This window comes from Trichosurus vulpecula, chromosome 1 (genome assembly GCF_011100635.1).
Source record: "Trichosurus vulpecula isolate mTriVul1 chromosome 1, mTriVul1.pri, whole genome shotgun sequence".
Lineage (NCBI taxonomy): Eukaryota > Metazoa > Chordata > Mammalia > Diprotodontia > Phalangeridae > Trichosurus > Trichosurus vulpecula.
This window is the reverse complement of record NC_050573.1, coordinates 535,390-601,523: the sequence shown is the minus strand read 5'-3', so window position 1 is coordinate 601,523 and position 66,134 is coordinate 535,390. Positions and strand designations below refer to the sequence as shown.

The 66,134-nt window shown below is 43.3% G+C and overlaps 4 protein-coding genes across 4 annotated transcripts; 1 reads left to right on the top strand and 3 right to left on the bottom strand.

Annotated features, from left to right (window-relative positions):
- Window positions 1-20,146: 20,146 nt before the first annotated feature.
- Window positions 20,147-26,305, top strand: LOC118834986 (zinc finger protein 260-like). The gene is made up of 4 exons (XM_036742412.1): window positions 20,147-20,231; window positions 24,017-24,894; window positions 24,973-25,634; window positions 25,802-26,305. Exons 1-4 carry the CDS (start codon window positions 20,159-20,161, stop codon window positions 26,205-26,207), a joined length of 2,019 nt encoding a protein of 672 aa, XP_036598307.1. The 5' UTR covers window positions 20,147-20,158; the 3' UTR covers window positions 26,208-26,305.
- A 2,742-nt stretch (window positions 26,306-29,047) lies between these two features.
- LOC118834987 (60S ribosomal protein L18a-like) lies at window positions 29,048-29,655 on the bottom strand. The gene has a single exon (XM_036742413.1). The coding sequence runs from the start codon at window positions 29,638-29,640 to the stop codon at window positions 29,110-29,112; it is 531 nt and encodes a 176-aa protein (XP_036598308.1). The 5' UTR covers window positions 29,641-29,655; the 3' UTR covers window positions 29,048-29,109.
- Window positions 29,656-54,621: 24,966 nt separating this feature from the next.
- LOC118829965 (zinc finger protein 3-like) lies at window positions 54,622-55,138 on the bottom strand (the record flags this gene model as incomplete). The annotated part of the gene is made up of 1 exon (XM_036736821.1): window positions 54,622-55,138. A coding segment is annotated over exon 1 (507 nt), but the record flags the coding sequence as incomplete, so codon positions are not given.
- A 57-nt stretch (window positions 55,139-55,195) lies between these two features.
- On the bottom strand, window positions 55,196-57,547 carry LOC118829943 (zinc finger protein 260-like). Its single transcript, XM_036736772.1, has 2 exons — window positions 55,922-57,547; window positions 55,196-55,843 (listed from the first exon to the last, which is right to left on the bottom strand). Exons 1-2 carry the CDS (start codon window positions 57,545-57,547, stop codon window positions 55,196-55,198), a joined length of 2,274 nt encoding a protein of 757 aa, XP_036592667.1.
- Window positions 57,548-66,134: the final 8,587 nt, after the last annotated feature.

Here is a 66,134-nt window from a genome sequence, read left to right as displayed (position 1 = left end):
AGCTGAGTGATTTGACACAAATCCCAGCAGTTAGGACTAGAATCCAAACCCTGAGATTGGTCTGCTCTGTCCACAGTACTTGACAAATTATCTCCACTTTCAATCTTCCTCTTACTCTTTCACCGTCAGCGATTTCAATCCTTTCTTCATAGATGCGATGCCATTTGGAGCACATGTGCTAAATATTCAAATTATTTCTTCATCTATTCTACCAGTCATCATAACCTAAGTTACCTGGGGATCACTTTGAATCTTATTTTTTCTGATAGATTATCTCAGTTCACATACAGAATACCAACTCTTTTCTGTATTTAGCTGAGGCATGAGAGGTTTTGTTCTGACTCATCAATTTCTTGAGGTAGACATTACTTATTTCTTTTTAAAAATTATCTTTAAATGGCTCTGCTCACTAAAACAAACTTAAAGGCCTTCCATAAAACACAATTTTTAGAAACATGCATGGCATTGCCCATTTCTGAAATATGTGTCTGTTACAGGAATTGGAGTGTATCAACTTACGGTACAGAATTGGATGGCATGTTTCACTACTGGTCTTCTTGCACCCCTTCCTCTTTAAATGTTCACAAACGCCTTGAAAGATGGAGGCCATTGTCCAAGGGATTTGAGCTAAAAATTTGTCAGTGGCACCTTAAGTGGTAAATAATTGTCCAGTTTGGTTACAAAGATATTTATCTACTTGGACAAGAAGTATGTGCATGTTTCCACCTTAACAGGTATAGTTTTGCAGTGATCCCAAACTATCATGATCAGGAATACATGGCTTTTGGGGCTCATGCAGTGAGTACCTCAAACTCTGACTACTTCTGGCCAAGTACAAAATATACTTTCAGTTCTCAACTTGACATCAAATTGTTTCCAAATTTCTAGGAACGTTACACATTCATATGCAAATGGTCACTGGCATGCAAAGACCCTCGGTGGCTGTATATCACTGCACTGGAGTAGTTCTCTCCTTCTTCTTCTACCTAGTAACCACATCTCATCAAACCTGAAATCACCAGATCAAGATCTCACTTGGGTTTCTATTCTTGCAGCAGTGAGAGCAGGCTATTGGAAAACCATCATCACCAGGCATGCACAGTAGAGTCCACCACGAAACCATCACGGACCACCACAAAAGTGCTACAAAAACAGACCTTAAAATGCCACTAAGCCAAAGGTTATTTTCTAATTTGAACTTCTGCTCTATTCATGTCACTCTTCTTCTATCTGGAAGTTTCTCAAAGGACTTGGTTGGCAACATAGGTCATTCATTTCAGTGAATGTGTAGCCACTTTACCAGTGGTAGAAATAACAGAGTCATGTCTGAGGAAATCCTATCCTTCCAAAGTTTGTTTTGTATAGAAACACTAATTTAATAAGCAATACTTGCAACTGACCTTCGACCATATTTGTCATTTAATGCAGTACTCGCCAAGAGCCCATAGGAAAACAAAATTTTAACATACTAATTACCAATTCCTTGTGAGTGGTGAGAGTTAAAAAAATGAATTTCCAAGGCCTGGAAGGAGCTTGTCAAAGTCACCTTCCATTTCGCACCTCATCCATGAGTGAGCATTTTCAACATATATTGTTTAAAAAATGAGAATATAAATGGTAGTACAGTAGACAGAATGCTGGGCCTTGAATCAGGAAGACCTGAGTTCCAATGCCACCTCAGCAACTTGCCAGTTGGGTGACCCTAGGGAAGTCAGAAGACCTCTGTGTCTGTGTTTTATCTGCAAAATGGGTATAATTTTAGCATCTATTCCCACGACTCTTATGAGCACAAAAAGAGACAAGATTTATACAGTGCAGGACACATAGTAGCTGCTGTATAAATGCTAGCTACTACCTTCATTTGATTTTGACTGTTTCCTCCCCAATTCTGCTCTCTTTCCTTTTTCTTTTGTTTTTTGAAGGGGGAAGGCAGGGCAATTGGGGTTACGTGACATCCTAAGGTCTCCCAACTACTAAATGTGTCAAGTGTCTGAGGCTGGATTTGAACTCAGGTCCTCCTGACTCCAGGGCTGGTGCTCTACTCACTATGCCACCTCGCTGCCCCTCTGTTCTCCTTCTTAAACCTGTATTCTTGTCCCTCGTTTTATTCTCCTGTGTCCTTGGGAAACTAAATGTATTTCCAACCAAAACACTCACTTTCCCCTGCATCAGCATTAGTTTGTAAACTACATTCTGAGCTCCGTGACAGCTGACACTGTCTTTTGCCTTCCTTTGTAACCTCATGTCTTAGCATAGTGCCTAAAAGAGAAAGCTTTTAATCTGTGTTCATTGATTCCCTGCCTGGGGCCAGGGCTGATAGCAGTCCCCAGTCTCTACCTCTACTCCCTGCATTCTGGTCTCTCCCCTAGTTGCTGAATACACATTCAGGCCTCAGCCCAGTTTCTTCCCTTTTTTGTACTCCATCACCTCCAAGTAGTTCCCTTAGTCAGGTTCTAACCCTGATGCAACCTGTCCAGAACCAATATTGAAGATTACAGAGGCTTCTTTCTAGGCTCCTGAAGGGTCTCCTGCTATAGGACACCTCGGGGTGTCTAAGTCCCAGCTCCCTCAACTGATGTGGTGCTCACCTACATGAAGCTGGCCAATGATTCTCCAAGAATGGGGACAGAGATTAGTCATAGAGATTAGGAAAGGGACTTGGCCTGATGATTTATGCAAAGTTTAGCCTTGGAAGAGTCCTGAATAAGGCAGCAGCCATCTCTCCTCCTCAGGTGCTGCTAATGTACAAAGAGAAAATCATGAAACCAGGCTGCCAGATCCACCTCCAATTTAGGCTATGTAATCTCAGCTGGGCCCTCACTGGGGAAGGGCAATCCTTTGCCATCTCCCTGACTGACTCCCTGTACTGCTCCCCACAGCAGCAATTCCATATCTCTTTATTCATCCCCAACCCTCCATTATGCCTTGCTACCACTCCCCCCCACCAACCACTCAAGGGCTTTCTTATCCTCCTCATCTCACATAAATCAGATGTTTTCTTCTCCTTTTGGACTCCCCATATCACATGGAAATATTATTCTTCTCCTTGCTAAAGAAAATCCCCTTCCATGTGCCAATGATCCTACTCTGCACCCTCATCTCCCTCCATATATTCCTCCTCTAAGATCTCCTTTTTTTTCACCAATTTTCACTGTCTCCCACACTGATGACTCTTTCCCTATAAGCACAAATAAAATCATTTCTCTCTAATCCTTAAAACTCTCTTACGTGACCCATGTACCCCCATGAGATGGTGTCCAATATCTTTTGTCCATTTTATGGCTAAAGAGAGACTTCCATTTCCATTCTGTGTCTCCAACTCCTTTCCCTGGCTTTCTTTGGAACTCTCTTTTCTTTTTTTATACCTTGGACACCACCCAAGATATGGTCACTTTTAGACACAAATATGTATATCTATGTAAAATTATTCTAGGCATATTTCTATTTATCAGTTCTTTCTCTGTCTATGCATACCGTCTTTCTTCATTTGTCGTTTATACCTAATTTGGGTATTTATAATAGCAAAAAAGAGAAACGAAACTTTCTGCAACCTACCTGCCTCTGAAATGTATTGTTCAAGTGAAACCCATCTGTGAAAGTTACCTGTAATCTAAAATTGCTAAAATCCAGTGGCTATTTCTTAATCCTAATCCTTCTTGACTTCTCTGCAGGCTTCCACACTCTCAGTCTCTCCCTTCTTTCTGATCTTCCCCTCCCTAGCCTTTAGCAACATTACTCTCTCCTGGTTCTCCTTCTACTGTATCCAAAAGGAAACTCAGTCATTTTCCTCCAACCCTCCCATCTTCTTCAATTCCTAATGCTATCCAAGGCATCCTCCCAACAGTCCAGGCTCAGAAATGAAATGTCATGCCCTCCACATCAACTCCCACACACTGTGTTGCTAAGCAAAATGGGCTCCTTAGCCCTTAGTGCCCTTGAAGAGTTTGGCTTTTGTTTGCTTTGAGTAATTCAGTGTATTTCATTAGCCTTACTAGGTGCTAAGCCCCAGGCCCAAACCCCTATTAGGTGTGGAACCTATGTAGGTGTGCATTGGTGACTGGGGTGGGGCGCAAGGTGGGGCTGGCTAAAGGGAGGTGCTAACTCCAGAGCCATGCCCTATTAGGTGTTAACCTAATCTATGTGGATGTGAACCTCCCAGGGTCCTAAGGGGAGGGGCCAACTCAAGAACCAATCACCAGAGCCTAAGCTCTGGTCATTCAGATGACGTTTGATGATGTCTAAAGCCCTATAAGAAGGGAGGACAGAGCCATTTCTGCAGGGCTCCCGAGATGGTGTTGATGAGGGAACTCTGGGCAGCTGTAGCTAAAGAGCCCTCCAGCTTGTAAACCTGGATGCTGAGACTTTGTTGGACTCTGGTAACGATGTATTGGGATTTGAATCAGACAAGGTCTGTGTGTTGATGTTTGTAATTTGTTTGTATTTTGCTCTGAAGTTCAGCGTACTGGCTTTTTCCTCTGAACTAAGTGAATGATATTTGTATGCTGAATTAAAGTAAGCTTGTCAACCCCTTCACCTTCCTTTCCTTAGTTAAGCAGATCAAAAGAACCCAAGCTGTTAGCAGATTTCTGGGTGCTGCCTGTGGGTGGATCTTACACCCCCACAGAAGCTGCTAGCTGGATTTTTGAAACACACACTCACACTCCTGACACCTGTGTTCAATCTCTTGTAGAGTCCTCTTGATTCCACCTTTGTGATATCACTCCATAGACCGCTTTCTATCTCCATATTGTCATGTCCTTGGATCAGACCCCTGTCGCCCCATCCCTCAGAAAGAGTCATAGCCTGCTTGTTGGTCCAGCTGCCTCAATTCTTCCCTCAGTCCAGTCTAATCCTCCATCCAGTTATCAAGTTCATCTTCCTTCAGCTCTTACCTTACCAGGTCATGATGTATTCAACAGCCTCCAGTGGCTCTGCAGCAAAATATGAAATATAAAACCTTATCTAGGGCTGTGAAAGCACTTCATTGCCTAATCCTCACTTACATTTTCAGTCTTCTTTCTCCCACCCTCCCTTACTCCATGTATGTTATAACCCATTTGTTTGGGTCTCCTTCCTGTTCTGGGAACACGTCATTCCCCCTTCACACTCTGTGGGGTTTTCTTGCCATCCCTGTTGCATAGAATGTTCTTGCTGGCTTCCCTGAATCCCCATCTAGAGCTCAACTCCCCCCATAAGCCTTTCCCTTAAATTCAGGGTCCTCCCTCTCTTCACTAGCTACCATTTCTCCTGTCCATAGCAGGCTTCTACACAGTTGTTGGCATGCTCTCTGGCCCACCAGACTGCAAGCTCCATGGGAGCAGGGGACATTTCTTGCATTGATTTATGTACTAAGTCCTTTGTACAGGGTCTGGAACACAGAAGGCACTTAAGAAGTTGGTTGATGTGGAGAAGGCCTAGGAAAGAGCTCATAGAAGAAAACCTAATCCCCTTTACTACTCTCAGGAGAATTCCATGCCCCCAAATTCCAAACAATGACTTTTTTTTGGATCATATATTTATCCCTGGAAGGAAGGTAAAAGGCCATGGAGTCCAAACCCCTCTTATTACTGTTGGAGAAACTGAGACTCAGTGGTTCAGTGACTGACCCATGAAGCTGCTGCTGAGAAATATCTGAAAAAGAATTCCAAGTCAGGCCTTCCTGCCCCCAGATCTACCACTTGCTTCACCACAAGAACAAATAGTAGCCTCTTGTAATCCCAGCTCTCATATATCTGCCTTCACTCACTCACCTGGACAGCAGCTCCTCAGGCCTTCTTACTCCAGCATCCATGGGCCTTCCGTTTGCTCAAAGGAAGAGATCATGTCTTCTCCGGGAACTGGCAGCCCTGGGCATGGGGAGTCAGATAGAGATGAGCATGGAGACAAACTTGTCCTTTAGTTCTCTTTAGGGAAAGGCTTTCAGACCCAGAGCTGCTCCACTGTGAGATTTACACACATGAGCCTGTTCGCACCCATTAGTGATTACAATGCAGGTAACCCAAAGCAGGGTGTGCCCCATTATCCTTTTGTACAACCTGCTGTGAGAAAGAGCCAAACCTCTGCCCCCCATCCTGTCGAGTCCCATTCTCATGGAAACTCCTAATGCAGGCTACAAAGGCTTGTTATGCAAGACCAGCCTCAAGCGCCAGAAGGAGGATCCTTGACCACCCACCTTCTGCACTGTACCCCTCCCCTGTTCCTCACTCCCTGAAACCTGTAGAAACCTTGTGTGCTGCTCATTTGGGGCATCTTTGCCTCTTCAGGTGAGAGTCTCCTGTTGGCAAACTCAAGAAACCCTAGTTGGTCCAAATTCTATTTCTAGGCCAGTCTCTTATTCCTGGCAATGCCAGGGTCATGTAAACAAGGACCCCATGGTGGTTCCCAGGCCTTCTGGAGGATAGTCTGAGACCATTTCTTTTGTAAGCTTTGGGGAGAAGTGGGGGAGAAGATCAGGCAAACAGCTTGGAGTCAGAAAATCTGGTCTTGGTGCACCTTCCATTCTCTAGAAATTAGAGGCAGCTGATGGTGCTGTGGAGACAGCCCTGGGCCTAGAGTGAGGCATGCCAGGGTCTGAATCCAGCCTCAGAGTTACTTAGCTGTGTGCCACAGGATAAGTCACAAAAACTCGATTTGCCTCAGTTTCCACAACTGTCAAATGGGGAGAATAGTATCACCCAATTTTGAGGATAAAGTGACATAATACTGTAAAGAAAGCCCCAGGCCGGGGGCAGAGCCAAGATGGCAGCTGGAAAGCAGGGACCAGCTTGAGCTCCCGGCCGAGTCCCTCCAAAAACCTATAAAAAAATGGCTCTGAACCAATTCTAGAACAGCAGAACCCACAGAACAGCAGAGGGAAGCAGGGCTCCAGCCCAGGACAACCTGGATGGTCTCTGGGTGAGGTCTATCCCACACAGAGCTGGGAGCTGGGAGCTGGGAACGGAGTGGAGCAGAGCCCAGCCTGAGCGGCGTGGACCAACCAAACTTGGAGTTGGGCGGAGGGGGCCCTAGTGCCCTGAATCAGTGAGCTGCGGCAGTCACCAGAATCCTCAACCCACAAACACCAAAGACTGCGGAGAAGGTTAGTGGGAAAAGCTGCGGGAGTGGAAGGAGTTCGCAGTTCGGCTTCCAGCCCCGGGGGCAGCGGAGGTGGGGCAGCTACAGCTGCTGCTGCTTCTGGCTCCAGGCCCACCTGGTGGAAGGAATTAAGTGGAGGATCAGAGCAGGAGTGCACAGCCTGCTGAAGATCTAAGCCCAGTCTGGGTTGGGGGTTCTTGGGGAAGGAGCAGTGCTGGTGTGGCAGAGCCGGCACCTCCCCCCCAAACGTGGAACATAGAACTCGTTAGTCTACAAGCAGTCATACCCCACTGAAAAACTCAAGGGTCAAGTTAGTTGGTTGGGAACATGGCCAGGCAGCGAAAACGCGCCCAGATTCAGTCTCAGACTTTGGATTCTTTCTTTGGTGAGAAAGAAGACCAAAACATACAGCCTAAAGAAGACAACAAAGTCATAGAGCCTACAACAAAAGCCTCCAAGAAAAACATGAGCTGGCCCGAGGCCATAGAAGAGCTCAAAAAGGATTTGGAAAAGCAAATTAGAGAAGTAGAGGAAAAATTGGGAAGGGAAATGAGAAGGATGCGAGAAAACCATGAAAAACAAGTCAATGACTTGCTAAAGGAGACCCAAAAAAATACTGAAAAATACACTGAAGAAAACAACACCTTAAAAAATAGATTAACTCAAATGGCAAAAGAGCTCCAAAAAGCCAATGAGGAGAAGAATGCCTTGAAAGGCAGAATTAGCCAAATGAAAAAGGAGGTCCAAAAGACCACTGAAGAAAATACTACTTTAAAAATTAGACTGGAGCAAGTGCAAGCTAGTGACTTTATGAGAAATCAGGATATTATAAAACAGAATCAAAGGAATGAAAAAATGGAAGACAATGTGAAATATCTCATTGGAAAAACCACTGACCTGGAAAATAGATCCAGGAGAGATAATTTAAAAATTATTGGACTACCTGAAAGCCATGATCAAAAAAAGAGCCTAGATATCATCTTTCAAGAAATTATCAAGGAGACCTGCCCTGATATTCTAGAGCCACAGGGCAAAATAGAAATTGAAAGAATCCATCGATCGCCTCCTCAAATAGATCCCAAAAAGAAATCTCCTAGGAATATTGTCACCAAATTCCAGAGCTCCCAGATCAAGGAGAAAATACTGCAAGCAGCCAGAAAGAAACAATTTGAGTATTGTGGAAACCCAATCAGAATAACCCAAGATCTGGCAGCTTCTACATTAAGAGATCGAAGGGCTTGGAATGAGATATTCTGGACGTCAATGGAGCTAGGATTAAAACCTAGAATCACCTACCCAGCAAAACTGAGTATCATGCTCCAAGGCAAAATATGGATTTTCAATAAAATAGAGGACTTTCAAGCTTTCTCAGTGAAAAGACCAGAGCTGAATAGAAAATTTGACTTTCAAACACAAGAATCAAGAGAAGCATGAAAAGGTAATCAAGAAACGGAAATTGCAAGGGACTTACTAAAGTTGAACTGTTTTGTTTACATTCCTACATGGAAAGATGATGTGTATGATTCATGAGATCTCAGTATTAGGGTAGTTGAAGGGAATATGCATATATATATATGTTTATATATATATATAAGTGAATGTGTATGTATGTATATATCTATGTGTATATATATATACGTGTATATATATATACATATATATACACGTGTATATATATATATACATATATATATATACATATGTAAAAGAGAGAGAGCAGACACAGGGTGAGTTGAAGATGAAGGGAAGATATCTAAAAGAAATAAAATGAAATTAAGGGATGAGAGAGCAACATACTGAGAGAGGGAGATAGGGAGAGATAGAATGGGGTGGATTATCTCGCATAAAGGTGGCAAGAGGAAGCAGTTCTGTGGGAGGAGGGGAGATGGCAGGTGAGGGGGGAATGAGTGAACCTTGCTCTCATCAGATTTGGCCTGAGGAGGGAATACCATACATACTCAGTTGGGTATCTTACCCCACAGGAAAGAAGAGGAAGGAAGATAAAAAAGGGGGGGATGATGGAGGGGAGGGCAGATGGGGGTGGAGGTAATCAAAACAAACACTTTGGAAAGGGGACAGGGTCAAGGGAGAAAATTCAATAAAGCGGGATGGGTTGGGAAGGAGCAAAATGTAGTTAGCCTTTCACAACATGAGTATTGTGGAAGGGTTATACATAATAATACACATGTGGCCTGTGTTGAATTGCTCAACTTCTTAGGGAGGGTGGGTGGGAAGGGAAGAGGGGAGAGAATTTGGAACTCAAAGTTTTAAAAACAGATGTTCAAAAACAAAAAAAAAAATAAAGTTTTTGCATGCAACTAAAAAAAAAAAAAAGAAGAAAGCCCCAGGCCCAGCACCTGGCAAATACTAAGTGAGAATAAATGCTTCTTCCCTTCCCTTCCTTTCCCACCATCTGTGCTGGAATTTCAGGGCAATAGGAAGGAAGATTAAGGACAAACTTGCTATACCAGGGACGAGCAGAAATTGGGAGCTACAAAATGATGCTGTTAAAAAGAAGAATATTCCAGATCCCAGACCCATCCCAGAGAGGACAGGCTTGTAAGGAAAAGCCTCCTGAGCAGCTTTCAGAGGCTTGGCAGACAGATTTCATGGCCAAGTGGGGGTTAGGCCAAATGACCCCTGACATTAGTTCCAGGTCTGAGATTCTTCCACCCTAATTTGAAGCTGCCTAGAAGAGGTGAGAGACAGCTTCAGGAGCAACAAGGAAACCCTCAGCTTCCTGTCACACAATGCAGAGTTTCTATAGGAAACTCCAGGCAGCAGGACAGGAGATCAATGCTTTTCTCTCTCTAATCAGTGCTCCTAACCCTGCACACCAGGGGATGAAGATATTCCTTTGACTGCAGATTCAGCATTACTAGAGGACGTGTCCTTACCCAGGGAGAGCAGGTTCTGGGCATTCTCCAGCATGACCCCCTTGTACAATTCCTTCTGAGGATGGTCCAAGAGGCCCCACTCCTCCTGGGTGAAGTCCACAGCCACGTCCTTGAATGTCACCAACCCCTAAATCATTAAAAGTCAAGAAATGTAGAGCTGAAGGACACTTCACATTTAAATAATCCAACCCTCATTAAATTTACAGAACAAAACTGAAGTCCAGGGAAGCGATTTGGTGAAAAGTCAGACCCCTTATGCGAATCAGAGTCAACTTCTAAAACCACAGTCATTAAGAGCCCAACTGAGTTTTCAGAAAAGCATTTTCCATGATTAGTGGGAATAAAACCGAGGAGTATTTTCTTCTGAAATGCATCTTCCTGTGGAATCAGGGGGAGAGTTTGTGTTTGATCAGTGAAGAAGGTGGATGTGTGGGGGAACATGAGAGAGGGTGATGGGTAATATCTTCCTCATCAGAACTGATATAACTGATTTATTATTTTTTTAAAACACTATTTTTTTAATCTCTTATATGCATATCCATGGTAAACTATAGAATTTATTTCATTTCACGTTGAATGGAGATGTAGGAAGATTTACTTAAATCCAAATGACACAGAGACCAAAGCAGAGAACTTGTGGATTAGAGGAAGGGAAACCCCAGGCCAAATTAATATATTATATGTATATACATATGACTATCAACACACATGCACATGAATGTATGACAACATTTTATATGACAAATAAACCTCATATATACAAAATAATTTGCATTTTCTCTCTTCCACAAGAATGTGAGCTCCTTAGCATGAGGAACTGGATTTCCCCCCCCTTTTTTATTTATTTAAAATTCAGGGAACAGAAGAAGCATTTCTGTAAGAGTACAATAAAAAAGATGATTGCTCACGAAACTGCAAATCTCCCATGTATGACGTGGTATTCCTTGAAATGCACAAAAATTAGCATGGAAAATTCTTTTCTTTCTCTCTGCCCTTACCCCAACCCTACGGATGGCTACAATGAGTATGCACACACACACATATATAATTTATATGTCTTGGTGTATATGCACACACAGAAACATATATACATGGAACATTATGCCATACATACCACCGTTCGTCAGTTCTTTCTCTGGATGCAGACAGCATCACTCTTTACACCCTCTTTATTTTTCATTTGTGTCCTTAGAATAGTCAAAACGATTCATGTGCTCAAACCCTTCTGAACACAATATTGCTGTCACTGTATACAATGTTCTCTTGGTTCTGCTCACTTTGCTCTTAGACACTTTGTGCAAGTCTTTCCAGGCCGTTCTAAGACCACCGAGCTCATCCTTTCTTACAGTACAGTAGCATTCCATCACAACCACACACCACAACCCATTCAGCCTTTCCACTAATGATGGAGATCCCTGCACTTTCCAGTTCTTTGTCACCACCAAGCAAGTTCCTGCCAACATCTCAATCACATTCAAAGTCACAATTGCTATCTGTGAATTCCTTTCCATCTCATTTTTACTCATGATTTTCTTTTCTGCCCTCTCTTTTTACCCTATTGCTTTTACTTTATCTTCTCCCCCCATTTTCCTACCCCCCAATTCACCCAAACCTCCAAGAGTCACCCATTTCCTTCCCCCCAATTTCAGCCCACAAGGTTTCCAAAACTCCCCAACCTCTCCCTGACCCTCCTAAATCCCAGTCCACACACCCCTCAGAAAAGTCCCTCCCCCATTCTGTTCCCCAATTTTCTCACCTCTCTACATGTTCAGAAGACTTGTACATTCTTTCCCATGTACATGATGCTTCTTTTTCAACCCAGATGAGAACCTTAGTTCCAACATTAGCAGCCCTCCACCCCTACTTGCTTCCTCTCTATAAGGTCTTTTTTTCACTCTCTCTTTCTCCAATATCATTTTTCCCTTTTGACTATCCCTACACAAGTTTTTTTTTTTATCATCACCCCATCATACACAACTCAGCCACCACCTGTCTTTCAAACTACCTCAGGAATGATGACAGTTATAAGAATACTGATAACTTTTTCATATATGATACTAAAACAGTTTGACTTCATGGGGGCCTAATGATCAGGCTTTAATGATTTCCAGATATTTCTTCTGGATATTTTATATCGAATTTTCCAATGAATTTTGCTCTTCTTGTTCCAAACCTGACAGTCTCTCAATTCATCAAACAGTCATTTTTTTCCCATTCAGGATCATACCCACTTTGCTGGCTAAGTTATTCTTGGGTGCAACCACAGCTCCTTTGTTCTTTGAAATCTAATGTCCCCAAGCCTTCAGTCTTTGAGAGTGGAACCTGTCAGTTCGTGGGAAATCCTAACTAGATTTCCACTTTATTGAAATGCTTTATTTTTCTTGTTGTTTACAAGATTTTCTCCTTACCCTGGGAGTTTTGAAACTTGGCTATGACATTCATGTAAGTTTTCCTCTTGGCATCTCTTTCAGGTGGTGAACAGTAGAAGTTTTTCTATTCTGCTTTCCCTCTTGTTCTAGAACTTAAAGGGCACTTTTCCTTAATAATTTCTGGTTAATAAGTGTTATGTCCTAAAGAAAATTCTGTGAAAAGTCTGTGTGAAGCTGAGAGTTGCAGGGCATTGTGGGGGAAAGCATTTAATGTGATCACTTGAGAGAGAACAAAGTTAAAGAAGAGATCTAGTTTGTTTCCTGAATGGCTGAAATAAATAAAGTCTGATCTGGAAGAGGATTCTAAAGACCTATTCACTGGAACAGACAGTGTTGTTACACTGAGGGCTGCAGGGTGCTCCACAGATGATGTGTCATAGCCAAGACAGCTCATGCCTTTCCTTACTGAGTGCTTTCATTTGTCTATGTACATTCCTTAATTATAAAATTAATTACCTAGAAATAAAAGTAACTATAATGGAGAAGGGCAAGCTAGGTGGCAGAGTGGACAGAGCCCTGGGCTTCGCATCAGGAAGATCCATCTTCATAAGTTCAAATCTGGCCCCAGAAATTACCAGCTGTGTGACCCTGGACAAGTCACTGAACCCTGCTTGCCTCACTTTCCTCATTTGCAAAAGGAACTGGAGAAGGAAAAGGCAAACCACTCCAGTATCTTTGTCAAGAAAAATCCCAAACAGTTTATAAAGTCCTGAACACGAGTGAACAAGAATGATGGAGTGGGGGGAGGGGAGGTTCCTTCATTGGTTAAAAATAAAAGCAATATTCAATTAACCTGGGATTTGCTTGAGCTATTTCATCAGAAAATTCACCCAGAGAGAATTATAGAAACTTGGTAGAACAAGAGTCAAGAGGAGGAGTAAGAGGCCTACTGATGGGCCATATAAAGGAGAGGTTGGCCAGGTTTGAGAATATGAGAGAAACCATTCACTGAGGACCCCTACTCAAACAGTATTAGTCAGTTCATTAGGATTTTATAAGGGGTAATGATTATTGTAATGCTTTTAGTATATTCATCTAGTCAGTCCCCAAATACCAGGTGTAAGAATAAGCAATGTATTAATGCATACTTTGTACAAGTCACGGAGGAATATGGATTCCAATGGAAGGGCCCCAGAATAGGCCTCCAACTTAAATGCGGGAATAGGGAAACAGGAGTGTGTGGTTGTGTGACAGTTTCTGTGTGCGTATGTGCATAGGTGTGTGTGTGTGTGTGTGTGTGTAAATGTCTGGGGTAAAAATCACAAGCTCTCTTTATGATACATTGAATTTCAGACGTCTATTGGTCACGCAGTTTGAGATATCTCTTAGGAAATTAGACATACAAGACTGCAGGTCAGCAGAGAGACTGAGGCAGGAAGGGTCCCTTTGAGAACCATCAGCACAGAGATAGTGATGACAGGGATGGCAGCTGATGAAATCACCAAGGAAAGTACTATAGAGGGAAAAGGGAAGGGGACCAAGGACACCTATGGTCACAGGGTTTGATCTCAGGAAGATCCAGAAAAGAGAGACAAGTAGTCAGATAGGTCAGAGGAAAACCAGGAGTGAGTGGGGTCCTAAAAGGCCAGGGAGAAGAGAGTATCATGGAGGAAAGAGTGATCACCAGGGTCAGAGGCTGGAGAGAGGTCAAGGAGAATGAGGATGGAGGTCACCTCTGTGGTCTCAAAAAGAGAAGAGCACAGAAGAGTAGGTGAGGGGGAGGGGCCTTTGAAGGTGAGAGGGGGCACTGTTGTTACTGCCTGAATCAATTGCATGCCTGTTTTTGTAAAGAAATGCTCCACGAGGACCACACTTAGGGCTCCACAGACCATCCTCTATATCTACGGCAATGGACTCATTGGCTGATGTCTGTGCACAGACTGCACTCACCTGGGGAGGGGGGCTGCTGTTCCCAGGGGCCATTCCCTCTGGCTCCAGGCTCCCTGCTGGGGCCAGGCCTTGGTCCTCTGCAGACTGAGCTGGGCAGGGAGAAGGATCCCAGAGGGGCAGAGGTCTTGCTCTTCTCTTCCCAGGCAGCAGGCTGGCCTACAGGGATTTACAGGGTGAGGCCCCACAGGAGTCACAAAGGCCCTGGCCCTGCCCTCAGGCGAGAGACTCCACCCTACAGAGGGAGGCAGGAAGCAGGGAGGGTCAGGCTGGAAATGAAGAATGTCAGAACAGTAAGACTACTTCCTCCCCTTCTTATCCCTTCTCTTCCCTCCCCTCCCCCCATTCTCCCACAGAGACCCAAGAGGCAGAGGGGGCTTGGGACCCCATTCCGAGCCTCAAGGACTCCTGAGTCAGATCTCTCCCTCCAAGTGGTCCTCTGCCCTTCCTACATCCCCTCTCCCTGACTCACATACACATTGTATAGACTACAGACTGAGTCCTGGATCTACCAGGGAACCTAAAGAAGGTTGAGGAGGGAGAGGGCTCTTGAATGGAGCCACCAGGGAATGATCTGGGGAAGCCTGAGGCTGGGAGACAAAATCCAGTCTCGAATGAAGCCCCCTGGCAGGGGGCCTGAGGCAGGGGAGCAGGAGGCCTGAGGAAGGGGAGCAGGGGTGTGGTCTGGGAGGCAAGACAATCTCACAAAGTTTATGGAAGAAGATCAGGGACACTGGAGCAACTGAAGGGCTGCAGGGGGACTCTGAGCCTGGGGAAGCAGGATGATTGTGTCCTGAGGTCTAACTAGGGGCTGGGGAGGATTGTTGGGACCTTCTGGGAGAGCTTTGGCTTGGAATCCCTAAAGGGAAAGTGGGGACAGGGAGCCACATGCCTGGGATCTGACAGGGAATCAGCCCCAGAACCCCAGGTGCAGATAAGGGGGACAAGGAGAGAGCTTTGCTAACTGTGTCCAAGCGTGGGTAGGCAGGTAGAAAGGTAGGATTCTGGGATCTCCAAAGGAGCTGGATCTGAAGACAAAACAAGGCAATTTCTTACCAGGAGGTTAGAGATTAGGGGACAGGGAGGCAGGCCACGTGGGGCCTGATAGGAAGGCTGAAATCAGGAGTTCAGGAACCCTAGGGGCAAAGTCTGAAAAAGTGTTATCCAGTGATAAATCTGGGGAAGGTGAGCCAGGAATTTAGGGAGTGATGGGGGCGTGTGGAAAAGATCTAGGGACAGGGAGCTCATTCGGCAGCCAGGCTGGGGAGGAAGGTGTGCTCCTGGCAGACCTGGCGGACACTCACCATGTGGTCAGAGGAGGAGAAGGAGACCGAATCGCCCGGGCAGCCAGGAAATCGGGGGCGGGGTGGCGCGCTCTGGCTCAGACTTACCTGGGACCTGCAAGCACACAGCCGGCGTCCAGCCGGCGGAGCGATCTCAGATCTCAGGGAAGAAAGAAAAGAAATCTGAAGTCCAGGGAAGGCAGAGAGATCTGGGATCCCGGGGAGGAAGAAAAGAGATTTGAAGTCCAGGGAAAGCAGAGCAGTTTGGGCTCAAAGACTTCCTGCTTCTTGTCCTGCCCACTCTTCGAAGGTCTTCCTTTTCCCAATAGCACCGCCCTGTCCAGCCTCTGAGGCCCCCAGGAGGGCGGGGCTCTTTCCTCCAATTACTCCCGGGGCTAGACCCGGACTGCCTCCCTTGCCCTCCAAAAAGTGGAAAGCCTTCTCCAGTGCTAGGATTGCCTCCTCAGCCCTAAACTCCTCCCAGGCCTCCAATCTCCACCCAGACCTCCTCCCAAACTCCACTTGGGCCACCACCCACCAGGCTGCCCATCTCTGAGAGCTCCTCCTGTCCAGTGTCTCCACCTCCTCCCCTCCTCCCTTCCTCCTTCTCTCCTCCTCCTTAGTAGAAAGACTGGCAGGATTAAACTAGCACCAGAGTACCTGAAAGTGATACTCCAACCCACAGAAGGGGTGTCACGCTTGGAAATGAAGATGGTCTGAACAGGAAGACTACTTCCCTCCTTCTCTTCTGTCTGCCTCCCTTCCCCATCCTTCTAATGGAGACCCAAGTGGCACAGGGGGCTTTGGGATCACTAGCTTCCACTTGCTCCAGTCTAATTTTTAAAGTAGTATTTTCTTCAGTGGTCTTTTGGACCTCCTTTTCCATTTGGCTAATTCTGCCTTTCAAGGCATTCTTCTCCTCATTGGCTTTTTGGAGCTCTTTTGCCATTTGAGTTAGTCTGTTTTTTAAGGTGTTCTTTTCTTCAGTGTATTTTTCAGTATTTTTTTGGGTCTCCTTTAGCAAGTCATTGACTTGTTTTTCATGGTTTTCTCACATCCTTCTCATTTCTCTTCCCAATTTTTCCTCTACTTCCCTAACTTGCTTTTCCAAATCCTTTTTGAGCTCTTCCATGGCCTGGGACCAGTTCATGTTTTTCTTGGAGGTTTCTGTTGCAGGCTCTTTGACTTTCTTAACTTCTTCTGTCTGTATGTTTTGGTCTTCTTTGAGAGAGGAAGCAAGTAGGGGTGGAGGGCTGCTAAGGTTGGAACCATACTCTCATCTGGGTTGAAAAGGAAGCTTCATGTACATGTCACAGGGTGTGGAAGTCTTCTGAACATGTAGAGAGGTGAGAAAATTGGGGAACAGGATGGGGGAGGGACATTTCAGAGGGGTGTGTGGACTGGGATTTAGGAGGGTCAGGGAGAGGTGGGGGACTTTTGGAAACCTTGTGGGCTGAAATTGGGGGGAAGGAAATGGGTGACTCTTGGAGGTTTGGGTGAATTGGGGGGTAGGAAGGGGGGGAGAAGATAATGTAAAGGCAATAGGGTAAAAAGAGAGGGCAGAAAAGAAAATCATGAGTAAAAATGGGATGGAAAGAAATTCACAGACAGCAATTGTGACTTTGAATGTGATTGAGATGTTGACAGAAACTTGCTTGGTGGTGACAAAGACCTGGAAAGTGCAGGGATCCCCATCATTAGTGGAAAAGCTGAATGGGTTGTGGTGTGTGGTTGTGATGGAATGCTACTGTGCTGTAAGAAAGGATGAGTTCAGTGGTGTTAGAACGGCCTGGAAAGACTTGCACAAAGTGTCTAAGAGCCGTGAGCAGAACCAAGGGAACATTGTATACAGTGACAGCAATATTGTGTTCAGAAGAGTTTGAGCACGAGTCATTTTGACTATTCTAAGGACACAAATGAAAAATAAAGAGGGTGTAAAGAGTGATACTATCTGTATCCAGAGAAAGGACTGAGAAACAGTGGTATGTATGGCATAATGTTCCATGTATATATGTTTGTGTGTGTGCATATACACAGAGACATGTAAATTATATATGTGTGTGTGTGTGCATACACATTGTAGCCATCCGTAGGGTTGGGGTAAGGGCAGAGAGAAAGAAAAGAATTTTCCATGATAATTTCTGTACATTTCAAGGAATACCACGTCATACATGGGAGATTTGCAGTTTCGTGAGCAATCATCTTTTTTATTGTACTCTTACAGAAATGCTTCTTTGTTCCCTGAATTAAAAAAAAATTTTTTAAAAGAAAAGGGAAAAATCCAGTTTCTAACGCTAAGGCGCTCACATTCTTGTGGAAGAGAGAAAATGCAAATTATTTTGTTCATATGAGGTTTATTTGTTATATAAAATGTTGTCATACATTCATGTGCATGTGTGTTGATAGTCATATGTATATACATATAATATTTTAATTTGGTCTGGGGTTTCCCTTTCTCTGATCCACAAGTTCTCTGCTTTGGTCTCTGTGTCATTTGGATTTAAGTAAATCTTTCTACATCTCCATTCAACGTGAAATGAAATAAATTCTATAGTTTACCATGGATATGCATATAAGAGATTAAAAAAGTAATGTTTTAAAAAATCATAAATCAGTTATGTCAGTTCTGATGAGGAAGATATTACCCATCACTTCTCTCATGTTCCCCCACACATCCACCTTATTCATTGATCAAACACAAACTCTCTCCCTGATTCCACAGGAAGATGCATTTCAGAAGAAAATACTCCTCGGTTTTATTCCAACTTATCATGGAAAATGCATTTCTCAAAGCTCAGTTGGGCTCTTGATGACTGTGGTTTTAGAAGTTGACTCTGATTCTCATAAAGGGTCTGACTTTTCACCAAATCGCTTCCCTGGACTTCAGTTTTGTTCTGTAAATTTAATGAGGGTTGGATTATTTAAATGTGAAGTGTCATTCAGCTCTACATTCTATGACTTTTAATGATTTAGGGGTTGGTGACATTCAAGGACATGGCTGTAGACTTCACCCAGGAGGAGTGGGGCCTCTTGGACCATCCTCAGAAGGAGTTTTACAAGGGAGTCATGCTGAAGAATGCCCGGAACCTGCTCTCACTGGGTTAGGACACGTCCTCTAGTAATGCTGAGTCTGCAGTCAAAGGAATATCTTCATCCCCAGGTGTGCAGGGTTAGGAGCACTGATTAGAGAGAGAAAAGCATTGCTCTCCTGTCCTGCTGCCTGGAGTTTCCTATAGAAAGTCTGTGCATTGTGTGACAGGAACCTGAGGGTTTCCTTGTTGCTCCTGAAGCTGTCTCTTACCTCCTCTAGCCTGCTTCAAATTACTGTGGAAGAATCTCAGACCTAGAACTAATGTCAGGGGTCATTTGGCCTAACCCCCTCCTGGCCATGAATTGTGTCTGCCAAGTCTCTGAAAGCTGCTCAGGAGGCTTTTCCTTACAAGCCTGTCCTCTCTGGGATGGGTCTGGGATCTGGAATATTCTTCTTTTTAACAGCATCATTTCTTAGCTCCCAATTTCTACTTGTCCCTCGTGTAGTGAGTTTGTCCTTAATCTTCCTTCCTATTGCCCTGAAATTCCAGCACAGATGGTGGGAAAGGAAGGGAAGGGAAGAAGCATTTATTCTCACTTAGTATTTGTCAAGTGCTGGGCCTGGGGCTTTCTTTACACTATTATGTCACTTTATCCTCACAATTGGGTGATACTATTCTCTCCATTAGACAGTTGTGGAAACTGAGGCACATGGAGTTTATGTGACTTGTCCTGTGGCACACAGCTAAGTAAGTGTCTGAGGCTGGATTCAGACCCTGGCATGCCTCACTCTAGGCCCAGGGCTGTCTCCACAGCACCATCAGCTGCCTCTAATTTCTAGAGAATGGAAAGTGTGCAATGAGTCCATCCTTCTATGAAGAAGGTGCACCAAGAATAGATTTTATGACTCCAACCTGGTTCCCTGATCTTCTCCCTCACTTCTCCCCAAAGCTCACAAAAGAAATGGTATCAGACTACCCTCCAGGAGGCCTGGGAACCACCCTGGGGTCCTTGTTTACATGACCCTGGCATTGCCAGGAATAAGAGACTGGCCTAGAAATAGAATTTGGACCAACTAGGGTTTCTTGAGTTTGCCAACAGGAGACTCTCACCTGAAGAGGCAAAGATGTCCCAAATGAGCAGTACACAAGGCTTCTACAGGTTTCAGGGAGTGAGGAACAGGGGAGGGGTACAGTGCAGAAGGTGGGTAGTCAAGGATTCTCCTTCTGGCGCTTGAGGCTTGTCTTGCATAATAAGCCTTTGTAGCCTGCGTTGGATTTAGGAGTTTCTATGAGAATGGGACTCGACAGGATGGGGGGCAGAGGTTTGGCTCTTTATCACAGCAGGTTGTACCAAAGGATAATGGGGCACACCCTGCTTTGGGTTACCTGCATTGTAGTCACTAATGGGTGAGAACAGGCTCATGTGTGTAAATCTCACAGTGGAGCAGCTGTGGGTCTGAACACATTTCCCTAAAGAGAACTAAAGGACAAGTTTGTCTCCATGCTCATCTCTATCTGACTCCCCATGCCCAGGGCTGCCAGTTCCCAGAGAAGACATGATCTCTTCCTTTGAGCAAACGGAAGGCCCATGGATGCTGGAGCAAGAAAGCCTGAGGAGCTGCTGTCCAGGTGAGTGAGTGAAGGCAGATATATGAGAGGTGGGATTATAAGAGGCCACTCTTTGTTCTTGTGGTGAGGCAAGTGCTAGATCTCGGGGTAGGAAGGCCTGACTTGGAATTCTTTTTTAGATATTTCTCAGCAGCAGCTTCATGGGTCAGTCACTGAACCACTGAGTCTCAGTTTCTCCAACAGTAATAAGAGGGGTTTGGATTCCATGACCTTTCACCTTCCTTCCAGGGATAAATATATGATCCAAAAAAAAAGTCATTGTTTGGAATTTGGGGGCATGGAATCCTCCTGAGAATAGTAAAGGGGATTAGGCTCTCCCATGTGAGTTCTTTCCTATCCCTTCTTCAAGTCAACCAAATTCTAAGTGCCTGCTCAGTTCCAGACCCTGTACGAAGGACTGAGCACATAAATCAATGCAAGAAATGTCCCCTGCTCCCATGGAGCTTACAGTCTGGTGGGGCAGAGAGCATGCCGACAACTGTGTAGAAACCCACTATGGACAGGAGCAATTGGAGCTAGTCAAGGGAGGAGGACCCTGAGTTTAAGGGAAAGGCTTATGGGGGGAATTGGGCTCTAGCTGGGGTCAGCGAAGCCAGCAAGAACATTCTAGGCAATAGGGATGGCAAGAAAACCCCACAACGTCTGAAGGGGGAATCACCTGTCCCAAGAACAGGAAGGAGGCCCAAACAAATGGGTTATAACATATATCGAGGAAGGGAGGGTGGGAGAAAGAAGACTGGAAATGTAGGTGAGGATTAGGAAATGAAGTGCTTTCACAGCCCTAGGCAGGGTTTTATATTTCATATTTTGCTGGGGAGCCACTGGAGGCTGTTGAATACATCATGACGTGGTCAGGTAAGGGCTGGTGGAAGATGAACTTGATAACTGGATGGAGGATTAGACTGGACTGAGGGAAGAATTGAGGCAGCTGGACCAACAAGCAGGCTGTGACACTCTCTGAGGAATGGAGTGACAGGGGTCTGAACCAAGGTCATGACAATATGGAGATAGAAAGGGGTCTATGGAATGATGTCACAAAGGTGCAATCAAGAGGACTCTACAGAGATTGAACAAGGGCATCAGGCATGTGTGTGTGTGTGTTTTAACAATCCGGCTAGCAACTTCTGTGAGGGTGTAAGATCCACCCACAGCCAGCACCCAGAAAGCTGCCAACAGCACAGGTTCTTCTGATCTGCTTAACTAAGGAAAGGAAGGTGAAGGGGTTCACAAGCTTACTTTAATTCAGCATACAAATATCATTCACTTAGTTCAGAGGAAAAATCCAGTACCCTGAACTTCAGAACAAAATACAAACAAGTTACAAACATCAACAGACAGACTTTGTCTCCTTCAAATCCCAATACATCCTTACCAGAGTCCAACAAAGTCTCAGCATCCAGGTTTACAAGCTGGAGGGCTCTTTAGCTACAGCTGCCTGGAGTCTCCTCATCAACACCATCTTGGGAGCCCTGCACAAATGGCTCTGTCCTCCCTTCTTATAGGGCTTTAGACGTCATCAAGTGTGATGTGAATGAGCAGAGCTTAGGCTCTGGTGATTGGTTCTTGAGTTAGCCCCTCGCCTTAAGACCCTGGGAGGTTCAAATCCACATAGATTAGATTAACACCTAATAGGGCATGGCTCTGGAGTTAGCACCTCCCCTTAGCCAGCCCCACATTGGACCCCACCTCAGTCAGCAATGCACACCTAGATAGGTCCCACACCTAATATGGGTTTGGGCCTGGGGCTTAGCACCTAGTAAGGCTAATGAAATACACTGAATTACTCAAAGCAAACAAAAGCCAAACTCTTCAAGGGCACTAAGGGCTAAGGAGCCCATTTTGCTTAGCAACACAGTGTGTTGGAGTTGATGTGGAGGGCATGACATTTCATTTCTGAAGCCATCGCAGGCTTTTTCCCAGTACCCTGAGGCACTGGCATGCTTTAGTTAGTAAAGTCCTAAAGCAAACAGACAGACAAATAGAGTTCTCTTGGGGATTTCTCCTCCCCAAACTGCCATTGCAGGCTTCCACGTGGCACCCAAAGTCCCAATTTCAAAGAAAGAGTCCAAACAAAGTTCTTTTAGGGTCTGTTCTCCCCATTAAGTTCCAGTCCCCGGTTCCAAGTCCCGAGGGTCCGCTGGGCAATAAAGCCAACAGTGGGGTCCCTGGTGGTCCAAGGCACTTCCCCCACCCCAACAAAAACAAATCCATGCCTCCCTCCTGGATCCCAAGCAGCCCAAGCTGAAGGGACCAAAAAGGCAGACTCAGTGCCTTGCTGCAAAGTTTCCATCTTGCCCCAGGGCTGGACTTCAAGCTTCTGGGTTCCAACTCCAGCTGGCCTCACCTGGCTTCTTCTGAAATCTCAATGTAGGTGGTTCCCCATCTTTGTGCTCACCTCACCAAAGTCAGCTGGAAAGCAGCTCACTGCTCTCACCTTTCCAAAGTTCTCATGCAGGCAGTCTCTTGGATCAATATTTTGGCAGCCTCTTTCTGCTTCTTCTTTCTCCTCACCAGCCCCTCCTGCCAAATCTGTAGGAAGGCCATTCTCCAAGTCTCCAAGGCCATTCTCCACTCCTGTTTCAAAACTCCACATATAATATAATGTCAAGACATTCACCCTTTCAGTACAGTCCTCCAGGGCCAGGCTTATCAGCTTAAGCCCTGGGAAGAATGAATGCTCTGGGCCCCTGGGAAACCACGCCCAGGACTTCCATTGGCCTGTTTTCCTTCAGGACTTTGTTGCTTCTGAGGCTGCACAGAACCATAGCCACTCCAAGTACAAAGAGCAATCCAAAAACTGGGAAACATTCAACCAACCCAGTACCCCAACATGCCATGCTTCCGTGTTAAAGTCAGATCCTGCCGACTACGCCATATGTTTCGACAATCTGGCTAGCAGCTTCTGTGAAGGAATAAGATTCACCCACAGCCAGCACCCAGAAAGCTGCCACCAGCACAGGTTCTTCTGATCTGCTTAATTAAGGAAAGCAAGGTGAAGGGGTTGACGAACTTACTTTTAATTCAGCATTCAAATATCATTCAGTTAGTTCAGGGGAAAAAACCAGAACCCTGAACTTCAAAACAAAATGCAAACAAATTACAAACATCAACAGACTGTCTGATTCAATCCCAACACATAGTTACCAGAGTTCAACAAAATCTCAACATCTGGGTTTACAAGCTGGAGGGCTCCCTAGCTACAGCTGCCCAGAGTCTCCTCACCAACACCATCTCCAGAGCCCCACAGAAATGGCTCTGTCTTCCCTTGTTATAGGGCTTCAGACATCATCAAACATCATCTGAATCACCAGAGCTCAGGCTCTGGTGATTGGTTCTTGAGTTGGCCTCTCCCCTTAGGACCCTGGGATATTCACATCCACATGGATTACATTAACAACTAATGGGGTTTGGGCCTGGGGCTTAGCACCTAGTAAAGCTCACTGAGATAAATTGAGTCACTCAAAGAAAACAAAGGCCATTCTGGTTACAGGATCTGAGTTGTGAATGTGATGAGAATGATGGCCCTGCCTGTGTGACAAGGTTTTTGTGAGATCCACTGTCAATTCATGTATGAAACTCTTTGGAAAATCAGTCATCTTTGGGATGTGAGCTAAGGGCATTTTAAAATGACTGTTTCTTCCCTTTTGAGATGTTTGTCTTTACCTGGGAAATAGAAAGTAACTGAGATTTTGTTCTGCCTGTAGACCAAAGGGGATATAAATATGTATGTTTGTAAGTATGTTGTCTATTTGTTTTAGTGTTGGTTTGGTTTTTTTTTCTTTCAGATGGAGAGATGAGCATGGAAATGAAGGAAGCTGCTACAGAGCTAAGCCTTTCTGTGGCAGAAACTCCCAAGCAAAGATTCATGAGTGATGGTCTCTTTGCCTTCAATTGGAGAGAAGTCTGCAAAATGCCTGGGAGTATCCAAACTGGAGAGAAACTATATGACTGTAATCAATGTGGACAGACTTTTACATGTAAGAACAGTCTTGTTATGCATAGAAGAGTCCTCCATGGAGAAAAACTTTATGAACATAATCAATGTGAGAAGGCTTTTAGAGAGAAGGGATGTCTTATTGCACCTCAGAGAACACACACTGTAGAGAAACCTTATGAATGTAATCAATGTGGAAAGGCTTATGCACGGAAAATTGGTCTTGTTAACCATGAAAGAATCCACACTGGAGAGAAACCTTATGAATGTAATCAATGTGAGAAGGCTTTTAGAGAGAAGGGATGTCTTATTGCACATCAGAGAACACACACGGCAGAGAAACCTTATGAATGTAATCAATGTGGAAAGACTTTTAGAGAAAAGGGCAGTCTTGTTATACATAGTAGAATCCACACTGGAGAAAAACCTTATGAATGTAATCAATGTGAAAAGACTTTTAGAGTGAAGGCTTCTCTTATGACACATCAGAGAACACACACTGGAGAGAAACCTTATGAATGTAATCAATGTGGAAAGACTTTTAATGATAAGCGGAATCTGGGTAGACATAGAAGAATCCACACTGGAGAGAAACCTTATGAATGTAAGCAATGTGGAAAGACTTTTATATGCAAATATGGTCTTGTTATACATGAAAGAATCCACACTGGAGAGAAACCTTATGAATGTAAGCAATGTGAAAAGGCTTTTGCACAGAAAGTCAGTCTTGTTATGCATAGTAGAATCCACACTAGAGAGAACCCTTATGAATGTTATCAATGTGGAAAGAGTTTCAGATGTAGGAAGGCTGTTGGTGAACATCGGAAGATTCACACTGGAGAGAAACCTCATGAATGTAAGCAATGTGAAAAGGCTTTTGCACAGAAAGTCAGTCTTGTTATACATGAAAGAATCCACACTGGAGAGAAACCTTATGAATGTAATCAATGTGGAAAGGCTTTTACTGGTATGCAGAGTCTTGTTAAACATAGAAGAATCCACACTGGAGAGAAACCTTATGAATGTAATCAATGTGGAAAGACTTTTACATGGAAAATTAGTCTTGTTATGCATAGTAGAATCCACACTGGAGAGAACCCTTATGAATGTAATCAATGTGGAAAGGCTTTCAGACATAAGAAGTCTCTTGGTGAACATCAGAAGATGCACACTGGAGAGAAACCTTATGAATGTAAGCAATGTGGAAAAACTTTTATATGCAAATATGGTCTTGTTATGCATGAAAGAATCCACACTGGAGAGAAACCTTATGAATGTAAGCAATGTGAAAAGGCTTTTGCACAGAAAGTTAGTCTTGTTATACATGAAAGAATCCACACTGGAGAGAAACCTTATGAATGTAATCAATGTGGAAAGACTTTTACTAATAAATGGAGTCTTGTTAAACATAGAAGAATCCACGCTGGAGGGAAACCTTATGACTGTAATCAATGTGGAAAAGCTTTTCAGTTCAGGGACAGTCTTATTACCCATCAGAGAATCCACACTGGAGAGAAACCTTATGAATGTAATCAATGTGAAAAGACTTTCACATGGAAAATTAGTCTTGTTATGCATAGTAGAATCCACACCGGGAGAACCCTTATGAATGTAATCAATGTGGAAAGGCTTTCAGACATAGGAAGTCTCTTGGTGAACATCAGAGAACACACACTGGAGAGAAACCTTATGAATGTAATCAATGTGGAAAGACTTTTACTGATAAGCGGAGTCTTGTTAAACATAGAGGAATCCACACTGGAAAGAAACCTTATGAATGTAATCCATGTGGAAAGACTTTTACATGGAAAATTAGTCTAGTTATGCATAGTAGAATCCACACTGGAGAGAACCGTTATGAATGTAATCAATGTGGAAAGACTTTTACATGGAAAATTATTCTTGTTAAACGTAGAAGAATCCACACTGGAGAGAAACCTTATGAATGTAATCAATGTGGAAAAGCTTTTCAATGCAGGGACAGTCTTATTACACATCAGAGAATCCACACTGGAGAGAAACCTTATGAATGTAATCCATGAGGAAAGAGTTTTACATGGAAATGTGACTAGGTAAACATGAAAGAATTCACACTGGAGAGAAACCGTAAGAATGTAGTCAATGCAGAAAGACTTTTACATATAAGCGCAGTCTTGTTAAACATAGAGCAATCCACACTGGAGAGACGCCTTATATATGTAATCAATGTGGAAAGCCTTTTGCATTTAAGAATTGTCTTGTGAATCATGGGAGGATCCACACTGGAGAGAAACCTTACAAATGTAATCAATGTGGAGATGGTTTTACACAGAGAGTTGGTGTTTGTTGTTGCTCATCAGAGACCCCACACTGGTGAGAAACCTTTTGAATGTACTCAGTGTGGAAAGACTTTTACAAGGAAGGTCTCTCTTACTGTACATCCAAGAATCCTCACTGGAGAGAAACCTTATGAGTGTAGCCAGTGTGGAAAGGTTTTTAAACAGGTACCATCTTAACCGACATCAGAACATCCATGCTGGAGAGAAACCTTATAAATATACCCAATATAGAAAGGCTTTTACACAAAAGCCCTCTTTGACTGGACATAAAAGAGTCTACAATGAAGAGAAACCTTATGAATGTACCCAATGCAGAAAGGCTTTTAAACAGAGGAACCATCTTAACTGGCATCAGAGCATCCACACTGGAGAGAAACCTTATGAACTTCAGACTAGAGTCAATGCTTGTGTACCTTCAGAGAATTCATGTGAGACGTAGGAGTCTTCTAACTGACCTGAATGAGGAAAGGCATTAAAATGGAGTACAAAGATTCATAGCAAAAAATTCATTTGGGATACAAGCCATCTATGAACTCCCTATGGGAAGGTTTGCAATGAGAGATCATCTCTTATCCTCTCATCAGAGGATTTATAATGAAAAGAAACCTCATGAATGTGATTAGTGGAACGTGCCTTACTCTAGAACATGGAAGTCACAGGTGAAGATGAAATTTTGTCTGAATATAACAGAAAGATGAGATAAGGAAAATAATTCATGCTGACCTTCCAGGTTGCACAGAAAAGGAGGCAATTGTCAGATAAAGTGCAGAAGAACTATGTGTCATCCTGCTTCAGGGTCCCCCTGGAGCCCTGTCACTCCAGTGTCTCTAACCTCCCCGCATGAGCTATGTTAGATTGTCTTGCCTTCTAGACCCCACCCCTGCTCCCCTTCCCCAGGCCTCCTGCTCCCCTGCCTCAGGTCCCATGCCAGGGGGCTGAAACCAAGACTGAATTTTGCCTCGTACTCTCAGGCTTCCCCTGATTATGCCCTGGTGGCTCCATTCAAGAGCCCTCTCCCTCCTCAACCTTCCCTAGCTTGCCTCCTAGATCAAGAAGTCAGTCTGTTGTGTAGATAATGTATGTGTGACTTAGGGAAAGGGAATTCAAGGTGGGCAAAAGACCATTTGGAGGGAGAGCTCTGACTCTCAGGTCATTGAGGCTATGACTGGTCTCACCCCACCTGGGATCCCAATCCCCTTCTGCCTCTTGGGTCTCCATTGTTCATTCTTCTTCCTCTAAAAGGACTAGTAACATGAGGAGGCTGATGTCTTGATTTGCAAGTGAATTAAATTTGAGTGGAGCAGAACTGTACAAAGTCATCAGCTTCACGCTTTCTCCCAGAGTCTTTCAGAGTCCAGTGGCAAGACATAGATCAGGACCACTGGCGATGGCCCTGAAGGCAGTGGGAGACCTTGGGCTTTGTAAGCTAAGGTCTCTTGAGGGCTGTTTGAGGCAATACCCATGCAGAGTCTAAAGGACAGGTAAGAAATGAGGCTAAAGATTTGACTTCTCAAAAGAATCAGTCTTGAAGGGAAGACCCTCAGGCCTTCTGACTAGAACAGAAACAATTACTATTGTGAAGCAGCCAGGGGCCTCCCCAAACCTTGAATCCCCCCTCCCCTTAGAAAAGCCTAAAACCTAGATTGGCCAGTCAGGAGAGGCATGGTGGCCCACTCTGAGTTTAACCTACTATAATGCTTTGGGTGCTCTGACATAACAGACATGCTTTGCTTTGTTCTATGAGTGAGCCCAAAATGCCCCTTCCTGTGTCACCAACTACAAGGCCAGATGAGGCTGAGCAGGAGCATTCTTCTGTTTATGCCAGCCAAGGACCAGGGTCCTGGGAGCAGACACTGTTTTGAGTGAGGGCATCTATCTTTCCTCATATATGTTATGTTGTGTTGTGTTATGTTGTATTATTTATGTTATGTTAGTTATGTCATGTCAGGTTTGTTATATCATGTGATGTTAATGAGGGAAAAGACACAGACATCCTGGAGCTCTAATTTCAATTGACACTCTGACAATTACTGTATTTACAATCCAGCCTATCAAGAAATTCCTTCCTCTTATTATGGTTCCAACCTCTGAAGACTGAGATTTTAGCTGACACAGGCATCCTGGGCCAGGAAGGGAGGGAGTGAGGGAGGAGAGGGAATTGTTCTGAAGACCTCAGGTCCCCACTCTCTGTCCTTTTTTGGCTCATTTTTGCGATGATCTCCCATGTGCATCTCCATATGTGTGATCCACCAGCTTTGATAGAAATAACCGTGCACACGCAATCTGCTTTGGTTTGTCCTTCTTAGAACAAAGTCTTTTTTAAAGGTTGACACTATTTTCACTCCCTCTGAACTGTCAAAACCCAAAAAAGGAATAAGTGAGGCTTGGGCTGGGACCTGTTGTTGGCCAGTCAGAGAGCCAGTGATTTGGGTTTAAAGGGATAGTCAAGTAGCTCCATTTGGATCCCAATGGACTTTAACAAAGCCTGGTTTTTCAGAGCTATTTTTCAAGAAATCATAAATGAAGACTACGTGAGATGACCATTAATTGTCCCAGTTTTTTTTTTTCCAATTGAGAAATTTATTTAAACGGGTCAAATAAAACAGGTGCCTCCTTGTCTCTGTACTTAGAAGAAGGTGTTGGGTATCTTGGTAGTAACGCGTGGTTTGTGCTGGCGCCGTAGCACTCTGTGGGGCAGAGGGAACTTGATTTTGGAATCGTGAAACTGCTTGACTGCGGGCCGGCGGCACTTGCTGGCAGGAATTTCTTCCACTTTCATGATCTGGATAGAGTGAGCCCGGGCACGGTGACGGGCTCCCATATCTCGGTAGCACTGAGTGACAGCACCAGCGGTGGTCAGGTCCCTGTACTCCCTGTACATGTTGTGGGTCCCACTCCTGGAATCGTAGCGCAGCCAGATGCCAAAATTTTTCACTCTAAGAGGGGACTTTTCAAAGACCTGTCCACAGTATACAATTTCTCCAGAAGACTTCTTCATCTTTTTCAGCTGAGAAACGAAGTACCAGAATCGGGACTTTGCTACAACATGGTTAGGAGCAAAGATCCGCATCCGATAAAGAGGCGGCACTGGACTCTTGGGAGTAGGCAGGCAGCGTCCAACTACCTTATACTCTCTCAGGGTGCCCGAGGCCTTCATAGTGCTGCCGCCTCACTCCCCGCCAACCCGCAAAAGGTCCCAGTTTTTTTTTAATGACAGAATAAATTAGAAGGAAAGAAAAAAAATCCAGTTTCCAAAATTCAAGATCTTTGGAGATTTAAGAGATCAAAATTTATACTCCTTTGGACAGAACTCCCACATGTAATGGTATAACTCCTTGTGACAGAGGAAGGGAGGGACAAAAGAAGGAAGGAAGGAAAGGTAGAAGAGCAAGAAGAGGGGATGGAGAAAGGAAAGATGGAGGCAGAGGAAGGAAGGGGGGTAGAAAAAGGAAGAGGGGGGGGCGGAGCCAAGATGGCGGCTGGTAAGCACGGACTAGAGTGAGCTCCGTACCCGAGTCCCTCCAAAAACCTATAAAAATGGCTCTGAACCAATTCTAGAACGGCAGAACCCACAGAACAGCAGAGGGAAGCAGGGCTCCAGCCCAGGACAGCCCGGATGGTCTCTGGGTGAGCTCTATTCCACACGGAGCTGGGAGCTGGGAACGGAGTGGAGCAGAGCCCAGCCTGAGCGGCGTGGAAGATCCAGACCGGAAGCCGGGCGGAGGGGGCCCTAGCGCCCTGAATACGTGAGCAGTTACCAGACCCCTCGACCCACAAACACCAAAGACTGCGGAGAAGGTTAGTGGGAAAAGCTGCGGGAGTGGAAGGAGTTCGCGGTTCGGCTTCCAGCCCCGGGGGCAGCGGAGGTGGGGCAGCTACAGCTGTTGTTACTTCCGGCTCCAGGCCCACCTGGTGGGGGGAATTAAGTGGCGGATCACAGCAGGGGTGCACAGCCTGCCGAAGATCTGAGCCCAGTCTGGACTGGGGGTCCTTGGGGAAGGAGGAGTGCGGCTCTGACAGAGCTGGCACCTCCCCCCCAAACGTAGAACATAGAACTCTGTAATCTACAAGCAGTCATACCCCACTGAAAAACTCAAGGGTCAAGTTAGTTGGTTGGGAATATGGCCAGGACGCGAAAACGCGCCCAGATTCAGTCTCAGACTTTGGATTCTTTCTTTGGGGACAAAGAAGACCAAAACATACAGCCTAAAGAAGACAACAAAGTCATAGAGCCTACAACCAAAGCCTCCAAGAAAAACATGAACTGGCCCCAGACCATAGAAGAACTCAAAAAGGATTTGGAAAAGCAAATTAGAGAAGTAGAGGAAAAATTGGGAAGAGAAATAAGAAGGATGCGAGAAAACCATGAAAAACAAGTCAATGACTTGCTAAAGGAGACCCAAAAAAATACTGAAAAATACACTGAAGAAAACAACACCTTACAAAATAGACTAACTCAAATGGCAAAAGAGCTCCAAAAAGCCAATGAGGAGAAGAATTCCTTGAAAGGCAGAATTAGCCAAATGGAAAAGGAGGTCCAAAAGACCACTGAAGAAAATACTACTTTAAAAATTAGATTGGAACAAGTGGAAGCTAGTGACTTTATGAGAAATCAGGATATTATAAAACAGAACCAGAGGAATGAAAAAATGGAAGACAATGTGAAATATCTCCTTGGAAAAACCACTGACCTGGAAAATAGATCCAGGAGAGATAATTTAAAAATTATTGGACTACCTGAAAGCCATGATCAAAAAAAGAGCCTAGATACCATCTTTCAGGAAATTATCAAGGAGAACTGCCCTGATATTCTAGAGCCACAGGGCAAAATAGAAATTGAAAGAATCCATCGATCGCCTCCGCAAATAGATCCTAAAAAGAAATCTCCTAGGAATATTGTTGCCAAATTCCAGAGCTCCCAGATCAAGGAGAAAATACTGCAAGCAGCCAGAAAGAAACAATTTGAATATTGCGGAAACCCAATCAGAATAACCCAAGACCTGGCAGCTTCTACATTAAGAGATCGAAGGGCTTGGAATGCGATATTCCGGAGGTCAATGGAGCTAGGATTAAAACCTAGAATCACCTACCCAGCAAAACTGAGTATCATGTTCCAAGGCAAAATATGGACTTTCAATAAAATGGAGGACTTTCAAGCTTTCTCAGTGAAAAGACCAGAACTGAATAGAAAATTTGACTTTCAAACACAAGAATCAAGAGAAGCATGAAAAGGTAATCAAGAAACGGAAATTGCAAGGGACTTACTAAAGTTGAACTGTTTTGTTTACATTCCTACATGGAAAGATGATGAGTATGATTCATGAGACCTCAGTATTAGGGTAGTTGAAGGGAATATGCATATATATATATGCATATATATGTTTATGTATATATATAAGTGAATGTGTATGTATGCATGTATCTATGTGTATATGTATGTATGTGTATGTATGTGTATATATATATATATGTAAAAGAAAGAGAGCAGACACAGGGTGAGTTGAGGATGAAGGGAAGATAGCTAAAAGAAATAAAATGAAATTAAGGGATGAGAGAGTAACTTACTGAGAGAGGGAGATAGGGAGAGATAGAATGGGGTGGATTATCTCTCATAAAGGTGGCAAGAGGAAGCAGTTCTAGGAGAGGAGGGGAGTGAGCAGGTGAGGGGGGAATGAGTGAACCTTGCTCTCATCAGATTTAGCCTGAGGGGGAATACCATACATACTCAGTCGGGTATCTTACCCCACAGGAAAGAAGAGGGAGGAAGATAAAAAAAAAATAAAAGGCAGGGGGATGATGGAGTGGAGGGCAGATGGGGGTGGAGGTAATCAAAACAAACACTTTGGAAAGGGGACAGGGTCAAGGAAGAAAATTCAATAAAGCGGGATGGGTTGGGAAGGAGCAAAATGTAGTTAGCCTTTCACAACATGAATATTGTGGAAGGGTTATACATAATAATACATGTGTGGCCTAGGTTGAATTGCTCAACTTCTTAGGGAGGGTGGGTGGGAAGGGAAGAGGGAAGGGAATTTGGAACTCAAAGTTTTAAAATCAGATGTTCAAAAACAAAAAAAACTTTTTGTATGCAACTAAAAAATAAGATACACAGGCAATGGGGCGTAGAAATTTATCTTGCCCTACAAGAAAGGAAGGGAAAAGGGGATGAGAGGGGAGGGGGGTGATAGAGGGGAGGGCTGACTGGGGAACAGGGCAACCAGAATATACGCCATCTTGGAGTGGGGGGGGAGGGCAGAAATGGGGAGAAAATTTGTAATTCAAACTGTTGTGAAAATCAATGCTGAAAACCAAATATGTTAAATAAATAAATTGCATTAATAAAAAAAAAAAAAAGAAAGAAAAAGGAAGAGGGAAGAGAGGAATAAGAGGAGATGGAGAACGGAAAGATGGAGGGGGAGGGAGGTAACAGTAGCATTGTCCAACTGGAACTGGCCTGTTGGTCCCCAGCGGGGCAGGTACTATTACTTAAACTATGTTGTTCATCCTTGGTTCTGAGTCCAAGGAGGGCAGAGTACCAGTTGGAGGGACAACGCTTACTCTGGGGCCACTGAGTCTCTGTATTATGAAGGCAGAATTTATGATTTCAAAGAGAATCATATATATGCCTGAAAGGTTCAGATCCGCAGGATATAAGGAGTTCTCTAGGTAGAAGGCAGAAGAATTAAAGCATGTATTTAAGCTCCACAGTAACAGACCCACGAACCAGAGTCCCCATTTTGATATTTTGATCAAAAGCTTCCAGGCCCAATAAGTCCGCCTCACAAGAGTAACCAGGAGGCCACAGAGAAGCATGATGGTATAAAGCAAAATCATATACATGCTTCCCCTCTACGGTAAGAAGATTACCCACTGGCCTCAATTCCTTGCTCAGCACTCCTCGGTCCACACGTGGGTCAGCTCTGCTACTGACAGCTCCTGCTTAACCTTCGGCTGTAGGCGTCTCTGACTCCAATGGAAAGAAGTAAAAGGGCTCTTCAAGCTGTCTTCTCTCCTCTTATAGAGTTTTTGACATCATCAAGCACCACCTGAAGGACCAGGGCCAATTGGTTCTTGAGTTGGCCCCTCCCCCAAGGACCCTGGGAAAGGGAAAGTGGAGACAGGGAGCCACACACCTGGGATTGAGAGGGAACCAGCCCCACAGCCATGGGTGCAGATAAGGGGGACCAGGAGAGAGCTTTGGTAACTGAATATGGATTCCAATAGAAGGGCCCCAGAATAGGCCTCCAACTTAAATGCAGTAATAGGGAAACAGGAGTGTGTGGTTGTGTGAGAGTTTTTGTGTGTGTATGTGCATACGTGTGTGTGTGTGTGTGTGAATGTCTGGGGTAAAAATCACAAGCTCTCTATCATACAATGAAGTTCAGATGTCTATTGGTCATGCAGTTTGAGATATCTCTTAGGAAATTAGACATACAAGACTGCAGGACAGCAGAGAGACTGAGGCAGGAAGGGTCCATTTGAGAACCATCAGCACAGAGGTAGTGATGACATGGATGGCAGCTGATGAAATCACCAAGGAAAGTAGTATAAAGGGAAGAGGACCAAGGACACCTATGGTCAGAGGGTTTGATCTCAGGAAGATGCGGAAAAGACAGACAAGTAGTCAGACAGGTCAGAGGAAAACCAGGAGAGAGTGGGGTCCTAAAAGCCTAGAGGGAAGAGAGTATCATGGAAGAAAGAGGGATCACCAGGGTCAGAGGCTGGAGAGATGTCAAGGAGAATGAGGATGGAGGTCACCTCTGTGGTCTCAAAAAGAGAAGAGCACAGAAGAGTAGGTGAGGGGGAGGGGCCTTTGAAGGTGAGAGGGGGAAAGGTGTGTCACACCTGGGCAAGTGGGGAGCATAGTCCATCGTAGGCTGCACCAGTCCAGACTGGGCCCCAGAAAGAAATCAGAGGTGGCTGAGGCAGCTTGTGGCCCTATCAGCACGCACATGGTAAAGGGTCAGATAACTGGTTAGAAGGAGATTACAGGGTCCCTGTTCTGGCACTGGGGGCACTGGTGCTTTGACCATACTAGGATCTGGGTCCCACTCCTAGATAGCAATCCCAGTGTGAGGAGGAGCACACAAGAGCTTAGAACTGCTAGGGAGTGGGACCCCTCCTCATAGCTCCAGGGCAGAAAAGAATGCTTGTGGTCACTCACAGGCCAGGAGAGAAGTCAACACACCCCTCCTTAGCTCCTACCACCTTGGCAGAACTGCAAACTTACAGTGAGCCCTCCACCCTGAAAGCAGAGCCCCACTTTGGGAATGAGTTTAAAGTCAAGGAATGCGCTGGAAAAATGAGCAAAGAACAGAAAAATTCTGACTATGGAAAGTTACTATGGTGACAAGGGAGATTAAAAACCACACTGGGAGGATGACATCTATGTCAAAACTCCTTATATCCAATGCCTCAAAAACAAATTGGAATTAATCTCAAGACATGGAAGAGCTGAACAAGGATTTTTTTTTTATTTTTTTTTTTATAAATTTTTTATTTTTAGTTTACCACGCACGGTTCTACATAGTTTTGAGTTCCAGTTTTTCTCCCCTCTCTCCCCCCTCCCTCCCCAAGACGGCATGAAGTCTCATATAACTGTCATGTATAACTTCGCATTGAATTAATTTATGCACTAGTCAAGTCGTGGAGAAGAATTTTGACCAATGGAATGAATCATGAGAAAGAAGAAACAGAACCAAAAAAAAACCCCAAAAACAAAAACAAAAGAGAAGCAGAAAAGGCGAGCATGTAGTGTGCCTCAGTCTGTATTCAAACTTCGCAGTTCTTTGTCTCGATGAAGATAGCATTCTCCATCGTGAGTCCCCTGGAGTTGTCCTTGCCCCTTAGGTTGCTGAGAAAAGCGCAGTTTGTCAGGGTTGGTACTCACGGAATCCATATATCTGTGGCTGTGCACAACGTACTCCTGGCTCTGCTCCGCTCACTCAGCATTATGTCGTGTAGGTTTTTCCAGGTTGTTATGAAGTCTGCATCATCCCCATTTCTTATGGCACAATAGTATTCCATTACCTTCATGTACCACAGTTTGTTCAGCCATTCCCCAATTCATGGGCATCCCTTTGATTTCCAATTCTTGGCTACCACAAAGAGAGCTGCTATAAATATTCTTGTACATATGGGTCCTTTTCCCGCTTGCGTGATTTCTTTGGGATACAACCCTAGAAGTGGTATTGCTGGGTCAAAGGGTATGAACATTTCTATAGCCCTTTGGGCATAGTTCCAAACCACCCTCCAAAATGGCTGGATCAGCTCACAACTCCACCAGCAATGCAACAATGTTCCAATTTTCCCACATCCTTTCTAGCATTTATCATTCTCCTGATTTGTTATTTTAGCCAATCTGACAGGAGAGATGTGGTATCTAAGAGTTGTTTTTTTTTTTAATTTAAATTTATTTATTTGACATATTTAGTTTTCAGCATTGATTTTCACAATAGTTTGAATTACAAATTTTCTCCCCATTTCTACCCTCCCCCCCACTCCAAGATGGTGTATATTCTGGTTGCCCTGCTTCCCAGTCAGCCCTCCCCTCTATAACCCCCCTCCCCTCTCATCCCCTTTTCCCTTCCTTTCTTGTAGGGCAAGATAAATTTCTACGCCCCATTGCCTGTGTATCTTATTTTTTAATTGCATGCAAAAATGTATTTTTTGTTGTTTTTGAACATCTGTTTTTAAAACTTTGAGTTCCAAATTCTCTCCCCTCTTCCCTTCTCACCCACCCTCCCTAAGAAGTCAAGCAATTCAACATAGGCCACATGTGTAATATTATGTATAACCCTTCCACAATACTCATGATGTGAAAGACTAACTATATTTTGCTCCTTCCCAACCCATCCCGCTTTATTGAATTTTCTCCCTTGACCCTGTCCCCTTTCAAAAGTGTTTGTTTTGGATTACCTCCACCTGCATCTGCCCTCCCCTCCATCATCACCCCCCTTTTATTTTTTTTTTATCTTCCTCCCTCTTCTTTCCTGTGGGGTAAGATACCCAACTGAGTATGTATGGTATTCCCCCTCAGGCCAAATCTGATGAGAGCAAGGTTCACTCATTCCCCCCTCACCTGCCCTCTCCCCTCCTCCCATAGAACTGCTTCCTCTTGCCACCTTTATGCGAGATAATCCACCCCATTCTATCTCTCCCTATCTCCCTCTCTCAGTATGTTCCTCTCTCATCCCTTAATTTCATTTTATTTCTTTTAGATATCTTCCCTTCATCTTCAACTCACCCTGTGTCACACATATATATACACATAGATACATACATACATACAAATTCACTTACATATATACATAAACATATGTATATATATATATGCATATTCCCTTCATCTACCCTAATACTGAGGTCTCATGAATCATACACATCATCTTTCCATGTAGGAATGTAAACAAAACAGTTCAACTTTAGTAAGTCCCTTGCAATTTCTGTTTCTTGATTACCTTTTCATGCTTCTCTTGATTCTTATGTTTGAAAGTCAAATTTTCTATTCAGTTCTGGTCTTTTCACTGAGAAAGCTTGAAAGTCCTCTATTTTATTGAAAATCCATATTTTGCCTTGGAACATGATACTCAGTTTTGCTGGGTAGGTGATTCTAGGTTTTAATCCTAGCTCCATTGACCTCCGGAATATCGCATTCCAAGCCCTTCGATCTCTTAATGTAGAAGCTGACAGATCCTGGGTTATTCTGATTGGGTTTCCACAATACTCAAATTGTTTCTTTCTGGCTGCTTGCAGTATTTTCTCCTTGATCTGGGAGCTCTGGAATTTGGTGACAATATTCCTAGGAGATTTCTTTTTGGGATCTATTTGAGGAGGCGATCGATGGATTCTTTCAATTTCTATTTTGCCCTGTGGCTCTAGAATATCAGGGCAGGTCTCCTTGATAATTTCTTGAAAGATGATATCTAGGCTCTTTTTTTGATCATGGCTTTCAGGTAGTCCAATAATTTTTAAATTATCTCTCCTGGATCTATTTTCCAGGTCAGTGGTTTTTCCAAGGAGATATTTCACATTGTCTTCCATTTTTTCATTCCTTTGGTTCTGTTTTATAATATCCTGATTTCTCATAAAGTCACTAGCTTCCACTTGCTCCAATCCAATTTTTAAAGTAGTATTTTCTTCAGTGGTCTTTTGGACCTCCTTTTCCATTTGGCTAATTCTGCCTTTCAAGGCATTCTTCTCTTCATTGGCTTTTTGGAGCTCTTTTGCCATTTGAGTTAATCTATTTTTTAAGGTGTTGTTTTCTTCAGTGTATTTTTCAGTATTTTTTTGGGTCTCCTTTAGCAAGTCATTGATTTGTTTTTCATGGTTTTCTCGCATCCTTCTCATTTCCCTTCCCAATTTTTCCTCTACTTCTCTAACTTGCTTTTCCAAATCCTTTTTGAGCTCTTCCATGGCCTGGGACCAGTTCCTGTTTTTCTTGGAGGTTTCTGTTGTAGGCTCTTTGACTTTATTAATTTCTTCTGTCTGTATGTTTTGGTCTTCTTTGTCAGCAAAGAAAGAATGCAAAGTCTGAGACTGAATCTGGGCGTGTTTTCGCTGCCTGGCCATGTTCCCAGCCAACTAACTTGACCTTTGAGTTTTTCAGTGGGGTATGACTGCTTGTAGACTACAGAGTTCTACGTTCCACGTTTGGGGGGGAGGTGCCAGCTCTGTCAGATCCGCACTGCTCCTTCCCCAACCCCCAACCCGAACTGGGCTTAGATCTTCAGCAGGCTGTGCACCCCTGCTCTGATCCGCCACTTAATTCCTCCCACCAGGTGGGCCTGGAGCCAGAAGCAGCAGCAGCTGTAGCTGCCCCACCTCCGCTGCCCCCGGGGCTGGAAGCCGAACTGCGAACTCCTTCCACTCCCGCAGCTTTTCCCACTAACCTTCTCAGCAGTCTTTGGTGTTTGTGGGTTGAGAAGTCTCGTAACTGCCGCAGCTCACTGAATCAGGGCGCTAGGGCATGCTCTGCCCGGTTGCTGGTCTGGTTGGTCCACGCCGCTCAGGCTGGGCTCTGCTCCACTCCGTTCCCAGCTCCCAGCTCCCAGCTCCGTGCGGGATAGACCTCACCCAGAGACCATCCAGGCTGTCCTGCGCTGGAGCCCTGCTTCCCTCTGCTGTTCTGTGGGTTCTGCCATTCTAGAATTGGTTCAGAGCCATTTTTTATAGGTTTTTGGAGGGGCTCGGCAGGGAGCTCAGGCTGGTCCCTGCTTTCCAGCTGCCATCTTGGCTCCGCCCCCCTAAGAGTTGTTTTGATTTGCATTTCTCTAATCAGCAGCGATCCAGAGCATTTTTCCATATGCCTGTAGATAGCTTTAATTTCTTCCTCTGAAAACTGCCTGTTCATATCCTTTGGCATTTCTCAATTGGGGAATGGCTTGTATTCCTATATATTTGGCTCAGCTCCCTGTATATTTTAGAGATGAGGCCTTTATCAGAGATACTAGTTGCAAAGATTTTCTCCCAATTTTCTGCTTCCCTCCTAATTCTTGTTGCATTGGCTTTTTTTGTACAAAAACATTTGAAAAGGGTGAGGTCACCTCTAATGAAGAGGAAATCAAAACAATAATTAGGAATTATTTTGCCCAACTGTATGCCCATAAATTTGACAACCTTAGAGATACGGATGAATATCTACAAAAACATAAACTGCCCAGACTAACAGAGAAGGAAGTGAAATTTCTTAATGACCCCATATCAGAAAAAGAAATTGAGCAGGCCATCAACGAACTCCCTAGGAAAAAAACTCCAGGGCCAGATGGTTTTACATGTGAATTCTATCAAACATTTAAAGAACAACTAATTCCAATACTTTGTAGACTATTTGGGAAAATAGGTGAAGAAGGAGTCCTACCAAATTCTTTTTATGACACAAATATGGTACTAATACCCAAACCAGGTAGAGTTAAAACAGAGAAAGAAAATTATAGACCAATTTCTCTAATGAATATTGATGCAAAAATTTTAAATAAAATATTAGCAAAAAGATTGCAGCAACTCATCATGAGAATAATACACTATGACCAGGTAGGATTTATTCCAGGAATGCAAGGCTGGTTCAATATTAGGAAAACTATTAGCATAATTGACCATATCAACAACAAAACTAGCAGAAACCATACGATCATCTCAATAGACGCAGAAAAAGCCTTTGACAAAGTACAACACCCATTCCTATTAAAAACACTAGAAAGCATAGGAATAAGTGGAACCTTCCTCAAAATTATAAATAGCATCTACCTAAAACCATCAACAAGCATTATTTGTAATGGGGATAAACTAGATGCATTCCCAATAAGATCAGGGGTGAAACAAGGATGTCCATTATCACCCCTATTATTCAATTTGGTACTGGAAGCATTAGCTGTAGCAATAAGAGAAGAAAAAGAAATTGAAGGAATTAGAATAGGAAAAGAAGAAACCAAATTATCACTTTTTGCAGATGATATGATGATTTATCTAGAGGATCCTAGAGAATCAAGTAAAAAACTACTTGAAATAATAAACAACTTTAGCAAAGTTGCAGGATATAAAATAAACCCACATAAATCCTCAGCATTCCTATACATTACTGACAAAGCCCAACAGCAAGAGATAGAAAGAGAAATTCCATTCAAAGTTACTGAAGGCACTATAAAATATCTGGGAGTCTATTTGCCAAGACAAACCCAGGGCCTATATGAACATAACTATGAAACACTTTTCACGCGAATAAAATCAGATCTAAATAAATGGAGAAATATCAGTTGCTCATGGTTAGGCCAAGCTAATATAATAAAAATGACAATTCTACCTAAATTAATCTATCTATTCAGTGCCATACCAATCGAACTACCAAAAAATTTTTTTACTGAGCTGGACAAAATAATAACAAAATTCATTTGGAAAAACAAGAGGTCTAGAGTATCTAGGATATCAATGAAAAGACATGCTAGAGATGGTGGCTTAGCCACACCAGATATTAAACTGTACTACACAGCAGCAGTCATCAAAACTGCCTGGTACTGGTTAAGAAACAGGGGTGTGGATCAGTGGAATAGGATAGGTACACAAATAGGTGAAATCAACAAGTTTAGCAATCTACTCTTTGATAAACTCAAAGAGGCCAGTTTCTGGGCTAATAATTCACTATTTCACAAAAACTGTTGGGAAAATTGGAAAATGATAGGGCAAAAACTGGGCATAGACCAATATCTTACACCATATACCAAAATAAAGTCAAAATGGGTTCATGATTTAGGAGTAAAAGTTGATACTCTAAGTAATTTGGGAAAGCAAGGAATAGTTTACTTATCAGATTTGTGGAAAAGTAAAGAATTCATGACCCAACAAGAGATAGAGAGCATTACAAAATGCAAAATGGATAATTTTGATTATGTCAAACTGAACAAGGATTTTAAAAACCATTACAAGAGGTGGAGAAGAAATTGGGAAAAGAAATGAGAGGGATGCAAGAAAATCATAAAAGAGAGTCAAAGGCCTAGCAAAGGAGGCACCAAAAATGCTGAAGAAAAGCACTTCTTGAAATGTAGAATTGGCCAAGTGGAAAAGGGGGCACAAAATTTCAGTGAAGAAAATAATTCCTTGAAAGATAGAATCAAACAAGATGAAGCTACTGACTGTAGGAAACAGGAGGAAACAGTCGAACAAATGGAAAAAACAAAGGAAGGCAATGAGAAAGGCCCTTCCAACAGCGCTCTCCCATGACTGGAACATTCTCAATCCTAACTCTAACCAGACCCTAAATGCCTGCTCTGGGCTTCCTGCAAGTCTCAGCTAAAATTTCACTTTGTGAGAAAATTATTTTCCTGGTCCCCAAAATTGGTAGAGTTTTTCCTCTCAGAGTCAACACCATTTTATACTAGGCAAAGCTTGTTTGTACAGTGCTGCTGAGTTGTTGGGCAAGCTAAGTGGCACTGTGGATAGAGTGCTGGCCCTGGTCTCAGGAGGACCTGAGCTCAATTCTTGACTCGGACCCTGGCTGTATGACCCTGGACAAGTCACTGAAACCTGCTTGCCTCAGTTTCCTCATCTGTAAAATAAGGTGGAGAAAGAAATGGCAAACAACTCCACTGGCCATGCTAAGAATACTGTGCATGAGGACTTAGTGCTTCACATACCAAAGAGCCAGGGAATCAGTTTAAGGCAGAGGAGCAGAGAGCAGGGCACTGTTGTTACTACCTGATTCAATTGCATGCCTGTTTTTGTAAAGAAATGCTCCATGAGGACCACACTGGCAGCTTCACAGACCACCCTCTATGTCTGTGGCAATGGCCTCATTGGCTGATGTCTGTGCACAGACTGCACTCACCTGGGGAGGGGGGCTGCTGCTCCCAGGGGCCATTCCCTCTGGCTCCAGGCTCCCTGCTGGGGCCAGGCCTTGGTCCTCTGCAGACTGAGCTGGGCAGGGAGAAGGATCCCAGAGGAGGAGAGGTCTTGCTCTTTTCTTCCCAGGCAGCAGGCTGGCCTACAGGGATTTACAAGGGTGAGGCCCCACAGGAGTCACAAAGGCCCTGGCCCTGCCCTCAGGTGAGAGACTCCACCCTACAGAGGGAGGCAGGAAGCAGGGAGGGTCAGGCTGGAAATGAAGAAGGTCTGAACAGTAAGACTACTTCCTCCCCTTCTTATTCCTTCTCTTCCCTTCCCTCCCCCCATCCTCCCACAGAGACCCAAGAGGCACAGGGGGCTTGGGACCCCATTCCGAGCCTCAAGGACTCCTGAGTCAGATCTCTCCCTCCAAGTGGTCCTCTGCCCTCCCAACATCCCCTCTCCCTGACTCACATACACATTGTATAGACTACAGAGTGACTCCTGGATCTACGAGGGAAACTGAAGAAGGTTGAGGAGGGAGAGGGCTCTTGAATGGAGCCACCAGGGAATGATCCGGGGAAGCTTGAGGCTGGGAGACAAGATCCAGTCTTGCATGAAGCCCCCTGGCAGGGGGCATGAGCAGTGGAGCAGGAGGCCTGGGGAAGGGGAGCAGGGGTGGCATCTGGGAGACAATCTCACAAAATTTATGGAGGAAGATCAGTGACACTGGAGCAACTAAAGGGCTGCAGGGGGACACTGAGCCTGGGGAGGCAGGATGACTGTGTCCTGAGGTGTAACTAGGGGCTGGGGAAGATTGTTGGGACCTTCTGGGAGAGCTTAGGCTTGGAATCCCTAAAGGGAAAGTGGAGACGGGGAGCCACATGCCTGGAATCTGACAGGGAAACAGCCCCAGAACCCCAGATGCAGATAAGGGGGACCAGGAGAGAGCTTTGGTAACTGTGTCCAAGCCTGGGTAGGCAGGTAGAAAGGTAGGATTCTGGGATCTCCAAAGGGGCTGGATCTGAAACAGAACAAGGGAATTTCTAACCAGGAGGTTAGAGATTAGGGGACAGGGAGGCAGGACACGTGGGGCCTCACAGGAAGGCTGAAATCAGGACTCCAGGAACCCTAGGGGCAAAGTCTGAAGTCTGGAAACGTGTTATCCAGTGATAAATCTGGGGAAGGTGAGCCAGGAATTTAGGGAGTGATGGGGGTGTCTGGAAAAGGTCTAGGGGCAGGGAGCTCATCTGGCAGCCAGGCTGGGGAGGAAGGTGTGCTCCTGGCAGACCTGGCGGACACTCACCATGAGGTCAGATGAGGAGAAGGAGACCGAATGGCCCGGGCAGCCAGCAGAACCAGGAAATACGGCGGTGCTCTGGCTCAGACTTACTGGGGATCTGCAAGCACAGAGCTGGCGTCCACAAGGCATAGCGATCTCGGCTCCAAAGGAAGGCAGAGCGATCTTGGCTCAGAGGGAAGCCAGAGAGATCTCAGATCTAGGGGAAGAAAAGAGAGATTTGAGATGAAGGTAAAACAGAGGAGTCTCAGCTCAAAGACCTCCAGCTTTTGTCCAGCCCACTCTGGGAGGGTTTTTCCTATTCTAATAGCACTGCTCTGTCCCTGAGGTCCAGGAGGGTGGGCTGCTTTCCTCCAATCACAACCAGGGCTAAGACTCAGAGACCTCCGCCCCCCCACCAATCCCCCAGCAAGCCCTACCCTCCATCACATGGAATGCCTTCTCCAGTGCTAGGATCCCCTCCTCTGCCTCCAAACTCCACCTGGGCCACCACCACCAGGCTGCTGCCCATCACTTGAGAGCTCCTCCTCTCCAGTGTCTCCACCCCCTCCCCTATTCCCTCCCTCCCAGACTCACTCCCAATTCCTCCTGAGCAGAATGCCTGCCAGGGTAAAAGTGTAGCAGGAGACTAAGTCAATGATGGACCCTATGCTTTGAGGAGCGGGGCCACAAATAGGCCTTGGGAAAATTGGGATGCTATATACTGTTTGTAACTGTAAATCTAGATTGGATTGGACTGAGTTCTCCCCCAGTAACTGTTGTGTTTGACCTTCTACAAGGAGACCAGATGTTAAGGCAAAATAGACTTAAAATTGGGTATTATTAGGAGCTGTAAGAATAAAAGATAATTAGGTCAGACTGACTCGATCTTATCGGGGGTGAGGTCTGTTCAGGGAAGAGGAGTATGTGCTGTATGGGGGCTTCTGAGCCCTTTTCAGGTTTGCTCTCCATCTTTGGTGTCCACTTGGTCCACCTAACTCACCTGTGGCTCCAAGAAGCTGTAGCAAGTGCACTGGCCACACCCCTGTAAACCATCTCAGCAGAGAGGAGAAACCAGGTGGAAGTAAACTGAGGGGTCTCAAACCCATCAGTGAGTTAGGGGGGTGTCTATCCCAGCCACATGAAGACTTCCCCAGTGCAATGGGTGGATGAGAACAATTTGTTCCAACGGACATTAAGGTGGCTGATGCAGGCTTGGTTAGACATAAAAGATGCCAAGGTCATCCACTGTATGTCATCTTGATTCCATGTAACATCCATGGAAGAGAGAGTGAGGCCTATGACCTTGTGTGGCTCTGCCTCACTTAAATCCAATTTGCGAGTGAGTCAAAAGACATCACCCACACCATTTTACCATTTTTACTTTTCTCTAAGTACTGTGGTGATAGGCAAGTGAGAAACCAGGAGGCCAGGATACACTGGGTGCTATAAGAAGGCACCTGCACACAGGTGACCCAGGATATCTGGTCATCTTTTCACTGGAATCAGCAGTGGGATTTGGCAGCCACCTGGGTGTCTGAGGAACCTTTTAAGGCCCTCACTCCTCACCTCCTGGTGTGATGAAGGGGCCAGAAAAGGTGCCCTAAAAATTGTCTGCTTACCCAACTCTGGCCTGATTACCATAGCAGGTAGGGATCCCACCCTTCAGTCAAAACATACAAAAAAAGGTACAAAAACTGCAAAGATGATTCCACTCACGTATCAGTGTGTGGAATTTTGACACACTTACGGACAACACAAATTTCAGTAGACCTGAAAGTTGAACAGCTCTTGTTTCAAGAGAATTCAGCAGATATCACAACCAAACAGCAGCCCTGAGCGAAATGAAGCTGGCAAAGGAAGGCCAGTTTGCAGAAGCTGGAGCTGGATACGGGGTTTTCTGAAAATAAGGGGGAAATTCAGTGAACAGGAGAACTGTGCAGCTGGTGTAGGTTTGCCATTAATACTAATCTAGTCAATAGGCTTGTATGCCCACCAAAGGGAATGAATGACAGGCTCCTGACAATGTAATTGCCACTTGCAGGAAAACATCAGGCCACCAGCATCAGTGCCTATGCTCCCACCATGATGAACCTGGAAGAGGTCAAAGAAAAATTTTCAAAAGCCGTGGAGACACTAATCATCAATATACCAAAAGAAAACAAGCTGATATAATTCTGGATGACTTTAACGCTAGAGTAAGCTGAGACTAATGGCAGAGAATCCTGGGGAGTAATGCTGGAAACAGCAACAGCAACTTACCATTAAAACGTGTGCATCTCATGACCTTCCCAGCACCAAAACTTTCTTCCTTTTACCTAAACCCAATAAAACTTTGTGGATGCACCCTTGCAGCAAACATTGGCATCTTAGAGACTCTGTGATTGTAAGGAGAAGAGACAGACAAGATGTGAGACTGACAAAGGCGATGTGTGGCACAGAGTGCTGGACCGATCATAGACTGATCCTCTCCAAACTACATATTTGCCTCCAACAAAAGCATCAATCCCAGGGCAAAATGACTAGCAGAAGACTTATTGTCAACAGATTAGAGTTCTTCTCTAAGCAGGAACATTTTGGTGGGAAAGTTGAGCAAACACAGAGTTGGTAGCAATTGAATGGAATAGGAGTGGGAAGCTTTCAGAGAAGTGATGCACAGCACTCCATTTACTCATGTGGATCAGAACAGGAACAAACATCAAGACCGGTCTGATGAAAATGATGGGGAAATTCAGAAGCTGCTAAATGAAAAACAAGATCTCCACAGGGGTTCCCAGCAGGGTACTTCATCCATCTCTAAGAATGCAACATTTGACTCCATCAAAGCAAAGTAAAAGTGGAACTCAGAGAGATGCAGGATTCTTGGCTCATTCAGAAGGCACAGGAAATTCAGTTTGGCATTTACACTAACAATATACAATGCTTTCATGATGCCCTGAAGGCTCTTTGTAGGCAAAAGATATATTCTGCAGCTCACCTATTCACTGCCACCTTAATTACTGATAAAGACAGGATCCTGGAGAGATGGGCCAAATGTTTCCATAGTGTTCTCAGGAGACTTTCACCAATCAGAGGTATCAGTCCTTCTTGAACACATTTTACACCCTCAGGGTGTATGAATCAGAGAATGATAATCGAGGTAAAACAGAAAGAGGAGATGGACAATGAAAAGAGAGAGAGAAATCCCATGTTGGAATGGGAAAGAAAAAGGGATAGAATTCAAAAGCTACTGAACAGGACAAGTTGAATGGGAAGAGAGAAAGAGAAATCTACATGAGAAACTGAGAGGGAAAATGAGAAGTAAGAAACGTAGAATGAGATGAAAGCAGGAGAAAGAAGCACATTTGTGGAGAAACTAGAGTTAAAAGATATGGCATCTTCTAAATGGGACCACGAAGGAATATGCCTATTTCTTTGCAACACATGAAACTTCTTTGAAATAACAATGATAATTAGTTCAGGGACCATAAGCAAAAAAAAATACAAACCCAAATGGTAGAATGGGAAAGTGGCGAATGTTAGAGAAAAGTGGAAAAATTGGGACACAAATACATTGTTGGTAGAATTGTAAAATGATCCAAACATTTTGGAGAGCCATCTGGAATTATGTGGGCATAGCAATGCTTAGTCTATTTGTAAACATGATTAAGGAAAAAGGAAAAGAGCATACATGTTCTAAAATGTTTGTAGGAGCTCTCTTTGTGCGGGCAAAGAACTGAAAACTTCAGAGATGCCCATCAATTTGGGAATAGCTGAAGAAATTGTGGTATATGATTGTGATGCTATAAAAAATAATGACCTCAAGATTTTAGAAAAACATGGGAAGATTTGCATGAGACACTGAAGTGGGAAATGGCAGAACCAAGAGAACAATTTATACAGTAACAGAAATATTATTTTAAGAATAACTTTGAGTGAAGAAGTTATTTTGTCTATTACAAACACCCAAATTAGCTATAGAGGACATATAAAGACAGATGTTATCTGCATCCAGAGAAAAGAACTGATAAATAGAAGTACGTAGGGAATAACTTACATACACACACCTATTTATGCCCAAGGGCAGCCATTTCTAGGGCGGCAGGGTTTGGAGAGGGAAGAATAAAAGAAAAAAACTACATCATAATTTTGTTGTACATTTGAAAGGAATAGCAATTTGTGCATGGTGGATTTGCAGTTTCATGTAAATCATGCTTAGGCTTGGAATCCCTAGAGGGAAACTAGAGACAGGGAGCCACATGCCCCGGATCTGACAGGGAACCAGCCCCAGAGCCATGGCTGCAGATAAAGGGGACCAGGAGGTACCTTTTGTTACTGTGTCCAAGGCTGGGTAGGCCAGTAGGAAGGCATGATTCTTGGATCTCCAAGGGGGCTGGATCTGAAGGCAAGACAAGGGAATTTCTAACCAGGAGGTTAGAGATTAGGGGTGTCAACCTGAAAGTTGGTTAAAATAGACAAATAAGCTAGGTGATATGGAAATTCATATTGTTTATTCCCTTAAAGCCAGCGAATGCGTACATGTATGGAGCCAGACAAAATCTGACTACCTGAACAGAAGGATGAGAAGGTTTAAATACATTTTTAGAACAGTTGCAACTCAGCATACCTGGGTTACTCAATCTTATGATGCCCATCTATGTTTAACCATGACAAAAGAAAAGGATTTTCCTTAATTGAATAGGTAGTAAATTGTAGGGAGCTAGTGCCGACCCCGGGGCTGCTCGGACCCTAGCGCTTGGCCTGTTTCCTGGGTAAAACCAGACAGGCTTAGTAGGAGTTGGAACGGTAGGCGCCCGGAGGAAAGACTTTTGTCCCTAACAGCCCCCCTCCCGCTTGCTCTGGTAGCCATCCTTTCTCATGCAGGCAGAGTCCATCTATCTAGGGCTCACAAGCCCAGTCGGAGGAACCCAGCTGGCCATTACTGAATGCTCTTGAACCAGTGCCTAACGCAAACATGCTTTAATTAGTGAGAACTTCTTGGATACTTTACAAGGGCATCTTGTCCCGTGCCTCACATAGCTCATACAGTTCTGATAATCAGTTTGTATCCTGCCCGAGCCTTCCCATGACTCTTTAGATACTGTAGAAACAACACTCCCCTCCTGTTCCCAGCCTTCCCTGTCACTGTAGACTAGCACTCCCCTCCTGTTCCCATACTCCTATGGAAACCACCTTACCACAACCCTAGTTTTCCCATACGCTTGTAGGCAATATAGTTTACAATAATCCAGATTCTTCCCACCAGATATTGCTACTTACATCTAATCTAAGTGCAACAATATGTTACAATACTACCTGAAAGTGATACTCTAACTACAGAGGGAGGGCCAGGCTTGGAAATGAAGATGGTCTGAACAGGAAGACTACTTCCCTCCTTCTCTTATTCTTTCTCTTCTTTCTGCCTCCCCTCCCCTCCCCATCCTTCTATAGAGACCCAAGAGGCACAGGTGGCTTTGGAATCACAGGTGGGATGAGACCAGTCAGAGACTCAGGGGCCCCAGAGTCAGAGCTGTCCCTCTAACTGGTACTCTGCCATCCTTGGACTGAGAAGCAAGGATGAGCAACATATTTTAAGTAATAGTAGCTGCCCTGCTGGGGACCAACTGGCCAGTTCCAGTTGGACAATGCTACTGTTACCTCCCTCCCCCTCCATCTTTCCTTTCTCCATCCCCTCTTCTTCCTCCCTTCCCTGCTTCCTCTGCCTCCATCTTTCCTTTCTCCATCCCCTCTTCTACCTTTCCTTCCTTCCTTCCCTCCTTCCTTTGTCCCTCCCTTCCTCCCTTCCTCTGTCACAAGGAGTTATACCATTACATGTGGGAGTTCTGCCCAAAGGAGTATAAATTTTGATCTCTTAAATCTCCAAAGATCTTGAATTTTGGGAACTGGATTTTTTTCTTTCCTTCTAATTTATTCTGTCATTTAAAAAAAAAAAACTGGGACAATTAATGGTCATCTAACTGTTAAACCTGAAAATTTGGTTGAAGGAAACAAACAAGCTAGGTGATAGAAAAATCCATGTTGTTTACTATTTTCCCTTAAAGCATAGCTAAGCTAGCTTACTGGTACATACAAGGAGTCAGAGCATAGGCTCTGGCTGTCTGAACAAAGGAATTAGGAAACTTATATAAGTTATTTTAGTAGAGCTAGCAAGCCTGTATTACCTCACGTTTATGGCCCCCATGTATGTTTAACCATGATACAAGAAGAGGATTTTCCTTAATGGAAAGAATGTTGACAAAGGTCAGTTAATATTAAGCGAGGTAGTCTCTCTAGGGCTTAGGGTCTCATCCTTTAATGGCTAACAGGGGTAAGCTTTGTTGACAGTGGTAAGGGTATTTCCTGAGCAAATTTTTAGAGAGAACAAAGAAGCCCAGGTCCTGGATCTTCATCCCGTTACTCATTAATTCAGGCTCTGGGTCTAGCTGAAATTAAAAATGATATAAAATAGTATAATATTTTTCACATTTCCTCCTTTTGGTCAAAGGTAAGCTGAAAGCTTCACCTGAAGACCAATTAAGGTATGGAAAACCTCTATCTTCCTCAGGGGTGAAGTTCTAAAAATCCTTATCTAGGTGGATTCAGGTTTTTTTTTTTTCTTTCTGTATTTGGACATCTCCAGAGATGGACATTAATTGTAAACTAATTGTAAACAAGCAGAGGGAGCAAGTTGCAAGGGGTATGAGTAGGGAGCATAATGGGGAAAGTAGAGCATCTAAGTAAAATAAGCTAAAGACACCAAAGGTACAGGTAAACAGTCCTGGGAATGCAAGGGACTCAGGAAGGGAAAGAGCAGTTCTTCGTTCAGGTTCTGGTCCAGGCTCTTGGGAAGGTTGCCTGCGTCTGATGCTGTCCACTTCAGGCTCCTTTGAAATCGGAGGGCAAGGTCCCCTATAGGCTCAGATGTCCACTTGGGATCAGGGGCAATCCTCAGATGTGACAGAAGGATCAAGGAGTCCATCCACAAGTTGGCAGCTGTAGAAGTAGTCAGATCTGACAGGAGCTCCCAGAACACATATGATTTTTTTTTAAAAAATAATATTTTATTTTTCCCCAATTACATGTAAAAAACAATTTTTAACATTCATTTTTTTTAAAATTTAAATTTATTTATTTAACATATTTAGTTTTCAGCATTGATTTTCACAAGAGTTTGAATTACCAATTTTCTCCCCATTTCTACCTCTCCCCCCACTCCAAGATGGCATATATTCTGGGTGCCCTGTTCCCCAGTCAGCCCTCCCCTCTATTATCCCACTTCCCTTCCATCCCTTTTTCCCTTCCTTTCTTGTAGGGCAAGATAAATTTCTATGCCCCATTGCCTGTGCATCTTATTTTCTAGTTGCATGCAAAAAAATTTTTTTTTTGTTTTTGAACATCTGTTTTTAAAACTTTGAGTTCCAAATTCTCTCCCCTCTTCCCTTCTCACCCACCCTCCCTAAGAAGTCAAGCAATTCAACATAGTCCACATGTGTAACATTATGTATAACCCTTCCACAATACTCATGTTGTGAAAAACTAACTATATTTTGCTCCTTCCCAACCCATCCCCCTTTATTGAATTTTCTCCCTTGACCCTGTCCCCTTTCGAAAGTGTTTGTTTTGGATTACCTCCACCCTCATCTGCCCTCCCCTCCATCATCCCCCCCTTTTTTATCTTCCTCCCTCTTCTTTCCTGAGGGGTAAGATACCTAATTGGGTGTGTATGGTATTGAGAGCAAGGTTCACTCATTCCCCCCCTCACCTGCCCTCTCCCCTCCTCCCACAGAACTGCTTCCTCTTGCCACCTTTATGTGAGATGATCCACCCCATTCTATCTCTCCCAATCTCCCTCTCTCAGTATGTTCCTCTCTCATCCCTTAATTTGATTTTATTTCTTTTAGATATCTTCCCTTCATCTTCAACTCACCCTGTGGCTACTCTCTCTCTCTCTTTTATATATATATATACACATACATATATATATATACACATATACATATACACACACATACACACAGATACATACATACATACACATTCACCTATATATATACATAAACATATATATATGCATATTCCCTTCAGCTACCCTAATACTGAGGTCTCATGAATCGTAGATGTCATCTTTCCATGTAGGAATGTAAACAGAATAGGTCAATGGAGCTGGGATTAAAACCAAGAATCACCTACCCAGCAAAACTGAGTATCATGCTCCAATGCAAAATATGGATTTTCAATAAAATAGAGGACTTGCAAGCTTTCTCAGTGAAAAGACCAGAACTGAATAGAAAATTTGACGTTCAAACACAAGAATGAAGAGACGCATGAAAAGGTAATCAAGAAAAAGAAATTGCAAGGGACTTACTAAAGAACACATGTGATTTGATAATTGAGAGAAAAACAGCACAACATAGGTCCCAGCCACGCAGGGCTAAGTTCAAACACTGCAAGAAATGGTTCAGTATCCCAGCCACACAGGGCTGAGTTTAAACAATTACAATAAAGTTTTCTCACAATTCACAAAACTGCACAATTACATTAAGTACAGACCAAACCACTTGGTTCACAATAGAGGGGGAAAATTGCATGTCACGTGTTTTACATTTACACATTAGATAACCAAGAAAACTTAAACATGAACCATACAAAGTAATGCAACCATTATTAACAATGTTGACTAATATTAAATTCCTTGTATCCCAGTAGCACAGTACATATATCATCATAAACTTTTAGTCATGCCATGTTTCTTTGATGGCATTTGCAAAATAATCCACAAACCATTCTTAACAAAACTTACAATGTTTCTGATTTAATTCCAGCAATTAATTGCACAGTTGTATACAAAATAGCTTTAAATCCCCATTACATATTTCCAATGTCCATTTAAAGCAACAATTTTTTTTTCAGATGCCTGATTGTAGTTATCTGGTTCCTAGATAGTAAAAGAGAGTTCTGCTTCTCTGGTTCAGATCTAGAAATTCTCAGACAATTCTAAATTAACTTAGTACAATCACTTAAATTTGGCTCTCCTTTTTTGTTTTTTTAACTTCAGAGTATTTCAGTTCATATATCATCTACTGTTTCTAACCTTACCTAAATTCTGTACCTGGTATAAGAGTCCTTTAAAGTCTGAAGGTCCAACCATAAATTGAACTCATCTTCCTTTTAAAATTATCAGACAGATACTTTACAAAGGAGATATAATTTCACTTATACAATTTTTGGTGCAAAAATCCTAATTTAAGGTCTTATTACCAAAACACTTATATTAGCTTGAATTTCCATGACTGATAAATTTTGGAGCCAATCATACACATCTGTATATAATTCTTAGAGGAATCAATCTGATCCTATTGCCTTTTCCTCAAAATTTGCTATCCCTTTCTTTTTTATTAGACATTTATCACATTACATCTTTGTCTTATTACTTTGTCTGATCATTTTTTCCTTTTGTAGGATGTTATCTCTATACTCCTTCTAATCTTTATTTGGTCATGAACATAGGTTAAAATTCCAAGCTATTCATTACTGCATCCTGTTATAAGAGATATTCCAATATTCATCTATTACCTAATAGACTTAGCATTGTGCTTACAAAACTTCTTGAGAATATAAATTTGCTATGAAACAAAAGAGGGACAATTTCATATATCTTAACAGAAGGAAAGAACTTCCTTAGCTCTGTTTGATTCCAGGCACGAATCATATCTGTCAGCCAATCATATAGTCACTAGGTGCTGAAAGCAGGGCTCAGGAGTAATCAGGTGGGGAATTTCCTTTTCAGAAAGGAAATAGCAGAATTGGGAAATAGAGTCAGGAAGATCCTACCTAGGCCATGTCCAAGGTCGTCTTCAAAACTTTTTCCCAGGCACAGATATCCACCTTTAAAATTCTCAGCCTGTAATGCCTGCCATCAGCCACGAATGGGCAGATGAGAACAATTTCTTCCAATGGCCATGAAGGTGGCTGAAGCAGGCTCTGTGGAGGGCTTCGAGCTTGGGCAGACATGGAACATGCCAAGGTCTGCATCCACAGCCATCCCCAGTCCAAGCTGCCTAGGGACCCCAACTCTAAGCCATGGTTGGGGGACAGATGTTCTCTGCTTCTCCCCCTCCCTTCTCTTCCTCATTCTGCCTCCCTTCCCCATCCCATTCCCAGGCTGAGTGCTCCGCCCTTTTCCCCTCTGTTACTCCACACTCTTCAGAGCGTGTCTCTGAGCCTTCTTAAAATGTGATTGCTGCCCCATTTCCGGCTGCTCTTGTGGTCTTTCCCAGTGAGGAGGCAGAAATGATCTCAACTTAATGAGAAGTTTCTTGACTCTCACCTGCAGTGGCCTGGATGGACTCTGAATACACACATGCAGCTGGCTGTGGGAGAACACAACATTCCCCTCAACTGCTCCAGTTCTAATATCCTTCATCAAACAAATCTGATTTCTTCCCTTCACCAAAGATTGTTCCCCAGTTGACAAAATATTGACACAAAGTCTTTTCCTTGTTATGAAAACATCCAGATGTATTCTTTCACATAGTTCTGCACTTTATCCGACAACTGCCTCCTTTTCTGGTTGTGCCACCTGGAAGGTCCGCATGAATTATTTTCCTTATCTCATCTTCCTGTTATATTCAGAAACAAAATTTCATCTTCACCTGTGACCTCCATGTTCTAGAGTAAGGCACGTTCCACTAAGCACATTCATGAGGTTTCTTTTCATTATAAATCCTCTGAGGAGACGATAAGAGATGATCTCTGGTTGCAAGGCTTCCCATAGGGAGTTCATAGATGGCTTGTACCCTGAGTGAATTTTCTCCTATGAATCTCTGTACTCCATTTCAATGCCATTCCTCATTCAGGTAAGTTAGAAGAGTCCTACGTCTCACATGAATTCTCTGAAGGTACAAGGATTGACTTTAGCCTGAAGTTCTACCACAATGATCACATTCATAAGGTTTCTCTCCAGTGTGGATGCTCTGATGCCAGTTAAGATGGTTCCTCTGTTTTTTATATCCAGTGAGAGAGGACTTTTGTGTAAAAGCCTTTCCATATTGGGTATATTTATAAGGTTTCTCTCCAGTATGGATGCTCTGATGTTGGTTACGATGGTTCCTCTGTTTAAAAGCCTTTCTGCACTGGGTACATTCATAAGGTCTCTCTGCAGTGTGGATTCTCTGATGTTTAGTAAAAGAGGCCTTCTGTTCAAAAGCCTTTCTACACTGGGTACACTCAAAAGGTTTCTCACCACTGTGGGGTCTCTGATGAGCAATAACAAACACCAACTCTCTGTGTAAAACCATTTCCACATTGATTACATATATAAGGCTTCTCTCCAGTGTGCATCTTCTGATGTTCATAAAGAGACTTCCTACATTTGAAAGTCTTTCCACATTGCTTACATTCATAAGGGTTCTCTCCAGTGTGGATTCTTCTATGTTTAAAAAGACTAATTTTCCATGTAAAAGTCTTTCCACATTGACTACATTCATAAGGGTTCTCTCCAGTGTGGATTCTTCTATGTTTAACAAGACTAATTTTCCATGTAAAAGTCTTTCCACATTGACTACATTCATAAGGTTTCTCTCCAGTGTGGATCCTCTCATGTTGAATAAGAGTAGTGTTTGTTATAAAAACCTTTCCACACTGATTACATTCATAAGGTTTCTCTCCAGTGTGGATTCTCTGATGTGTAACAAGACTTTCCTTGCATTTAAAAGCTTTTCTACATTGATTACATTCATAAGGTTTCTCTCCAGTGTGGATTCTCTGATGTTTAGTAAAAGAGGCCTTCTGTTTAAAAGCCTTTCTACACTGGGTACACTCAAAAGGTTTCTCACCAGTGTGGGGTCTCTGATGAGCAATAACAAACACCAATTCTCTGTGTAAAACCATTTCCACATTGATTACATATATAAGGCATTTCTCCAGTGTGGATTGCTCTATGTTTAACAAGACTGCGCTTACATGTAAAAGTCTTTCTGCACTGACTACATTCTTACAGTTTCTCTCCAGTGTGAATTCTTTCATGTGTAACAAGATCACATTTCCATGTAAAAGTCTTTCCTTATTGATTACATTCATAAGGTTTCTCTCCAGTGTGGATTCTTCTATGTTTAACAAGACTCCGCTTATCTGTAAAAGTCTTTCCTCATTGATTACATTCATAAGGTTTCTCTCCAGTGTGGATTCTCTGATGTGTAACAAGACTCATTTTCCATGTAAAAGTCTTTCCACATTGATTACATTCATAAGGTTTCTCTCCAGTGTGGATTCTTTTATGGATAACAAGACTGACTTTATGTGCAAAAGCTTTTCCACATTGCATACATTCATAAGGTTTCTCTCCAGTGTGGATTCTTTCATGGCTAACAAGACTGACTTTCTGTGCAAAAGCTTTTCCACATTGCATACATTCATAAGGTTTCTCTCCAGTGTGGATTCTTTCATGTATAACAAGACCATTTTTCCATGTAAAAGTCTTTCCACATTGCTTACATTCATAAGGTTTCTCTCCAGTGTGGATTCTTTCATGTACAACAAGACCATATTTCCCTATAAAAGTCTTTCCACATTGCTTACATTCATAAGGTTTCTCTCCAGTGTGGATCCTCTCATGTTGAATAAGAGTAGTGTTTGTTATAAAAGCCTTTCCACACTGATTACATTCATAAGGTCTCTCTCCAGTGTGGATTCTTTCATGTGTAACAAGACTATTTTTCAATGTAAAAGTCTTTCCACATTGATTACATTTATAAGGTTTCTCTCCAGTGTGCATCTTCTGATGTTCATAAAGAGACTTCCAACATCTGAAAGTCTTTCCACATTGCTTACATTCATAAGGGTTCTCTCCAGTGTGGATTCTACTATGCTTAACAAGACTAATTTTCCATGTAAAAGTCTTTCCACATTGACTACATTCATAAGGTTTCTCTCCAGTGTGGATTCTTCTATGTTTAACAAGACTCCCCTTATCAGTAAAAGTCTTTCCACATTGATTACATTCATAAGGTTTCTCTCCAGTGTGGATTCTTTCATGTATAACAAGACTGACTTTCTCTGCAAAAGCCTTTTCACATTGCTTACATTCATAAGGCTTCTCTCCTGTGTGGATTCTTTCATGTTTAACAAGACTATTTTTCCATGTAAAAGTCTTTCCACATTGATTACATTCATAAGGTTTCTCTCCAGTGTGGATTCTCTGATGTGTAATAAGACTTTCCCTGCATTGAAAAGCTTTTCCACATTGATTACATTCATAGGGTTTCTCTCCAGTGTGGATTCTTCTATGTTTAACAAGACTAATTTTCCATGTAAAAGTCTTTCCACATTGATTACATTCATAAGGTTTCTCTCCAGTGTGGATTCTCTGATGTGTAATAAGACTTTGCCTGCATTGATGAGTTCTTCCACATTGATTACATTCATAAGGTTTCTCTCCAGTGTGGATTCTTCTATGTTTAGCAAGACTAATTTTCCATGTAAAAGTCTTTCCACATTGATTACATTCATAAGGTTTCTCTCCAGTGTGGATTCTCTGATGTGTAATAAGACTTTCCCTGCATTGAAAAGCTTTTCCACATCGATTACATTCATAAGGTTTCTCTCCAGTATGTCTTCTCTGATGTTCATGAAGAGACTTCCTAAGTCTGAAAGCCTTTCCACATTGATTACATTCATAAGGTTTCTCTCCAGTGTGCATTGTCTGATGTGTAATAAGAGAAGCCTTCACTCTAAAAGTCTTTCCACATTGATTACATTCATAAGGTTTCTCTCCAGTGTGCATTGTCTGATGTGTAATAAGAGAAGCCTTCACTCTAAAAGTCTTTCCACATTGATTACATTCATAAGGTTTCTCTCCAGTGTGTGTTCTCTGATGTAAATTAAGAGAAGCAATCACTCTAAAAGTCTTTCCACATTGATTACATTCATAAGGTTTCTCTCCAGTGTGGATTCTACTATGTGAAAAAAGACTGCGCTTTTCTATAAAAGTCTTTCCACATTGATTACATTCATAAGGTTTTTCTCCAGTGTGGATTCTACTATGTAAAACAAGATTTTGCTTATCTCTAAAACTCTTTCCACATTGATTACATTCATAAGGTTTCTCTCCAGTGTGGATTTTTCTGTGTCTACCCAGATTCCGGTTATCAGAAAAAGTCTTTCCACAGTGATTACATTCATAAGGTTTTTCTCCAGTGTGGATTCTATTATGTATAACAAGACTGCGCTTATCTCTAAAAGTCTTTCCACATTGATTACATTCATAAGGTTTCTCTGCAGTGTGTGTTCTGTGATGAGCAATAAGACATCCCTTCTCTCTAAAAGCCTTCTCACATTGATTATAGTCATATGGTTTCTCTCTAGTTTGGATACTCTCAGGTGTTTTGCAGACTTCTCTCCAATTGAAGGCAAAGGGACCATCACTCATGAATCTTTGCTTGGGAGTTTCTGCCACAGAAAGGCTTAGCTCTGTAGCAGCTTCCTTCATTTCCAGGCTCATCATTCCATCTTAAAAAAAAAAATAAACCAACACTAAAACAAGTAGACACTATACTTACAAACATACATATTTCTATCCCCTTTGGTCCACAGGCAGAACAAAATCTCAGTTACTCTGTATTTCCCAGGTAAAGACAAACATCTCAAAAGGGAAGAAACGGTCATTTTAAAATGCCCTTAGCTCACATCCCAAAGATGACTGATTTTCCAAAGAGCTTCATGCAAGAATTGACAGTGGACCTCACAAAAACCTTGTCACACAGGCAGGGCCATCATTCTCATCACATTCACAACTCAGACCCACACCATGAGCTCAGAATAGCTGAGTGATTTGACACAAATCCCAGCAGTTAGGACTAGAATCCAAACCCTGAGATTGGTGTGCTCTGTCCACAGTACTTGACAAATTATCTCCACTTTCAATCTTTCTCTTACTCTTTCATTGTCAGCAATTTCAATCCTTTCTTCATAGATATGATGCCATTTGGAGCACATGTAGTAAATATTCAAATTATTTCTTCATCTATTCTACCAGTCATCATAACCTAAGTTACCTGGGCATCACTTTGAATCTTATTTTTTCTGATAGATTATCTCAGTTCACATACAGAATACCAACTCTTTTCTGTATTTAGCTGAGGCATGAGAGGTTTTGTTCTGACTCATCAATTTCTTGAGATAGATATTACTTATTTCTTTTTAAAGATTATCTTTAAATGGCTCTGCTCACTAAAACAAAATTAAAGGCCTTCCATAAAACACAATTTTGAAAAAAATGCATGGCATTGCCCATGTCTGAAATATGTGTCTGTTACAGGAATTGGAGTGTATCAACCTTTGGTACAGAATTGGATGGCATGTTTCACTACTAGTCTTCTTGCACCCCTTCCCCTTTAAAGGTTCACAAACCCCTTGAAAGATGGAGGCGATTGTCCAAGGGTTTTGAGCTAAAAATTTGTCAGTGGCACCTTAAGTGGTAAATAATTGTCCAATTTGGTTACAAAGATATTTATCTACTTGGACAAGAAGTATGTGCATGTTTCCACCTTAACAGGTGTAGTTCTGCAGTGATCCCAAACTATCATGATCAGGAATACATGGCTTTTGGGGCTCATGCAGTGAGTACCTCAAACTCTGACTACTTCTGGCCAAGTACAAAATATACTTTCAGTTTCTCAACTTGACATCAAATTGTTTCCAAATTTCTAGGAACGTTACACATTCATATGCAAATGGTCACTGGCATGCAAAGACCCTCGGTGGCTGTATATCACTGCACTGGAGTAGTTCTCTCCTTCTTCTTCTACCTAGTAACCACATCTCATCAAACCTGAAATCACCAGATCAAGATCTCACTTGGGTTTGTATTCTTGCAGCAGTGAGAGCAGGCTATTGGAAAACCATCATCACCAGGCATGCACAGTAGAGTCCACCACGAAACCATCACGGACCACCACAAAAGTGCTACAAAAACAGACCTTAAAATGCCACTAAGCCAAAGGTTATTTTCTAATTTGAACTTCTGCTCTATTCATGTCACTCTTCTTCTATCTGGAAGTTTCTCAAAGGACTTGGTTGGCAACATAGGTCATTCATTTCAGTGAATGTGTAGCCACTTTACCAGTGGTAGAAATAACAGAGTCATGTCTGAGGAAATCCTATCCTTCCAAAGTTTGTTTTGTATAGAAACACTAATTTAATAAGCAATACTTGCAACTGACCTTCGACCATATTTGTCATTTAATGCAGTACTCGCCAAGAGCCCATAGGAAAACAAAATTTTAAAATAGTAATTAGCAATTCCTTGTGAGTGGTTAGAGTTAAAAAAATGAATTTCCAAGGCCTGGAAGGAGCTTGTCAAAGTTACCTTGCATTTCGCACCTCATCCATGAGTGAGCATTTTCAACATATATTGTTTAAAAAATGAGAATATAAATGGTAGTACAGTAGACAGAATGCTGAGCCTTGAATCAGGAAGACCTGAGTTCCAATGCCACCTCAGAAACTCGCCAGTTGGGTGACCCTAGGGAAGTCAGAAGACCTCTGTGTCTGTGTTTTATCTGCAAAATGGGCATAATTTTAGCATCTATTCCCACGACTCTTATGAGCACAAAAAGAGACAAGATTTATACAGTGCAGGACACTTAGTAGCTGCTGTATAAATGCTAGCTACTACTTTCATTTGATTTTGACTGTTTCCTCCCCAATTCTGCTCTCTTTCCTTTTTCTTTTTCTTTTTTTTTTTGAAGGGGGAAGGAAGGGCAATTCGGGTTAAGTGAGTTGCTAAGGTCTCCCAGCTAGTAAATGTGTCAAGTGTCTGAGGCCGGTTTTGAACTCAGCTCCTCCTGACCCCAGGGCTGGTGCTCTGCTCACTATGCTACCTCGCTGCCCCTCTGTTCTCCTTCTTAAACCTGTATTCTTCTCCCTCGTTTTATTCTCCTGTGTCCTTGTGGAACTAAATGTATTTCCATTCCAAAACACTCACTTTCCCTTACATCAGCATGAGTTTGTAAACTACATTCTGAGCTCTGTGACAGCAGACACTGTCTTTTACCTTCCTTTGTAACCTCATGTCTTAGCATAGTGCCTAAAAGAGAAAGCTTTTAATCTGTGTTCGTTGATTCCCTGCCTGGGGCCAGGGCTGATAGCAGTCCCAGCCTCTACTTTAACTCCCTGCACTCTGTTCTCTCCCCGAGTTGCTGAATGCACATTCAGGCCTCAGCCCAGTTTCTGTCCCTTTCTTGTACTCCATGTCCTCCAAGTAGTCCCCTTAGTCAAGTTCTAACCCTGATGGAACCAGACCAGACCAATATTGAAGATTACAGAGGCTTCTTTCTAGGCTCCTGAAGGGTCTCCTGCTATAGGACATCTCTGGGTCTCTAACTCCCAGCTCCCTCAACTGATGTGGTGGTCACCTACATGAACTCGGGCAATGATTCTCCAAGAATGGGGACAGAGATTAGTCATAGAGATTAGGAAAGGGACTTGGCCTGATGATTTATGCAAAGTTTAGCCTTGGAAGAGTCCTGAATAAGGCAGCAGTAAACTCTCCTCCTCAGGTGCTGCTAATGTACAGAGAGAAAATCATGAAACCAGGCTGCCAGATCCACCACCAATTTAGGTTATATGATCTCAGCTGGGCCCTCACTAGGGAAGGGCAATCCTTTGCCATCTCCCTGACTGACTCCCTGTGCCACTCACCACAGCAGCTCTTCCATGTCTTTTCATTCATCCCTATCCCTCCATAATGCCTTGCTACCACTCCCCCCGACCAACCACTCAAAAAAACTAGTCATTTATCAAGGGCTTTCTTATCCTCCTCATCTCACATAAATCAGAAGTTTTCTTCTCCTTTTTGACTCCCCATATCACATGGAATGATTATTCTTCTGCTTGCTAAAAAAAATCCCCTTCCATGTGCCAATGATCTTACTCTGCCCCCTCATCTCCCTCCATATATTCCTCCTCTAAGATCTCCTTTTTTTTTTTTTTTTTTTTTTTACCAATTTTCACTCTCTCCCACACTGATGACTCTTTCCATATAACCACAAATAAAATCATTTCTCTCTAATCCTTAAAACTCTCTTACATGACCCATGTACCCCCATGAGATGGTGTCCAATATCTTTTGTCCATTTTATGGCTCCACAGTTAGAGACCTCCATTTCCATTTTGTGTCTCCAATTCCTTTCCCTGGCTTTCTTTGGAACTCTCTTTTCTTTTTTTATACCTTGGACACCACCCAAGACATGGTCACTTTTAGACACAAATACGTATATCTATATAAAATTATTCTAGGCATATTTCTATTTATCAGTTCTTTCTCTGTCTATGCATACCGTCTTTCTTCATTTGTTATTTATACCTAATTTGGGTATTTATAATAGCAAAAAAGAGAAACGAAACTTTCTGCAACCTACCTGCCTCTGAAATGTATTGTTCAAGTGAAACCCATCTGTGAAAGTTACCTGTAATCTAAAATTGCTAAAATTGAGTGGCCATTTCTTAATCCTAATCCTTCTTGACTTCTCTGCAGGCTTCCACACTCTCAGTCTCTCCCTTCTTTCTGATCTTCCTCTCCCTAGCCTTTAGCAACATTACTCTCTCCTGGTTCTCCTTCTACTGTATCCAAAAGGAAACTCAGTCATTTTCCTCCAACCCTCCCATCTTCTTCAATTCCTAATGCTATCCAAGGCATCCTCCCAACAGTCCAGGCTCAGAAATGAAATGTCATGCCCTCCACATCAACTCCCACACACTGTGTTGCTAAGCAAAATGGGCTCCTTAGCCCTTAGTGCCCTTGAAGAGTTTGGCTTTTGTTTGCTTTGAGTAATTCAGTGTATTTCATTAGCCTTACTAGGTGCTAAGCCCCAGGCCCAAACCCCTATTAGGTGTGGAACCTATGTAGGTGTGCATTGGTGACTGGGGTGGGGCGCAAGGTGGGGCTGGCTAAAGGGAGGTGCTAACTCCAGAGCCATGCCCTATTAGGTGTTAACCTAATCTATGTGGATGTGAACCTCCCAGGGTCCTAAGGGGAGGGGCCAACTCAAGAACCAATCACCAGAGCCTAAGCTCTGGTCATTCAGATGACGTTTGATGATGTCTAAAGCCCTATAAGAAGGGAGGACAGAGCCATCTCTGCAGGGCTCCCGAGATGGTGTTGATGAGGGAACTCTGGGCAGCTGTAGCTAAAGAGCCCTCCAGCTTGTAAACCCGGATGCTGAAGCTCTGTTGGACTCTGGTAACAATGTATTGGGATTTGAATCAGACAAAGTCTGTCTGTTGATGTTTGTAATTTGCTTGTATTTTGTTCTGAAGTTTAGGGTACTGGCTTTTTCCTCTGAACTAAGTGAATGATATTTGTATGCTGAATTAAAGTCAGCTTCACCTGGCTTTCCTTAGTTAAGCAGATCAAAAGAACCTGTGCTGTTGGCAGCTTTCTGGGTGCTGCCTGTGGGTGGATCTTACACCCCCACAGAAGCTGCTAGCTGGATTCTTGAAACACATACTCACACGCCTGACACCCATGTTCAATCTCTTGTAGAGTCCTCTTGATTCCACCTTTGTGACATCACTCCATAGACCCCTTTCTATCTCCATATTGTCATGACCTTGGTTCAGACCCTGTCACCCCATTCCTCAGAGAGTGTCAGAGCCTGCTGGTTGGTCCAGCTGCCTCAATTCTCTCCTCAGTCCAGTCTAATCCTCCATCCAGTTATCAAGTTCATCTTCCTTCAGTTCTCACCTGACCAGGTCATGATGTATTCAACAGCCTCTAGTGGCTCCCCAGCAAAATATGACATATAAAACCCTGTCTAGGGCTATGAAACACTTCATTTCCTAATCCTCACTTGCATTTCCAATCTTCTTTCTCCCACCCTGCCTTCCTCCATATATGTTATAACCCATTTGTTTGGGCCTCCTTCCTGTTCTGGGAACACGTGATTCCCCCCTCAGACATTGTGGGGTTTTCTTGCCATCCCTGTTGCCTAGAATGTTCTTGCTGGCTTCCCTGACCCCAGCTAGAGCCCAACTCCCCCACAAGCCTTTCTCTTAAATTCAGGGTCCTCCCTCTCTTGACTAGCTCCCATTTCTCCTGTCTATAGTGGGTTTCTACACAGTTGTTGGCAGGCTCTCTGCCGCACCAGACTGTAAGCTCCATGGGAGAAGGGGACATTTCTTGCATTGATTTATATACTCAGTCCTTTGTAGAGGGTCTGGAACAGAGCAGGCACTTAAGAAGTTGGTTGACATGAAAAAGGTCTAGGAAAGAGCTCATAGAAGAAAACCTAATCCCCTTTACTACTCTCAGGAGAATTCCATGCCCCCAAATTCCAAACAATGACTTTTTTTTGGATCATATATTTATCCCTAGAAGGAAGGTGAAAGGTCATGGAGTCCAAACCCCTCCTATTACTGTTGGAGAAACTGAGAATCAGTGGTTCAGTGACTGACCCATGAAGCTGCTGCTGAGAAATATCTGAAAAAGAATTCCAAGTCAGGCCTTCCTGCCCCCAGATCTACCACTTGCCTCACCACAAGAACAAAGAGTGGCCTCTTGTAATCCCACCTCTCATATATCTGCCTTCACTCACTCACCTGGACAGCAGCTCCTCAGGCCTTCTTGCTCCAGCATCCATGGGCCTTCCGTTTGCTCAAAGGAAGAGATCATGTCTTCTCTGGGAACTGGCAGCCCTGGGCATGGGGAAGTCAGATAGAGATGAGCATGGAGACAAACTTGGCCTTTAGTTCTCTTTAGGGAAATGTGTTCAGACCTAGAGCTGCTCCACTGTGAGATTTACACACATGAGCCTGTTCTCACCCATTAGTGATTACAATGCAGGTAACCCAAAGCAGGGTGTGCCCCATTATCCTTTGGTACAACCTGCTGTGATAAAGAGCCAAACCTCTGCCCCCCATCCTGTCGAGTCCCATTCTCATAGAAACTCCTAAATCCAACGCAGGCTACAAAGGCTTATTATGCAAGACCAGCCTCAAGTGCCAGAAAGAGGATCCTTGACCACCCACCTTCTGCACTGTACCCCTCCCCTGTTCCTCACTCCCTGAAACCTGTAGAAACCTTGTGTACTGCTCATTTGGGGCATCTTTGCCTCTTCAGGTGAGAGTCTCCTGTTGGCAAACTCAAGAAACCCTAGTCGGTCCAAATTCTATTTCTAGGCCAGTCTCTTATTCCTGGCAATGCCAGGGTCATGTAAACAAGGACCCCAGGGTGGTTCCCAGGCCTCCTGGAGGATAGTCTGATACCATTTCTTTTGTGAGCTTTGGGGAGAAGTGGGGGAGAAGATCAGGCAAACAGGTTGGAGTCAGAAAAGGAATCATAAAAGGATGGACTCATTGCACACTTTCCATTCTCTAGAAATTAGAGGCAGCTGATGGTGCTGTGGAGACAGCCCTGGGCCTAGAGTGAGGCATGCCAGGGTCTGAATCCAGCCTCAGACAGTTACTTAGCTGTGTGCCACAGGACAAGTCACATAAATTCCATTTGCCTCAGTTTCCACAACTGTCAAATGGGGAGAATAGTATCACTCAATTGTGAGGATAAGGTGACATAATATTGTAAAGAAAGCCCCAGGCCCAGCACCTGGCAAATACTAAGGGAGGATAAATGCTTCTTCCCTTCCCTTCCTTTCCCACCATCTGTGATGGAATTTCAGGGCAATAGGAAGGAAGATTAAGGACAAACTCACTATACGAGGGACAAGTAGAAATTGGGAGCTACAAAATGATGCTGTTAAAAAGAAGAATATTCCAGATCCCAGACCCATCCCAGAGAGGACAGGCTTGTAAGGAAAAGCCTCCTGAGCAGCTTTCAGAGCCTTGGCAGACAGAATTCATGGCCAGGTGGGGGTTAGGCCAAATGACCCCTGACATTAGTTCCAGGTCTGAGATTCTTCCACACTAATTTGAAGCTGCCTAGAGGAGGTGAGAGACAGCCTCAGGAGCAACAAGGAAACCCTCAGGTTCCTGTCACGCAATGCACAGACTTTTATAGGGAAACATCCAGGCAGCAGGACAGGAGGACCAATGCTTTTCTCTCTCTAACTAACTGATCAGTGCTCCATACCCTGCACACCAGGGGATGAAGATATTCCTTTGACTGCAGATTCAGCATTATTAGAGGAAGTGTCCTTACCCAGGGAGAGCATGTTCCGGGCAGTCTCCAGCATGACACCCTTGTACAACTCCTTCTGAGCATGGTCCAAGAGGCCCCACTCCTCCTGGGTGAAGTCCACAGCCACATCCTTGAATGTCACCAACCCCTAAATCATTAAAAGTCATGGAATGTAGAGCTGAAGGACACTTCACATTTAAATAATCCAATCCTCATTAAATTTATAGAACAAAACTGAAGTCCAGGGAAGGGATTTGCTGAAAAGTCAGACCCTTTATGAGAATCAGAGTCAACTTCTAAAACCACAGTCATTAAGAGCCCAACTGAGTTTTGAGAAATGCATCTTCCATGATAAGTTAGAATAAAACTGAGGAGTATTTTCTTCTGAAATGCACATTCTTGTGGAATCAGGGAGAGAGTTTGTGTTTGATCAGTGAAGAAGGTGGATGTGTGGGGGAACATGAGAGAGGATGATGGGTAATATCTTCGTCATCAGATCTTACATAAGTGATTTACTTTTTTTAAAACACTAAATCTCTTATATGCATATGCATGGTAAACTATAGAATTTATTTCATTTCATGTTGAATGGAGACGTAGGAAGATTTACTTAAATCCAAATGACACAGAGACCAAAGCAGAGGACTTGTGGATCAGAGGAAGGGAAAGCCCAGACCAAATTAAAATATTATATATATATATATACATATGACTATCAACACACATGCACATGAATGTATGACAACATTTTATATAACAAATAAACCTTATATGAACAAAATAATTTCCATTTTATCTCTTCCACAAGAATGTGAGCTCCTTAGCATGAGGAACACAGTTTCCCCCTTTTTTTAAAATTTATTTAAAATTCAGGGAACAGAAGAAGCATTTCTGTAAGAGTATAATAAAAAAGATGATTGCTCACAAAACTGCAAATCTCCCATGTATGACTTGG

Excerpts from the sequence above, each read along its gene's own strand:
- LOC118834986 (XM_036742412.1), top strand. The coding sequence starts at position 20,159 with ATGATCTCTTCCTTTGAGCAAACGGAAGGCCCATGGATGCTGGAGCAA. Across the intron at positions 20,232-24,016 it reads CCTGAGGAGCTGCTGTCCAG|ATGGAGAGATGAGCATGGAA; the intron begins GTGAGTGAGTGA and ends TTTTTCTTTCAG. Across the intron at positions 25,635-25,801 it reads CAATGTGGAAAAGCTTTTCA|ACATAGGAAGTCTCTTGGTG; the intron begins GTTCAGGGACAG and ends AAAGGCTTTCAG.
- LOC118834987 (XM_036742413.1), bottom strand. The coding sequence starts at position 29,640 with ATGAAGGCCTCGGGCACCCTGAGAGAGTATAAGGTAGTTGGACGCTGC.
- LOC118829943 (XM_036736772.1), bottom strand. The coding sequence starts at position 57,547 with ATGAGCCTGGAAATGAAGGAAGCTGCTACAGAGCTAAGCCTTTCTGTG. Across the intron at positions 55,844-55,921 it reads TTACATGGAAAATTAGTCTT|TCTCTTTATGAACATCAGAA; the intron begins GTTAAGCATAGT and ends AGATGTTGGAAG.